The sequence below is a fragment of the Dreissena polymorpha genome, chromosome 5, assembly GCF_020536995.1.
Source record: "Dreissena polymorpha isolate Duluth1 chromosome 5, UMN_Dpol_1.0, whole genome shotgun sequence".
Lineage (NCBI taxonomy): Eukaryota > Metazoa > Mollusca > Bivalvia > Myida > Dreissenidae > Dreissena > Dreissena polymorpha.
The window spans coordinates 108,149,368-108,213,581 of record NC_068359.1 but is presented as its reverse complement, the minus strand read 5'-3'; the positions used below and the strand labels follow the sequence as shown (position 1 = coordinate 108,213,581).

Here is a 64,214-nt window from a genome sequence, read left to right as displayed (position 1 = left end):
TAAATAAAAACGAGCATTTTGTATCTTCAAAAATCTATGTAATCATACCACATCTAGCGTTGAAATTGTGGCCATTGCTATACGGAACAATGATTGTTTAGGTGTTAACTTTATTTTACGAAATACTTTGCGAAAATTTTCGTTGATTTTGTCCGTTTTAGAGACTTCAAATAAAATACCTCTTCAATCCCTAGCTCTGACAATAAATTGAAATAAATAAAGAACTAACAGCCATGACTCAATGGGTGCCTGTTTGAAAGAACATCACTACATGCTCATGGATGTGTTCTCCGGGATTATGCTATAACTATAAACTGTCAATAGGATTTCAAGATAAAGTGTGTATATTGGATTTGAATGTTAATACATTTGATCACATACATAACGGCTTCGTGTTCGGTCTTGAGCAGCAAATATAACAGTTACCAATTCACTGTCGAAGTAATGCACTATTTGTTCATTACACAAACATTTTTGTGGCTTGCAAAATATAGTCAGTATATTTGAAAAAATGAAATTTACATTTTATCGTGGAGTAAAATTTAATATTTCATTTTGTCATCAAATCAATTAAGTGTACAATTTTAATGACTATTGCTATTCATCCCAATTTGCAATAAATTATATTCGTGGTTACTATTAAAAGATGTTATAGATTTATTTGTTTCAACGGGAAATCAAATTAGGTATATCGGAATCACAATGGACATCTGTCTGCCTCTCTCTCTCTGCCTGTCCATTTGTTCGTGAAGTCGGACGGACAATCGTACAACTAAATTATAATTGTTAATGTTATGTTATTGCAACACGAATATAATTGGTTACAATGATTACATGATCAATTTTCATGAGATATTGTATTTTCGATATATCTCACAGAAATGTTCAGCAAAAACAACTGTTTTGTATGAATTCACCTTAACATGTCAACTGATGATGTTTTATGTTTTCGAGAGAGTATATTTGATTTATTTTATTACACCACACTTAATTCATTCCATTTAGTACAAATGTACGTAGTGGCCTGTCCCAATTGTAATTTATAATTTATCGGCGTTGACCAGCTCTGGAAGATGTATGGCACATCGACTCTTTCTCCACTATAGAATATAAAGTCCCACACATAAGTGTCAGCACCTCAACTTGAACTTGGAAGTGGTTCACGTTCAATTTTTCAAAATTGAATGACTTATATGTGCATATGATTTTTATCCACTTATGACTTTAGTATTTATTAGTTACTATTTTGCGTAACCAGATCCTCATCAAGTGCTCAAAAGCTTTGTCTTAACCTTTCAAAGCTGAATGTCCTTTATGGGCAGATAATACAAAAAACAAGAATTTTGCTTCGACTAGTTAAGGCTTATGTAACACATTTGTAGCCTGTCATAATATTGATCAAAGTTAAATTTGACGATTCAAATACTTATGAATTACCAGGATCTCTTCTGAATATTCCATCTACTTTTAAAAGGCAGGACTTTTTTATCCTCATTAAATAGTCTTAACGAGCGTGTTCCAACTGTACCAAAACAATTTACTTATCTATGACCTTACAATCTTGGATTGGATTGTTTCTGGTTAAGATACTTTTATGACCTCTTGTTTATATGCCACATTTTCATTTACAATAAAACGAAATAGATGTCCTCATTTCTCACACAAACTCTACTGGTCATAATTCGAAATATAAATGTGATATTAGCCCATAAAATGTAAGCAAATGTACCCAGGTAAACGTATATTTCACCATTTACGATGTATACAAATGATATGTTCATGACCGCAGACGTTTATTAAATTCGTCAATAAGACAGAAAATCCTATCTTTACTTTAAATATGAAGGGAGCAATTCGAGGATTTTTTTCAGTGATACATTAAAAAGTAGTATTGCAAGTGGCAATATAAATTTTTGCCGTGAATAGTTCGTTTGATTATGCCTTAGCATTCATTCCATTGGAAAATGTTTAACTTGTTGGAAATGCCTTTTTTGTAAATGTGTCCATTATATACCTTTGCACTTTTTTAATTAAAGTGGCAGTAAAAAACATATACAAACCAGTGTCAATTTAGATCTATAAGGTTTTAATCAATCTTAAATGTCCGGTTGCAGTATAACAACGTTGTTATTATTTGTGAAAATATATCAAAATACCTCTTGGATTCCAATATCTTTTATTATGGGCGACTTTTTGTATTTGGTATTTCAAAGGAGCAATGGAACTTTAAACTCGTTCTATAACAAGTTATGATAATTTAAAAACAGTATTGTAGTATTAAATTAAGGACACATATACGTATGCGAAAGTAGAACGAAAAATGTTTTAGCTGTTCAAAATTCTGTGCAAAGAAGTTTTAAACAAATACTTCCGGAAGGTTATTTCTTCCATGAATGCTAAAAAGAGCACAATCTTTAAATATATATCTTTATATATATATCTTTATATATATATATATATATATATATATATATATATATATATATAATAATTTAATTGGAGTGGATCGACCTAAAATTGTACTAAAAATCGGACCTGTAGTGTTGATGGCAAACGATGAAATACATTAGTATTTCAAAAAAAATACGAGCGTATGCGTATGTCCATCTTCAACGAAAAGTGCATATAAAGGTGCGTCTTTTCAAATTCAGATCTTTACTTTCTTGATATCTCGCGCGGAAAGAATACATATGAGATCCGAAAGACCGATAGAAGGATGGTACAAAGGTGCATGAGTAGGATGGTAATGCAAACTCGTTATAGACCCGCACGAACTAAATTGCATTAAAATCATTATTCGGGTGTATCTGTGACCATATGCTGCATCAATTATAAATGTATTTGGAATTACTTGCTCAAGTCGTATTCGTGCGCTTCACTCAAGGTTGCGCATATATAATGCGTACTCTGTGTCAATTTCATTCATAAGGATTTTACAACATCTACGTATTTCACACTCTCTTTGAGAAAATTAAAAATAAAATAGAACTAACTGTTTTGCTGTATTACAAAAGCGAGACCTACACATAAAGCAACCATTTAATTAATAAGAATAAGATACTATTTTAAAATAATACTGCATTTTCCGTCGACTTGATTCGTTAAATCAGAACGCTTGAAATGATCAAGGACATGGTTTTTATTGACCTTTTTTAAAACATTGAAGACTCTAAGGACACTGTAACTCACAATAGTAAGCTCTCGCAAAACTAGCACTCATCCATTATAAATACTTTAATAAATGTTTATGATATAAATAGTACAAATCTCGTCATCCTTGATATAACATCCTTATGTTTCGAAAAATATATCATTGGTCGTACCTGAAATAAAATGATAAAAAGTTTTTTAAAAAGCTGGATGTGATATTATTACTCGTTAAATTCACCTTATAAAGTGTTTTAAATAATAAAACGAGGTGTCTTTGTGAAAAATCCATTCCCGAGCGGATTGTGTATGATGCGGAATTACAGCAGAAAAATCTATTAAGCTAACTATTGGAAGATTTCTTTCTCTATTGTACAAACATATGACGATTGTTTCACGAAATGTTAGCTGAAATCACCGGATATCAAACGAGGAGGAAGGGATGAACTCCCGAGCCGTTAAAAACCGACACAATCCTGTAACCATGTGTCGGATTTGGTTGTCCGGATCGGACTCCACAAACACCGGATATTTCAGGTGGTACAATGCATAAACCGATCCATATTAGAGAATTAGGCTTCTCGAGAAGGATTGTTTAAAACCGGTTCATATAAGTGTTAAACAGAGGAGAAGATTTCTGATCCCGTCACACTAAATTTAAGTCATTTAGTATTTGAACTACTTGACATTGAGCAGTAAAAGGTGTGTAGTCAAAAATTTAAACGAATGCAAATACATATGGGACGCTACTTTATAATAACGTTGGAATGCTCTGACATCAGCGGACGTTATGATTCGTTCCTTTTAAAATGGGACTAAGAGTATCAAACAGTGCTGTGTTTCATTTAGAAAGAATTTGCTATTTAACTATTTCAATAACAAAATGGTAGTTGCAGGCGATAATGTTTCAGGCAATAATGTATCAAATTACCCTTACCAGCCGATTCTGTTCGGAACGTTATTGTCTCCAATTATATTTTTTGGAATTGTCGGAAATATATTATCCATGTTAGTATGGAATAAAGGTAAGTTTTGTATCTGTATCAAAATTCTAGTTGTGGTAAGTAAACACCTGCTTTTCGATGACATTTGATAAGTTAATTGTATTGTACCCTCAATCGACGTAATTATATAAAAAAAATAACAAATAAGGTTAAACGGTGGTGAATGGGAACCAAATTTGTTTCATGGAACAAAGTCTGTGGTTATCCATTGAGACAGCATAAAACCTCAACAAATGTTTCCATATTTTTTCCCTATGACAACATATTGCGAATGTAAAACTTGTAATAGAATGGTGTTCAGTGCTCCAACTAGGATTTGAAAAGGGTAGGGGAGGCTATTTTGTCAAAAGGGCACTTTCGACGTGCAGTAAGTGTCAAAAGGGCACTTTCCAGCGCGCGAGCGTATCTGGAATGCTCTATGTTGCATATTAATTTATTATATGTTATTAATAATTGTAAGAATATAGTATTCAAATTATTATTAAACCATTTCATAAAAATGTCTTCAGTGAGGAATACATGAACTAAAATGTAATAAGAGCTTTATAAATTCTCATATGTCTAAAACCATCTATACATCTTTAGCCATATTAAATTTTAAAACTTTTCGAAAAGTTGTTGTTTTCAAATAAAATACTATATTACGCCGCGGACCTTAGCATACCCATATAAGTTTGTGCGTGTTTTCATCAAATGTGATTCGAATGTTTATTGCTACAGTTATAACAAATAATCTTCTATCGGCTGTTACTACGTGTATATACATAATTTATTTGATTTCTGCTATATATTCAGACGAAATTGTATTATGTTATCTACTTGTTTATACAGGCAAGCGAAGTAAGACAGCCACCGCGCGATACATGTCAGCACTGGCCGTTGCAGACTTGCTAGTATTGTCGATATCGGCCGTTGAAGTTTGGTTATACTATACGCTACAAATTCACCTTCAAGGTAATGTGTAATTGTACCTTATGATAGTTTCGTAAAGTTTCCCAGTCAAACAATAATATTTGACGTTTCAGTTGCGAACAAATCATGCTTCTAAACGTTTTGTATAATAAATAACATTACTTTTCGTGATAAACACGGTGGTACGTTTAACGTATTCTTCACCAGTGCTTATCGTAGTTCGAAGTACAATCACATTGTCTTCAGATGTTAGTGTCTTGTTTCATTTTGCTATAAATTGTACCAAGCATTACGAAAATGCAAGACTTTTTCAAAGTTAAATTAAAACCAAAGTTACATTTCATTGTTTGGCTGTCGGTTCTTTTTCATAAATAAAGGACCACGTGGTATTATAAGAGTGTAATTTTCTGCTGGTGAAGATGAGCTTTCAGTTTATGTATACCTGGTACTGTTGCAATACTCCTGGTATCAAGAGAAAACGTAATTAATTTCATACACGGGATGTCGTGGTTCAACAATTAAGTACGTTCGCTTGTTTTAGGCGAATTACAGTAGTATTGTTACTTGTTACAGTAACCATAATTTTCAAAGTATCAGTATTGCCGTTGTCATCATATTTATATTATATAATACCCTACCGAGCGACTAAGCTGTCGATCAATTCTCAGGACACACAGCGATTTTGTTGCGCGAAAAAGCGAATTCTAGTTTTGTTAAAAAGCGTGTAGAAAAAAGAAAAGCAAAATAGAACACTAACACATTTCGTAAAATGTGAAATCTATTGTGAATATTTAATTTAACACATTCTTATCGAGTTTAATGGAGATGCACTCGAATAAAGAATTACCACGTAATATGAGTGTATCGAGCCCCGAATATTTTGAACACAATTGATGTTCAGCTAGATACAACACGCGATTTTTAAAATCAAAATTGAAACCAAAAGGCCATGAAGAATCTGTCTTAGTTGCAGTATGACTTGGGCTCAACTCATTTAAAGTGTCATGCGGCAAAGACTGTACTTTTATGTCGTTGATCGATGGAAATTTGATTATTTAACCACAAATCTGTTTCATTCCCGACTTATGGCAGCGTGACACTTAAGATGTCATTTCGTTACTATGACTTCTTTTAAAACACCATTACATCAGTATTAACCTTTTAATGATTTATAAAATAGAGTCTTCCCTTGCGGTGTGTCATGCTGTACTGTTCTGTTTCCCTGTACTGAGAGCGATCTCGGCATGGATATTGGTCGTCGCTACAGTCGAGCGAGCAATGGGAGTTTGGATGCCACACAACGTTAAACTGATATGTCGTCCCAACATAGCTGCTGTCATTATCGGTATATGAATTTCAATGTCGAATTCGTAAACAATCGCTTACGTATTAATAAATTTTAAAGCTACATTAACCTATTTGTATACTTAGTTGGATACAATTAAGAATAATTATTAAAAAGAAACAACCATTTAACAATTTATAGCACATTTTGTGTTATTTCTTTAAAATCTTCAAATCAAAATGTGATTTTCGATGATTACATGAAATTAACGTATCTTTTTTGTTGTAGCTCTCATTATCGGATTCTCTCAGTTGTATACCTTCCGTTGTACACCGGATTGTCAATTGTTGAAGTAAACAACACAGGAACAAAACATAAAATATGTTTTTACCAAGATAATTCGATATGGATGGCTCACTATACTATCTTTACAGTTTTAGATGTTTTTATGTTTTTTGTTTGTCCGTTCTGCATAATAATCGTATGTAACATGTCCATTTTAATTAAAATCATAAATGGCAAAAAAGCAGTTCAACCACGGGGATGTCAAACGACAAGTCATAACGGACGCAAATGGTTAAAACTGTTACATGGCGAATAGTTATTTTGAGCTTCACATTCTGCTTTTGCATTGCCCCTGGTGCCATTTACGAGACACTACGGTTGACATCGGTCGTTGCATGGTATCCCGTTGTGGGTGACGTTTGCATGATTATTATGTTTTTGAATAACGGAGTGAATTTTCTTCTATACTGTTTAATAGGATCAGAATTTAGAGAGGATTTGATGGCAATGTGTAAAATTAGAAGCCCAACCTAGTATTAGTGATAAGTCCTTTCGTCCATTCATTTACCGGTACACAAAGATAAGATAGCCAATGGTTTTGTATTTTTATTCAAAGAGTAGAGTTAACGTCTATTTTAAATAACATGTATTTGCGTCGTTAACCTAAGGTTTAGTTATCTAACTCGAAAAAATAACATTGTATTCAAATTATAACTTTTTCTGTATTGAACAAATTTCCATGTTCACCCGTCAAAAATAGTTAAATAAATTACATTTTTAATTGAAAATATCCTGACACATTGGAAAAGAAAAACGTTTGCACCTGTTCGAAAGATAGCTATTGTAAAATCACGTATTATGTCATTTTCAATCACTTGTTCATATCACTGCATAGCCACGAAATACAATTTTAAATTCAATAAATATCATATTCTGACTTTTATTTGGAACGTGCATAGTAATGGAAAATTAACAACAATATTTAAAAAATATAGTAATGGAGGTTTAAACATGATACATTTGGATGCATTTATTCAAGCATTGAAACTTACCTAGTTGCAAAACAATTCAATCCTTTACAGGGAATTGCATATCTTTTTCAGAACTGTACCTTGGTACTTATAAACTTTTAAATTGCAGATATCATTATGTTTTAAATGTATCTAGCAGAATTTCAAATTATGTTTGGATACATGTTTTAAAAAGCTTATCACTTTATTATAGTACCGTAAATTAGAAGTAAAAGCAGAAGTTTTGTATTATCCACTTTTTAATAATCCATATATAATCCATATTGATATGAAATAAAACTGTTTACTTTAATTCATGAGTTGATGCTGGAACTCACTGTTTATGTGATTTATAGAGAATAGCAGGCTACTGTCTCATCTTTTTTAATGTTTAGAATAATATAACGGCGAGGCTTTTCTAGCCGTAATTTGATTTGTGCCGAGCCTGCTATATTACAAAAAGATCAGACAGTCACCGGTTTCTCTGTTTATCATACCTCTATGTCCCCGATTTTAAAGAAATAATGAACGTATCGCTTAAATAACTCTATTTTTAGCGGGAAATAATAAGATTTTTGTCGTTTGACATGTTAATAATCACGTCATGAGCATTTGCGCTTAGTATTTGTAAAACATGTTTTTTGCTGTTGGTTTTGCATTTTGTGTTTAAAATATATTACATATTGGTCTCAAATTGTTTGTCTTGTTAAAGCTGATTCGATTGTACTACAAATGATTACTTTATAGCTTATTCCGAGTAATATGACCGACCTCCTATTATCGACTGATATAAAACTTTCTGTTCAACTGATATATATTATAGAGAATAACAGATTTCTGTTTGATCTTTTTGTAATATATCAGGCAAGGCTTAGAATAATGTAACGGCGAGGCTTGCAGTAACCTGTGTTTTTTTCCGTTAATCATACCACTACGCCCCCGGTTTTAAAGGGACTGTAAACCACGAATGACGACAAAAAGAAAAGTTCTAAAATACCTTATTTTTACAATTGCTAGTTTATATTGATTAAAATATCACGGCTGGTATAATACAGTACTTGAAAAAAGTTCATATTTTCAGTATATTCGGTTATTAAATTTCGCAATGTGAAATCGAAAGTACATTCCGAAAATAGGTGAGATATCGATATACACACTATTGATAACGCAAGAAGATTGCTAATTGTATATATAAAATATATAAAATATAAACAATTCACTACGCATGCACAATTTGCATTCCTGGGTTTACCACGTGTCGATGATGATCATCCTACTGGCGTTATTTATATTTAACTGATGGTTACCTGGAAGACATACCCAACAAAATGTATTACCAAATATACTGAAAATAAGAAAACTTAACGACTTATTTCAAGTTATGTAATATTTTAATCAATATAAACTAATTATTGTAAAAAGTACGATATTTTACAACTTTTTTTTCTTCGTCGTCGTGGTTGACACTATCTTTAAAGAAATTATGAAACAATCGCTAAAAAGCTGCGTTTTTACCGGAGAAAGTATATGCTTTTTGTCGTTTGACGTGGTAATAATGACATCATGCGCACTTGCGCATAATATTTGTAAAGCAAGTGTTTTGTTGTTTGTGTTCAAATTTGTGTTAAAATATATTATATCTTGGTATCACATTGTTTGTTTTGTTGAATCTGATTCCTTTTTCACTTAAAATGAATACTTTATAGTTGATTCCGAGTAATATAACCTACCTCCTATCATTGACTGATATAAGAACTTCCGTTGAACTGATATAAAAATATATCAGGCAGTGTTATATCAGGCAGATATCAATGCAGCGGTATGATACAAATATCAGGCACTGTTATATCAGGCAGATATCAATGTAGCGGTATAATAAATAAAAAAATGGAACATTTATTTCTGTTGATGAATTAAGTACCATGTACAATTTTAACAAACATTTCATTAATTCTATAGGGGTGACAAGATAAATTTGTGAACATATGTTGTCAGTTTTATTGGGGCCGGACAAAAACCTTCCCATAAAAAAACGAGCCCGAAAGGAAACCCTCCCATGAAAAAACGGGGCCGTACAAAAACCCTCCCAAGAAAAAACGGGGGCGGACAAAAACCATCTCGTGAAATCTGAGTAACGAATTCAAGTACCAACGAATATTTATACATTTTTAATCCGAAATCGGTCATATCCGAATTTCCGACATTGTCTTTTGTTGTCGGTTATCCGAGATATTTATTTTTTGTAATAGTTACTTCACTTCAGTAGGTCCAATTACACTTTATCTTGACTAAATTTCCGATTTGAAAATGTTGTTGTTATTTTCCACCTATTTGACGTAATTTATATATGTTTGAACTTAAATTTGTATGATTACTTAGTATGATAAGAACTACGAAGGTCATTATTACTTACTAGTATGAATCACAAGTAGTGTGTTTATATACAATATATAAAATATCAATTTGTGCGCCATCCAGTGCATTAAGAAAACACAAGTCGTTTATCTTTTTTATTCATCATCGTTAATGGACAAAAGCCCTCCGTGAAAAAAATAACACATGCTTCCCAATACATTCTTTATTTTGTTTTATACAGATTACAAGTATCATGAAGTCTAGACAGTAAAATGTTAATAAAATGACATATAAACATAATTAATTTATAACCAAACCAACATAGAAGACACTTGAGAGTAAGCTCACATACACTCCTAAACATGCACATGCACACGAATGCAGTGCCCTACAGCAGCCAAGAAGTCCTGGACCGTCTTGCTTCATGACGCTACCTCCTCGCATAGGCGTTTTATCTTCTTCTGGTGAAGAAGGGTCCCCTTCCGGACTCGCTTTGCTACCGGATCCCCGTGCTCGAACCGGTACACCTCAGCTTTCGGCCATGGCGTTGCCCTTCTTCAGACATGTGATCACATTCCACAATGAGGGATTTGCGTGACCGACGAGATGCTTGAAACCATCCAACTTTTGCATTCGTTGTTCGTCCGTGCTTCACCAAGTTTTGTTGCCTCATGCACGTTCGATACACCAGGTGGTAAGCGGCGGGGTGCGCCGGAAGTGAAGGCGACCAACCATCATGACGCTCCTGAACGCCCCGTTGACGTTGTTGGCGTCGCAGTAGTCCAGTATGCTTTCGATGAAATCTGGTGCCATTTCCCGAAGAAGGCTCATGCCGTCAGCCCCCAGATGCACCGGAAGACACGCCAGACCATCCAGCACCCCGCAGAAGTGCCGCACCTCTTATATGTATTTGTTTCCAAACTTGCAATAAATGTGTTCGAAAAAACATTTGTCTGTATTTGCTTCTTGAGAATATAACTCATACGAAAATATAAGTTTCGTTGATAAAGTGCAAAATGAATTAAAGTTAGTGTAAAACATGAGTTTAGACGCAAGAAGATGTGTCTAGCAGACCTTCGTTACATAAATCTGAAAACGATTTTATATCATCTCGACAATTAACGCTTTCTCGTATAAATGCAATATGCAAACATATATACTAATATGCAATGAACGTTACGAATGAACGGAGTATACAATTTTACACATTTTTCGTAATCAATTTAAAGATCAAATTCAGATTCATTAAAAGAAGTTCAGATTCATTAAAAGAAGTAAACACGTTTTAAGTTTGCTTTATTAAGCTGTCAGCATAAAAGGCTCGATTTCAGAGGAATAATGCTTTGATATTGGTTGATTTCAGTGAAAGAAAGTGTTATCAATTCATAAATGGTAATATATAAGGATTGTTCACGATTGTTGTGCGATTGATTTATTTAATGCGCGAACAGTAATTTAGTGCAAAAACAGTTCGCGTTTGTTGACGTCATTAAACAGTTCAATTAACTTCAGTACTGCCTGGATAGAATGTTCGTGTTGTTACCATGTTCGTGTTGTCTGTCTGTCTGTGTCTGTCTGTCTGTCTGTCTGTCTGTCTGTCCGTCCGTCCGTCCGTCCGTCCGCACGCCCGCCCGCCCGCCCGCCCGCCCACCCATCCGTCCGTCCGTCCGTCCGTCCGTCCGTCCGTCCGTCCGTCCGTCCGTCCGTCCGTCTGTCTGTCTGTCTGTCTGTCTGTCTGTCTGTCTGTCTGTCTGTCTGTCTGTCTGTCTGTCTGTCTGTCTGTCTGTCTGTCTGTCTGTCTGTCTGTCTGTCTGTCTGTCTGTCTGTCTGTCTGTCTGTCTGTCTGTCTGTCTGTCTGTCTGTCTGTCTGTCTGTCTGTCTGTCTGTCTGTCTGTCTGTCTGTCTGTCTGTCTGTCTGTCTGTCTGTCTGTCTGTCTGTCTGTCTGTCTGTATATGTATTTATAAATAAAAACATATTTACAAAAATTGAAGATTTCTTACGGTTAATATCAATAATTAACAAATAAGTTGTGTCTAGAAAAAAATGAACGAAAACAAAACCACCTAAAAACATGTATTACTTATATTGATTTGGTATTACACGCATTCAAAAATAACGTACTTAGATAGCTCTAATAGAAAATCTTTCATTGATTTAATTATTTGATTCAGTTAACTCAATGCATTCTGTGTAACGCAATAATAGATATTTCCGACATTAATTTATAAGTTTCATTTTTGTAGTGACGCTGATATTTTGTTCTCTACACGATTTTAGCGACGTATATTTGCATTTGTTAAAGAAGTATTGCCTAGTTATGCAATGATTAGGAAATGCAAAACAATCAACGTTATCTATAAACAAGAGTGAATATTTTGACTTGACTTTCTTATTTATACTAATACAATATTTATCAGCTCATTGAATGTATTCTTGTCAAAATCATCACGACTAGAGTGCATTCGTCCAAATTAAGAATCATTAATGCAGTATTTTTGTTATGATAGCGCAAAGCCCCGGTCAAAAATGGTGCAAATGCAGTGAAGTTTATTATATTAAACAAATAACCCGTATGTTAGATTATCTTATACATTTATTGACATGAAACATAATCCAAAATCGTATATCATATTAAATGATGTATGTCAATTAATGACAAAGACACACTAATTGTCAAAGTGAAACTAATGGTTTCTTTCAAAGGAGTATTCGAATTTGTTTTATAACTAAATAATATGGATGAATTTATGCAAGATAATTTAGATTCAACAGCTGGAGAAACGTGTGTATGTATCATTACATTTCGAACTGAGTGTTTTGTTTCTTTAATATAAATGTTTAATATTGTCTTGTTAGATTGTACATTTAAAATATGTACTCAATAACATGTTATGTAATTGATATTTTTTATTAATAACAGAACAGAACAGAACAGGATTTTATTACTCATAAATTTTACAGTTTCTAGTATTAAACAAAATGATAATACAAAATACATGAATATAGTTAGTCGTTGTTTTTCCTTACAGAAATATCATAATTTGGTAATGGATGAACTTTACAGATATTTTAGACAAACATGATAACAGTGTATCTAGCTATATATGGAACTGCTTTAATATGTCGTTGTATCAATAAAATAAATCAATATCTATGTAAAGAACAAACAATAATACAATTTGAATCACAGTCAAATGTTAATAGTACACAGAATACCGAATTTTATTTATACTTTATGTTAATGCAACAACTCCATCAGCATACAATAGTTACACAACATGGTCGATAAAATAAATCAATATATTTTTAAAGAACAAAAAATAATACAATTTGAATCACAGTAAAATGTTAGTAGTACAAAGAATACCGAATTTTATTTATACTAAGTGTTAATGCAACAACTCCATCAGCATACAATAGTTACACAACATGATCAATAAAATAAATCAATATCTTTTTAAAGAACAAAAGTTAATACAATTTGAATCACAGTAAAATGTTAGTAGTACACAGAATACCGAATTTATTTATACTTAATGTTAATGCAACAATACATCAGCAAACAATAGTTACAAAACATGGTTAAATGCACTTTAAAGCATAATGTATCATAATGAATTCAGTCTACAGTTCTACGTATAGCACTACAGTTATATATATAACACAATTATACATTACTATATGTATAAACTTGGCGAAAAGTTAGTGCCTGATATGAACTTGCCTAACTTGAACATTTCACTTTTACTTTGTGTGGTTAATAACTCTGTGAGTTTGAACATGCTAGGTCTGACTCTATAATAAGTTTTAATGTATTTTCCTCTGATTTGCACAAACATGGAGCATTTCAACAGAAAGTGGAATTCGTCTTTCACTTCGTTGCTGTTACATAATTGGCAGAGTCGAATATTTATTTCCATTCTATCATATCTACCCGTCTGAATTCTAAGGTTATGTGCACAGATGCGTAATTTCGTTATCGCCATTCTTAGATTTCTTGACAAAATCGTTTCGAGATATGATTCAAAATAAAACGTTGTTTTTAATGCTGTATATACAATGAGTACCCTATTATCATCAATATCTCGTTTCCACTTGTGTAGGTATTCGTCGATAACTCATTGTTTAATACACTCGAACAACATGTACTTTCAACATTGGAGATCGCGTTTCATGTTAATATTAACATTGTTTTATATTAGATTATTCATTAAACGATAACGCTTTATTCCGATTTAAAAGTATGCCTTAATGTAACTAAAGTTCAGCGGGTGCATACATGTATTTTATATTTGCACACTGCGTACGTGACGTTTGATATCCGTTAAGCTGGGTTCCCACTGGCGATCAGATCAACTCAATAAAGCCCGACCAAGCGGTCGGGTACTGGTCTGGTTCGGTCGGCATGAGTGGTCGAGGGCGATCGGGTAGGTCGGCATTGGTCGAGCTTCCTACCCGATATTTTTTGACATGTCGAGTAGAAAATAGATCGAGAACCGCTCGGGAAGTGGTCGTGTATTAGTCGAGTAGAAGATCGAGTTGATCGTGAAGCAATCGTGTGGCGATCGGATCGACATCTACCACCCGATCTGTACCCGATCCGCTCGACCTCTACCCGAGTCATTTTAGATCGCAACACGATCCACTCGACCTCTATTCGATTTGATGTACATATTTACTAGACTGCCATCCGACGGCTACCCGACCGTACACGATCACTTACCGATTGCTATTCGACCATACACGGGTTCATTTCACTATAACAAAACGTCGCGCTTGTCTCTCATAACCTTCTTAGAATCGGACGATTAAACATGTAAAGATGCCAAGAAAGGGCAAAAAGGCGACTGATGCTGCTAAAACTAGTAAAACTAGTGGTAAATGTACAGTCGCTGAGACTGAAGTAATTGTACCCCCACAGGAAGAGAGGAATTATCCACCTACACCTCCAGTTGAGCTAGCGGAAGAACTCCCTTATCTTCCCGACAATGAGGTACCAAAACGTTTAGTTTTTCTTCGCTTTCTCTACGATTATATAAATAACCCTGACATAAGACTTATTTTGTTTGCTAAGTAATTCGAAAGTTATTGTCATACATTTATGTATACTGTTAAACGGTTTGTCATGTACACATGCATTCATACAGTTAGTATACGGCTGTATTTGCTCGACAGTTTAGGCTTAACGGGCCTTTTTAACAAAAAAACATTAATGGTAATTGTCATTGATATTCATAAGTGTTCTTTTTATTTTGGCAGACTGAATTCAAACCCCGGAAAACTTTACAACGTACACTCACTCAAGACGAAGAGGATGACCTTGTTGCGTGGCTGCGACAGTTCCTCGTTCCTGTTTGACAAGTCAACAGCGGGGTTTAAGTACAAGGAGATGAAAAACAGTACATGGGCTGCGAAAGAGACGGAGTTGGGCCTTAGACCTGGTGACCTGTCTGCAAAAAGGTACCCAACTATGAGGACACAGTACTCAAAGCTCATCAAGGTTGCCAACAAATCGGGATCTGGTGCTGCACAGCGCACAGCAATGCAACAGGGGCTTTTGGGCAGCTTCGAATTCCTGCGCCCTTACCTTGTACAACTGCGTGACCAGAGGGGATCCAAAGTAAGTTATAGAAACTAAATAATGAATAAACTATATAATAAATGTATGTTTAAATATACGTAATTAAGCCTTCATTATATCTTAGTGTAAATGACATTAACAGGAGTTTGTTCATTGTTAACGGTGCATTTATTTTGGATACATTTTGTATTTACAGTTTTCTGAGAAGAGAAAGGAGTTTGCTTCGGATGAGACCGTGGATGATGACGCAGCGTCCGATTTGTCGACACCTTTAACCTCAGCTGTATCAGGTAGCCGCCCAAAAGCAGCTCGGGTATTGTCTTCGCTGACATCCGAGTTGGAGTCCGTGCGTGGTGCCATCACAGGTGCGCAGGATGCAGCAGCACACACTGGTCAATTTCTTGTGTATCTGATGCGCCAAATGGACCAGCAAAGGATGAACGAGTTTGTCACCCATGCCACGATGTTAGCTCTTGACCTTGCAGACGAAAGCCACGAGGAGAAGAGACGGTTGGCTACTAAAGAAGCAGCCGGGTATGTATGTCAACAGACAGGCGCGACAGGTTTTACCGTGCCTGTCCCTCCAACATCTACATCATAAATGTACAGAACACATGCTCCCCTGTCAGCATCTTTTGGCTCAGCAGAGCAGCAGAATCAGTTTCAGCAACAGCCTCACCTTCAACAGGATTTTCTGATTGCTGCCAACATAGCTGCATCTGTACCACCAGCTCATCTAACACCACAGTTTAAGTGGTTAAGCCACCTGCAACCACCTTATGTTCAGCCAGCTCTGACGAATGTTTACCGTTCCCCTACACCGGCCACAGAATCGTCCACAACCAGAACTGCATCTATCATCCGCAAAACTATGAATATAGTCTCGACACCTAATAGTTGCCCCAGCCTCAACCAAGAGATGCATGGCGCGACCGAAGAGCAGCCCCAGGAATGAAGATGCATGGTACATGCGTATTGAGCATGTTTGTGCCAAGCCAAGTGAATTGATAAAGAAGTGTGACTTGAACTTCGTTTATGTATGTTTTTTTCTCGTTTTTTTAATGAAGATTTAAATAACCCCATTGTTAATATGAGCCACCATGCTGCTTACTATCGCTTCTTCCTAAGTGAATTTATGTATATTATTCTGAATTAATCAGATTTGTATTTTAATCTAACTAACTTTAAATGTCTCTAGTCTAATTTGAAACTCATATAAAAAATACAATGCTGTTGATTCTTTAGTATATTGATGTCAATTGTTGCTGTACAAGGTTGTGTTGCTTACTTATAAACTTACTTAGCATACTTTCGACATAAGGCAAAAAAGTCTTTGTTAGTTTTTTAAGTTTCTTTTATTTAAAGCTTAATTTTATTGGCTTGTCTTTCATATATATAAACAAAGACTGAAATAATTAAGAATAAGTTTAATTTAAATATTTTTCCTCAACTCCGACTTTATTAATAAAAGTACAATGTTTTCTACATACAGAAATATGATACACGTACTTAGTGTGATACTTTTTTTGGTTGTTAAGTCATTGGACCTATAAGGCCGAGATGTTTTGGTACGATTCCTAGTTTCCACTACTTGCTATATACACGTGAATTTCCTGGCGAAGGTATGTGTCTATACTTGTTGCCCGATTAGGACAGGGGTCTAAATCTGCCAAGGAAAATAGGTTAACTGTCCGCAAGAAATCAAAAGCAACATAATTGAGAAAACAAACAACTACATGTTCAAATATATCATAACGATGAAGCTAATTTGCTTCATAACAAAACATGAAAACAACTAACACATCTGACTAGATAGAGGACCTCTACAATTTCAAATAACAATATTTTACATATAATTATTACATTCCCGGAGTCAGTGTCAAAACCACATAACGTTTAATAACTGCATAATCTAATTATATTGGAACGTTAAACATGTCCTTGTCATGTCATTTATCTCACCAAAGAGGGTCACTAACATATTAATTCTTATTCTGTTGCCAATCAACTGAACCAGCTGGTGAGTTTAAGTAGTCTTTAAGGTAATCCCTCTGACATACCCAGGCGGATGTCATAACATTCCTTCCATGGTTTCGATCACCATCAGCCAACTGTCTTCCATGGCGCAATTCACCAGGTACTAAGTTGTTGTTCTCGTTTTTCTTGATCAATGACAAGTCTCGCAATGGCAGGGTAACATATCCTGATTAGGTTATGCAGTATGACACATCCAAGGATAATTGAGTCAACGGTTTCGGTTGTCTGGTTCAAGCAGCCAAGAAGGCACTGAAACTTCATAGCGAGAAGACCGAATGCATTCTCTACTACTCTTCTAGCCCTGGACAGCCTAAAATGAAATGGATTATGCTACCTTATTAGAAAAATCGCTTTTGATATAACCTTTCTTCTGCGTTACGAGATCATACTACCCTTTACAAACAGCTTGGAACGAGACAAGACGTTACTCGACGTCTGGTCAGTGTCTAAGCTGTTTGATTGTTAGACACTATATCTGCCAAATTATAAGAACATTAGACACAATGGAAACTAATTAAAATTAATCAGATGACATTTTCAGCAGAAGGCAATATCAAGCAGTGGGTAAAAGGTAAATGCACATTTTATTTCGCAAGCATAAATTCAAAATGAAGACTTACCTGTAAGTAAATATGCGCTCCTCGTTGGTCAATTTGCGTCTTGAGTATGGCTTCATCATCCATGTTCTCAATGCGAAAGCGTCGTCTCCAATGAGAAAGTATGGGGTGTTCTTGCCATCGCAAGGAAGTGGATAAGAGTCCGGCAAACCAAGACTGTTTTTTAAAGCATAGTTCTTAGTTCAGTGTTATTAAAGAGCTGGGCGTCGGATGCACTGTCATTAGCGCCCACGTTAACCCAGATTAATTTGTAGTTTGAATCCACGAGTGCAAGCAGTATTATTGAGAAGAACCCTTTATAGTTGTAGAACAGGGAACCGGAGTTCTTCGGATTCTTTATCCTCACATGTTTTCCATCAAGAGCCCCGCAGGCATGAGGGAAGTTCCAATTGGTTTGAAAGTCATCGGCAATCTCCTGCCATTGTTCAGTTGTGACGATGGCTGGTAGCACTTCCCCTGAGTACTCCTGTATTAAAGCTTCCAAAATTTCAGGAACGAATTTGCTTATAGTGTTTTTACACACTCGGAATGAGTACATCGAGTCTGAATACGAGGCCCCAGCTGCGAGATGATGAAGAGTTACGGCCAACTTCAATCCAGGCTCCCTGAAATCGAGATTTTAGCAATTATTAGTAACAAATATCTGCTATAACATTTACATTGAATATTTGACCATCTTTCCATAAAAAGACTTGTAAGTTCAGTGCGCCATAGGATGGCACAATTAAAAATACGTAGTGAACGTTTTTAGTTATAAGACGGACTTACCTATAGGTGGTGATGTGTTTCTTAATCCTGGGAGATACGCGATCAAGAACCTCCCCAAACAGATCGGCATCCACTCTGAGAAAGTTCTTGTATCCTTTTGGGTCTTCTCTGTTGACCTCCTGTAGTAATTGCTCATAGTATCCATATAATGGCCGTCGCGTAAGCCACTGCTTAACCCACACTTACCTGCGTCGTGGCCTGTTACGCCTACGCATCTGGGCGACTTCCTCCTCCTCTTACTCTATTACAGCCATGGCCCTGTCTCTCTGGAGCTCTAACCATCTGGCCCACAACTGTAATTGTTCAATCTCCATGATGATTAAAAGAGATTAGTGAACAACACTGTTTGAAGTTTTTATCCTCAAAGTTTCAATACACGACCGTTCCTGACTCTGTACGTCTGTAGTACGACCATCACGATCTGGTCGTGTGAAGATCTGGTGGCGATCCAGCTGAGGTCCACTTGGTCAAGCTGAGATCGTATAGGGCTCGCGTATGGGTCGAGATGATCGAGTGGAAATTGGAAAGATGGTCGAGTGGACGTCGTGAATGACTCGTGTAGGGGTCGTGTGTTATCGTCCAGAGGTCGAGAAGAAGTCGTGTATACCCTTTTTAGTCGAGCCTGGTCGCGTTTGGTCGGGAAATTTTGGTGATCGGGATAATCAGGTTGATTGGATCGGCAGTGGGAACCCACCTTCTTTTATAAACATGAAACCTGTTTATAAAACAATATGCGTTGCAAGTATATTAATGGTATTGCTATAAATTAAGAAAACAATATTTTTGATTTCTTTGATGTTTGACAATGATATTAGTGATATTAGTGATACAAATGCATGTAGATGTTATAACATTATATAGAGAAATTCAGTGTTTGTCATCTTCAAATATCAAAACAATCACAAAAACTAATTTCAATCTTAAGGATGAAAAATACAATTAAATAGTTCGCCACACGCATTACGCGCATTAAAGAAATTAATGAAAAAAACAATACGGACGCCTAACAGTCTTTCAACTTTCAACAAAGTAACACATTTCCCTTAGGCAACGTCGGTTTCATTTTAATAGGTCTAATGGTTCAACTGTTCATTGTGATGAACGTCCCAAAAACAAATGAGCGAACTTATTTAAACAATATACATTGAAAACAAACTAAAGACGACATACTTTTTGATGAAAACTGTTCACAAGATGATTATTAAAATACTATATGATTGATATGTAATTGTTGAGCATAACCGTGAACCACTTCACAACTATGCTAAAACATTCCTCAATTCAGTTGTACAATTGTATTTTTAATGTTTTGTCTTGGGTAATCCATATATTGTCTTGAATTTTCCCGTTTTATTTAGGTTTTTAAATGAATGGCGACGATAGGTATTACATAGTACAAGCATATGTTTAACGAGCTCTCTTTTAGATACTCAAATATCAAAAACCTTAAGCAATTTATACAAATCATGGAACACAACTCAAGTTATACCAACGTGTCGTCCACGGTAATTTATGGTAAAATATTTTCTCGAGTGTCTATTCGGTAATGTATTGGAATGTTGGGCTTCAAAACTAAGTGAGCATTATGAAAAGCTGTATAGTATGTCTGATATTTCCTTTGCTTAAAATCACATGGGAACTCCCTGCTGGAGTTTTTGTACGTCTATTATATTGTTAAGTTCGGTGTGTAATTTGGATATCCCGTGTGAATAACGTGCGATATACTCATCCCAAATATCGACATCAAGCGCATGCAGTTCTCTGCCGACTTTTAATTTCAGGAATCGTTAAAATCGTTACAATCGTGTTTATGTTACTTTATTGTTTTGCCTGCTCTTAAATACTTATTTGACCATGGTAATGCCAGTGCCATCGAATTCTTCAATTAATTAAGGCGTTGGGATGCTGGCCACTTCATTAGAAGTTACAATTACGTCGTCAAATTTATTGTCAAGAACACTTGGGTCGAATCCGAACACTTTGATAAAATATTCAAATGATACTTTCGGAACGATTTTCCTGAAATGTGCCATTCTCCCTTGCCGTTGTCTTCTTTTTCTCCGTTCCATGTTACCTTTGTATTTTTGAATTAGTCATCTTTAATTTCGTTATGCATTATATTAACCCATAAAATGTCAAATATTATCAATACTATCACTACTTGTACTATCTGACATTTTTAAGTTTCCTTTTCAGACTTTTTTATTTTCTCTACTTAATACATTTCACTTGGTGAAAGTTTTATTTTAGCGGAAGACAGTTATAAAGTGTGTTATATTGATTTATGAATGTATTTGTTGTATACTTATAATAAGTGTTGATGATAAAAATTGATAAATAAATAAATAAAAACATGCAGCGTTCATATTATTATGTTGTGTATAAAATGCTCATTGAATTTGTTGATACATTTTAACAAGTGTAATCGATTACAAGTCTTGTATTCTACCTTTAACCAGAGGTAAATTACCAAAAAAGTAGTCGTCTACGTACATTTACTAGCAGTGTTAAGACCAGAAGGTGTGCTTGGCAAAAGTTTACATCACAGGACTGTTCGCATGTATTATTGACCGGGGGGAACCTGTGAGGGTGCGGGATAGGACTCCCCCCCCCCTTTTTAAATTTTCCACGGTTTAAAGGGATCTTTTTTACGGTTTGGTAAATTGACAAAATTGAAAAAAAATGTTTCAGATTCGCAAATTTTCGTTTTAATTATGATATTTGTGAGGTAACAGTATTACTGAACATTTACCATAGTCCAATATAGCCATTATATGTATCTTTTGACGATTTGAAAACCTAAAAATTATAAAGCGTTGCAACGCGAAACGATTGAATAATTTGGAGAGTTCTGTTGTAGTCGTTTGAATTTACGAAACTACGAAGATTGCTTATATAAAGTATAAAATACTTCACTAGAGTATACCCGGCGGAATAGCCGAGAGGGCCAATGCGTTTTTACTTCAGACAAACTCCAGGACTCCGGGGGTCACTGGTTCGAGCCCTGGTACCGGCTACTTTTTTTCCTTTTTTAAATTTTATTCTTGATTTTTTACTGGAGCTTTTAAGATCCAATGTTTATATTTATCAATATAAAGCATTTAATGACAAACTTAAAAATATGCCAAAATCTTTGAAAAGGCCCCTTTAAGGTTAACTTTGATGCTTAACAATACTTATTTCATAATAAAAATTTATGGAATGCATAAAGCAAATCAGCACCTTTCTGTATTATGAAATTCACATCAATGTTGAAAGAATTAGATGACAGAACTGTATGATGTTTAATGAAGAAGGAAAGCTAAGTTTGAAAATCAAAAACTTTTATTAAAAATTTATCATAAAGTACTAGTTTCTTTTGAGTTCAAACCTCCTCTTAAGTTTCAAATTAAATTACTAATTACTAATAAAATGTGTATCATCTACATGTACTACAAAGTCTTACTGTCACCATCATCAACTTTGATAAACATCCCAATCGCCTTCAACTGCGACATATGAAGATTGGACATTGAATTGTTTTCTATAACAACGGTCTTCCGTTGTTTTTTTTATGGGACTATTTCAAATATTTAGCTGCTTTTGGTATGTGAGTCTTTATATGACAAACATATGAAGTGTGAAATTCCTTCCGGTCTATTGATATTTGTCAATTATGGCCCTTGGAATGAAAATTTTCTCTAAAATAACCGTTTTCCGCAGTTGTTTTTTTCGCAACTCATACCGATACTGAGCTGCTTATTATGTTTTTGCAATTCCGTGCGATCGTTACACATTGCAATTCCTTCTATAAAATCATTTACCTGTAGTATCAATCATATACAAGTCTGACACGTGACCGTATGTACCATTGAATTCAATTTATTAGGTATCGCTTCGTGAAAAAAAAACGTATGTATATTTCGAAAAAACATGAAATCGTTTAATTGTTAAAAGAATACTTATGTGTCATAACTTGGTCGGCGTTGCAGCTATTCGAATAGCAAACATTCAAATTGGATATTTAATAATGTTTCCATCCTTATTATAACAGCACAATATGGTCAATATGGCCTGCAGTGCATGTATGTGAAAACATAAGAGACTCAATCAAATATAAATTTCACGATTGCTGCTAACAAAATATACATTATAACTATATATTACGCGTCAAAAGTACACTTTATCGACCCCATATATAAATAAATAAATAAATAAATAAAAATATATATATATATATTTATTTATTTATTAATTTATTTTGTTTATTCATTTATATTTATATTCATACTATGGGCTTCCCTTCTGTGGTACCAGTCACCATCAGTTACCAATACTGCACGTACAATCCAGCCATTGCCAACTACTTAACTTTTAGACTTACGCCAGTGGACCATCACATAACAACGTAAACGAGCAAGAGAATCACAATGAAAGTCGATAGAATGGCCAAACGGTCACATATATAAATAAATAAAGGCGTAAATTGGAATAAATTTGCTCTTCCGAAACATCTAGTTGACACTAGCAGTGGTGATCATAGAAACATTCTTTGTGTTATCGTAGGCCGGGATAAAAATGTACCGAATGCCGTGAAGTCGGGTGTTAAAGGACAAAAGTCTTGTATTCAATGAAAACATGTGACCTCTGTCCACAACGCCTTAATACAGATTTTAATATACAAAAATACAAAACACTCTGTCAACCTGTCATAAAGACAGATCCCGATGGTCGATGATTCCTAAATTGCGATTATAGCCTTTGGACGAGACCGTGCGGAACTAAATTATGAAAGTGTTTTTAGGCTCAGACACTTTGATATAGAAGATGCCTTAAGAGACTAACTTGTAAAATGAAAATCATAAACTAAGTGATTTACAAGTTGTCTTTCACAAGAGTATCTTTAACACCTACTGCTTTTAATAATGCCTGGTTGATTCAAAATACGAAGCAAAACATTCATATTCACGTTTTCTAGGTTTGTTTTACTGACATGCGCCAATCTCGACATTGCAAAGTACACGAGATTCATCTAATATTATAAGAACTATCTCATTATAGTTATTAATTGTTTCAGTTTATGAAGCATGCGCATTTATATTCAATGAGAAGAAATATGAGAATTATTTTTATGAAAACACTAATCTTTTATCTCATTATGTAAAGTATTAAAAGCATAAACATGTGAATTTTAAATTGGACAAAAATTGGAAAACAAAAAAAGTTAAAACGCAATAAATTATAGGATGTTTTTTAGGAAAACGATTAAAATATGTTCGATGTTCAGTTCATCCATATAACCTTGTTCAAAAAGCTTTCAACTAGAGAAAGGTTACTTTTGTTAAAATCCTTTTATTCGTGAACAGGTTCTTACACAGTACGGTTTCTGCACAAATCGCCAATCGTTCTATTAATTTTACGTCCTTGACATTTTCAAAAATACATGCTAAAATGCAAAATAAATTGCCAATATGATGGTGTTGGTCTAACATTAAACTGTGCCGATCCTTCACAAATCTTTCGCATTCCAATCAAAAGCATTCTCAGTGGAAATTAAAATGGTGGATTAAGTATTAAAGAACATGACACATTATTGTTTTATTCCTTTTTTATTACACTTGAGAAAATGTGAATGATGATGAGCAATAACTTTTATTCCCGATTATGTGTCAAACAATGCTTTCCGTTTAACGAAAGATTTCATATTTATATTACAATAACACAACATAATTGGAAATCCAGACATACCATAATTTGAAGTTAAAATACGATCAATAAGATATTTGCATATAAAGAAGTTATTAAACGTGCCTGAACATTAATCATGCTCTTTAATTAAATCTTAGATTAGTAAATGCATTACGAAGGTTATGAAATAAGTAAGCTGGCAATTAACTAAGCTTCAGAACGGATATAATTATGAAACCTCAAAGTTCAAAGAAAATTATCTAAAATGCAAAAGAGTGGGCAATTATCAACTGTAATAGTGAGCTTTAAAGTTTATAAATGAACTGCACTCCTGTCATATCTTCATATCTTTGTCACGTCATCGGGTCATATCATTTTTTCATCAACATGTTTAATGTTTAGTCGAATTTCTCCACCAACACGATTTTTTTTTTAATCTTGCCGGATATGTTATTCAGGGGACATTGGTTGATTTCTTTTTCTCTGCAAAAACTGTTTCATTGGCATACCTTTAAAGGAATTTGTAAACAAAGTGCTAAATTGGGGACAAATCCCTGCATTGTCGACTTCAAATAGCCATATTTCTATTCTGAAGTTATGTTTATTAAAATACAAAACCCTTAATTAGCAAACATTAACAATCGACTGTCTGCAGCGGAAACATTTACATAATTCAGGAAATCTATCATAATAATTGGATGCACCCAAATCAAAACCGTTTCAATTGCGAAATCGTATGGCGGTCCCTCTTGCCATTCATAACGATATTACTTTGCCGTTAATTTCACTTCGCTCTCGATAAGGTGGAAGACTTTAAATTATTACAGTCGCTAATATCATAAACTTTTATTATAAAAAATAAGATATTTTAGTAAGGCACTTATTTAATAAATATTCACATTCATATATAAACAGATTATAATTGGTAAATATTCAAAAATATGTGTTTAAACAATGCTTAACAAACTAATATGATAACAAAATCTATTCGACAACTAATGGATGTTCGACAATACTAAGAAAAAACGGTAAATGATAGATTATACATTTAATTGCGATTTTTATACAGTCAAAAACACAAGGCACTCATTACTAGAGGTCACTAGGCAAACACTTTCAAATTAAAATTCGCATACGCATTAAGACGTTACACAAAAATAACTATTGACTATAGTATCGTGTTCAGTAAAACTTTTGAATAGATCAGCAAGAGATAAAATACTGAAGACCAACAACAAAAATAGGACAATACTTTCTTTTGAATCATATTTATCAGTGGTATCTAAATATAAAGTATTTGTCCACTGAAAATAATTGAGTACATGCACAAGTTTCATAAAATCTAACGGAATACAAATGTCGTGTATTTCACTATAATCTATGCCACTTAAAAAAACAATCCGCGTTATTATATTATATTCGATAGAGTTTTGTGAGCCTTGTTATATACCATGATTTTCTATCATAGTTTACTGTCGAATAACCCACAATTGGGACTCTAGATGTGTAGGTATTGAATCAAAAGTGCGATTCATTGTTTTCATGAGTACACATAAAAGCCGTTGGAAGGGTCACCAGTCGGGTAAGCGAGTCGAACATGGCGATGAAACCAAAATGATATCAGAAGAATTTCTCATATGCTTTCGTAAGGATCCACTAATCACAAGGCGATTGCATAAACAGGCGTTTGCGCTGATTCTCATTGTATCGACATTCCTCATTGTATCGTGCCTTTTGCGAAAACCTCTCAAGAATTGCTGAACGGTATATGTTTTCCCATTTTAAGAAGTTTAAATTTATTTGATGTTTATAACGACGATTTTCCTAATGTTTTCTGTATTTCATTTGAAAGTATGCCATGTTTATCCCAAGCCGATATTATGATTACACATAATGGTGTTAGTTTGTTATTGGTTTGTTAGTAGGTTTATCAAATGTTGTATAAGCCGCCTACTTGTGACAAAATACATATAAATAACTTCAGACAATGTATCATTAGATCGCATTCTCAAAGTCGAATATGCTGTACACATTTTCTGGTAGTTGTCGTCGAAGGTTAAATAATTTTAGCCGAAAGTTATGTCAGTGTAGCTGTTGTTGATATATGGGCAATGATCGTTTTATAGCGGAATGTCCCCAAGGCTTCCTATGCTGCAAGTATGCTGATTATGACGATTATTTTTATTTTTTTGTGTTATTATATGCTTAGTAGCGCTATCGGTTTATTTATTATTAAATTGAAAAAGCGACACAGAGAATCACAACCAGAATATGAGCCTGGTTGCTCAAAACTTTCGCGGCCAATTAAGCTCAGAGTCAATAATTTCGGTAAAAATTATTTAAGTTAATAAATTGCTTGCCCTTTATATTGTGTTCATTGTTTAAACAAATGTGTTTACCAGAATAGTTTAAACATGTTTGATAATAACATTGCTTTTCACTTAATTTTATTTTTATCTGAAGTAAACAGGCTGTTACCTTAACTATCATTTAAAATTTTGGGCAACCGGACAAAGGATGATCATAACGTCAGATACATAATTATTACAATAAAGAAAGAGAATACGAAATAAAAGGATAGAGAAAAGAAAACCGCGACGAATGGTGATGACGAATATGACGTAGAATACTATGATGACGATGCTGATGTTGATGCTGCATCTGTTTCTGCTACTGCTGCTATCATCATCATTAGCAGCAGTAGCAGCCGCCGCAGCATCCACAAGTAACGTTATAACAGAAGACAGAGAAGTGTGCGCGTCTGTACATTCGTGGTCTCTTTTAACGTCACTAAATTAAATATGAAAATGTACCCACCTATAATGGAAAATACGCAGTCGGCATGTCACCTGGATGAGATGGTGTGTGTTCTATCCAAGGTAATATACAAAACCATACAATTGGATATTACACATTTTCTGCACACTGTACGCTATTAACGCTACGTGTAATAAGAAAAATTATATAAAATAAACAGTAGGGTAAGGTAATGAAAAACGAGTATTCTGTAAGAGGTCATATAAAATACCATATCATGGGATATTTAATATTTCGTGCACACTTTACGTTATTAATTATTATTGATTACTTGAAACTGACAACTCATTTTTATGTCATATTTAAACTGATATTAGCGTTGCAATTGAAACAGATTTCAAATAATAAATATGTTCTAAATAAGACCTTACTCTAAGACTTATTGTAAAAGGAGTATGCTGTTTATATCGTTGAGCTACACTAACATATTTTCACAATTCAACGTCTTCAGACTGTCTTTCTGAGACACCAACAAGTTCATAACTCATGGTCTGAGATGACGTGTGCTCGCGCTCAAGTTCTGAAAATGTGCCTTTCTTGCACCGTGCCATCTTAAAAAGGGTTTTAATGCCAGAACGGAAGCTTCGAATCATCACACAGTACACCCAGAAGTTCAGATGAAAGCTAAGCACCAAGGCCAGCTCATAGGTGGCGTGGAAAATCCGGTTGGTCCTAAGAGGTAGTATTTTCTGCACGCTCAGTTTCAGTATCATCGTCAACAAGTAGAAGAGACCGTAAGGCAGTTCCGGTATAAGAAATATGACGACTATCAGTAGAACAGCGATGGTCATGTTTCTGTTTTGCTCTCTTCGTCGCCTAACGTTGTTGTCAACACTTGTGCTTCCAGGTCTCTGGTTCACTGGTCGCAACATTAGTTTCGTGAACGCCACCAATGCCACGCAGGGAATAGCGTGACCCAGGATAAACGAGGCCCAGATATAAGCACAGCCCCATCCGCATGGCTCTTTGAGTTCCCAGTGGCAAAACCCATCACTAGTCTTAATGTCAAAAGCATGGTACATGTGCAATAGAAAGGCCAGGACGTACATTACAGCAACAATACCGATCGTTTTCTTTATCGTGCACCAACGGTTAGCAACAGCAGGGTGTCGTACATGTAAGAACCGTTGAAACCCAAGAAGAACGGTAATCCAGACGGAAATGGTGTGAAATGCACGTGAAATGTATAACCTGGTTATCATGGTAGCATTGCACCAGTCTTTAGAAAGTAACATCTGTTCACGTGAGTACACATAGAACGTCGCTGGGAGGGTCACCAGTACGGTAAGGGAGTCGGATATTGCGATTAAAACCAAAATAATATTAGCAGACGTTCGCATATGCTTTTGTAAGAATCCACCAATCACAAGACAATTGCATAGACACGTAATAATGGCCAAGACTGGCCAGATATAACCGTAGATCACAATCTCAAAGTCGAATATGCTGTACACATGTTCGTGATAGTAGTCGTCGAAGTAGTAGGAGTCGTAGTCGAATGTGGGATCGGTGTCGCTGTGGTTGATATGTTCACCAGGACCAGGGCCGTTTTCGTAGGCTGAAATGTTCTCCATGTCACTTGTCAATCGTAGTAGGCCTTAAACAAACATGTATGTAATGGAATCAGGTTTTTGAGGCATTTTACGTTAATTGAATAATGAAGTTCCAAAAATGCATCGCAATTATGTAAAGAATAGTAGGAATTTGGAATAAATAATAGAAGAACTATAAAAAATATAAAACAGCCAATTCATGATATTGCGTTAAATCACAAAGGTGAAAATATGCTTACCTGATTGTTTTATTGATTAATATAAACTAAACTGTATGAATATTTATTACAACGTTATATATCCAATTTCAAAGCAAACATATATAATTTTAAGCATATGCTCACAAACGTCTAAATTAAGTCCACATCCCCAACGAAAGATAATTTAAGAAATTATTATTTTAGCTAAAAAAACACCTTATCTGACATTACTTTGCTTAGAGAGTATATAATATTACACCGATCGTCTTTCCAATTATCGTTAATGAATGACATTCCGCAACGCCTTATACTCTTTGTAGACATTAAGATCCCATTAGTCTCAATGAAGGCGTTGGCATGCATTTATATTGCAAGTAACATGAACTCGCCACAAAAGGAATTGCATACACTGAACACAATAGATAAGGTGGGTATGTTACAATGTAGTACAATCAAATATCTATCAATGAACGAGTTTGCATTGTTTGGAAAAAAACTAATTTGTGAAAAAGAAACCGCAATGCCTTATTTTATTGTTCGTGTTTAAGACTAATTTGGAAGTTCGGCGCAGTAAAGCACTGCATGAGTCTATATGAGTTGAATGGTGTACACGATCTGATGGAACTGTTTACTTATATTGAAACATAATTTCAATTTCTGATAAACTTTAGGCCCCATAAAAATAATTTATATAGCTTCTATACCTCGTAATCGCATTTTTTTAGTTAAAATTGACGTAACCGTTATTAGATACATGTAAGCGAGTAAAAAATGCAATCAAAGTATCTGTCAAACGCATGTATGCATGATCTCTCAGAGTACTCACATGCTAACAATTGAACATATACCGGTAGTGTAAATATATAACTCTATGATATTTATGTTCAAATTATGAGTGTGCTAGTATTTTAAAATACGTTCCGTAAATTTGAAAATTGATATCATGCTCTGAGAAATGGTGATAACGAAAGGTTGTATCGACTGTATTTCTTCATATTTATATACATTATTTTATACAATACAAAGTTCCTATTTTTCGGAAGATTTTTATCTAGTAACAATGTCTTATTTATGGAGCATTTTAGAGGAAATGCACCTCTTTCCACCTTTTTCAATCGTACCTAACGTGGACTTCGAACAAACGCCTTAGAAAATTGCATACTTTAATACTAAGATTACTACACAAAAGTCCCATAACCGATTGCGAACCTGCGTATAGATGTACCTCATGCACAGTTTATTTATTAAACTTTGACTATTACAACTACTGGTCACTAGACACGCCCTCCGGAAGTGTCACTAGGATCAACAGTATGATAATTACTAGCGTTTTTGTTGGGCTTTTTTTAAACAAGACTCTATACCGTTTTGTGTAGCTCACCTTATCGTAAACCGTGTTAAACTTCATGTAATCATTTTCATGATTTCGCTCTTAATTATTCCCCGCCATAGTCGGAGGGATATTGTTTTGGCGTTGTCCGTCCGTCAATCCGTCTTTCCGTCCTTTCGTCTTTCCGTCCTTCCGTCCGTCCGGCACTTTTGTGTATATATATGGATAAGAGGATAGCGACGCCAAATGGCATTGTACACCATTGGATAATAACAGAGTTATGGCCCTTTGTATCTTGAAAACATGCTTTTTTGTGTGGTCGGAGCCATATCTTGGAAGCGCTTTGACGGATTTCATTGAAACTTGGTATGAGTATATATATATATATATATATATATATATATATATATATATATATATATATATACATATATATATATATATATATATATATATATATATATATATATATATATATATATACATGTATAAGAGAATGATGCAAGTTGGCGTTGTCCATCAGTCCAGAAAACTTTTGTGTCCAGAAGGATATTGGCGGGGGATATCAATTCAACGAATTTGCTTGTTCTGATCCAATGTTCGCCAAAAACACCTGTAACTGTTCGCCAGTACCTGCTCATAATCGAAAACTACCATCATGTAATGTGTCAGCAGGATCAATTGTAAATTTTGTTCTAAAACTTCACTCGCGTATTTTGTGGATTATAAGTTGACATGCTATGTGCGGAATATTTTCCGTTTCATATCACAAAACGTTCTATTTGTTGATGATTAAGCTGTCGAGCGTGGCGTGAACATTTGGATTCTTCGGTTCGAGACAATTGTTTCACAATAAGTGGAAAATGTCTGACCAAACATTACTTTAAACAAGAGACTGTTAACTTGTAAGTGACACACCCTGAATAGACCACGTGGTGTAGACACTTCGATAAAAACTTTTTAAAAGTCTTCTTTTTTAAAACAGTACACCGTATTTCAATGTAATATGCGTTTTTAATAACCGTTGTTTACACTATATAAATATAATGCCTATATTATAGGAAATATTTTATTAAATATGCACGTTTAATATAAACTCTAGTTTCGTATGATTATATATGCGAACCTGTGTTATTAAATACTTGTCATGTTATTAAGAACATTAGCGATTGTTTGAGAAACCTTCAGCTGTCTGAAAAATTACATATATTAATGACGACGAATTCGTTGTTTACATAACTTATCAACACATCTTAGATGCACTCGATGATGTAATGTAGTAACCAACAACGTAAGTATAATAAATAAGAACGCCTTTCGGCCATAACTTACAAACAGACTTACCCTGCAAAGTCATCCAATAGCTTACAATTGTGTAAAGCCTGCATATCCCTGAATAATATTAACACTATTTAATGAGAAACGTCAAATGAATGGACATTAATCAGATGACATACGTTAAGTGCATCCGAGCGAAACTTGCCAGTCGTAACATCATGTTTTAATCAATAAACACATACTTAATAGCAATTTTAGTTTTTTTTTAACTTTATCGTTACATATAATGATGCGATCATGCTCCAGTGGTCGTGGTTGTATTTTAAACTAACAATTAAGCGTAAAACGTAGTGAAGAGGAATGTATAATCGCTATTTGAACGCGGATTCATGTTTCTACTAATCTTATTTTAATTTCTTCTTGCTAAATATTTGTCACTAAATTCTTCATTAATTACAGCATGCAAATTTGAAAGCGAATGTGATTTGATGATATATTTCTTCGTAATCATGACATTTAGTGAAAACGTACAGGTAAACTTCAAAACATTTTATATGGAGTCGATAAAACAGATTTTCGAAAGTATGAAGGAAACAAAAACTCGATCCCGTGTTAAACATTTTTATAGGACAGTCTTACCGGTCAAACAAACCTTAATTTAGATTAAAGTCGATAATTTATCGTCTGTTACGGTGCTTACATAGCTAAGAAAAGAAGATATATTGTGCTTTGCCAATTATAATATCAACTCGTTTTCTTTCATCTCTGAATCACTGGGGGCTGACGAGGTCAAATCGTAGTCCGTTTCGCTACGACGTCGGGTATAGGTTTTACTACGAAAACATTGTGTAAATACACTACTTAATCAGGCGAGTTTCATCTTTTCTGGTGTTTATGGATCAGAGAACGGAACATCCAGTAATAGTAGGTTCTTATTTTCAATAACAAACTAATAACAAATACGCGTAATTGCAACCTTTAAGTTTATTTTAAGCTAAAATCGAAATATTTTGATTTGAAGCAATGCATAAGGTGGTTATTCTGTTAAAATAGCTAATTACGGTTACTTAAATAAAATAAAACTACATGTTACTTTGATTCAGTGTACATTACACATTTTAAAGTGCAAACAGGTTACGAACATATTTTTTAATTATTCAAATGCTTTTTTTCGAAGGAAATTACAAGTCACTTTATGTATAGGTTTCGCACAGAGTAGGTATTGGTTGCGCAACGAGTACAAATATAATGTATAGGTTGCTCAACGAAGTTTCTGTATACATTTCAGGACAAATCACATGCAGTTTGCAGTTACTGCAGACTGCCATTTCCCAGTGCAAAAGATGCCGTGCTTCACTGTGCGCATGAACATCCAAACGAAAAGGTTGAACCCGGTGAAAGCCGGTAGTCCCGGCAGAGTCCTGGTATACCGTCACTACGCCGGCACTCACCGGGACTATACCGGCATCAGACCCCGGCAGAGCTGCGGAAACGCCCCGGTTTAACCGGGGACAACCGGGACTCCACCGGGAAAGTATTCAAATGTTTCATACCGGTTGTTCCCGATACAGTCCCGGTTGTTCCCGGTGCCAAGCCGGTCGTTGCCGGTCCTACCCGGTGACTCCCGGTTCATCCCGGAGGTATTAAACATTTTAATACTCCCGGTGGAGCCCCGGTTGTCCCCGGTCGTCCACGGTTCATCCCGGTGGAGCACCGGTTCATCCCGGTAGGGCCCCGGTTCAACCCGGTAGATGCCTGATCACGCACTGGGGCTCCGCCGGCATCATAGTGAGACTGGGCCTTAACCGCATTGTAACACGAGGTAAATTTACCGGCTGTCATGTACGCAGTAAACAATAGCCTGTGACAGAACCCACTGCCACACCTTTACAACAATATATTGGTTATGCAATTGCGAATTTGTGCCATTGGGGTCCTACTTTCCACACCTTACGGCTGTTACAGGTGTGGATTTTACAGGTAAAATCATGTATACGAACATGAAATTCATCTCAAAATTAGTTGACGATAACCGATTTTCAAGAAAATCGCTTTGATATATACAATGTAAAAATCAAATTCCGTATGAGATACATAATGATCGAAGTTAGGACATGGGATTTACTTTGACATAAGCAGAGTTTTGAGATAAGCGAGTTGGGGATAACGAGAATCGAATGTTATTTGATAAAGAGTACCGTATGCTGAAAACCTATCGTCGGTCTGTATCAAAATGAACGTATAAGGGATTGCCACGAGGTAAAGATGCGTCATTTTTATTGAGACCGACGACATTAGGTTATCGACTCTCAACTGTCATCTTATATTATATGGATTTTCGAGTTTAATCGTTTCATTTGGCCTAGTCGTGAATTTAATTATATCATGTGCAATAATGTGCAATACAATGTCGACTGTGCGCTTCGAATCATGTTGTGCCGTTGTTACTACCTCTTCCTCAAAGGAAACATCCAGCCACTCCATGACTCTGTATTAACTTTTTTTTTCTTCATTTTGCCTTCGAGAGATAACCAATACGTCTTCTGTGAGAAACGCATACACGCTAAAGCGTTGTCGTAGCGAGGCTTATACGTATACTGTCAGAGACATGATCATGCCTAATAATAATATTTAGCCTTTATTTCTGATAACTGAGTCACCCCACACATTTCTAAACACACCAGTGGCTTAACGATACATAGATCAATATGGAAATTGTAAAATGGTGTCAATTAAACACAGTTGTAAACCTTAATTGCATTTTTAAAAGTGAAACTTGACTTCGCTTTGAAAATCAGCGGTATATTTCATGTTTAACCGCATAAACCAGACAAATCTTGGAATATAATTTGATGTAACAAACCTATGAAATGTCATTATGCTTAAATTCAGAGTTTTGTTATTAGAAAAGCATGATCTTACATGTTTAAAACACAATTTTCGACTAATCCGTTCTCGATGTCATATGTTTTTAAACAATGTTTTCGTAGTAAAACATATACCCGACGTCGTAGCGAAACGGACTACGCTTTGACCTCGTCAGCCCCCAGTGTGAATGCTCATTAGTTTTCTCCTCATGGCAACAGTGGAAGTCCTTTATTTGCGCACTAAATTAAACGTCTACGAAAGTCCTAAAACAGTGCTTTATTGTCTGAAAAACAACGCAACACCCACCTGCAGCAAATCCCCGTGTCCTTTCATCAAATGTTCAGATATCGGAAAAATAATGCCCTAGTATGTTAGAAGATGCCAACATTCGCAAATATATCACCGCCTTCCTTCCGAAATGTCAGTGGTATGTACCGAACGACGAAAGCTCGTGCAACATTATTACAGTTACTGAAATACTTGTAAGACTGACATGATTAATGGGTTTGCGTAATGTATCGTCCACGATTGACTAGTGAAGTCAACACAGGCAGAACTGAGCGGACACTTTCCCCCTAGACAGGATTTTCTTTTGGAAGAGATTTCATTTAAACTAAACTTCCATACAACAAGAAAGTGTCGTTCTTTATAAGACTGCGCAGTTTGTGTGGACTGCATAGGTTATTCAAGGACGATAATTTACGCACATGAATTAAGCCCGGTTTTCTCAGAGATATTTTTTTATGTAAGCCATGCAATCTAACGGGCTTCATTTAGTACGATGTTGGAAATAGTCAATGTAAGCCATGTTATCCAACGAGCTTCATTAAGTGCGATGTTGGAAAAAGTCAATGTAAGCCATGCGATCCAACGGAAACCATTATGTACGATGTTGGAAATAGTCAATGTAAGCAATGCAATCCAATGGGCTTCATTTAGTACGATCTTTGAAATAGTCAGTGTAAGCAATTCAAACCAACGGGCTTCATTAAGTGCGATGTTGGAAATAGTCAATGTAAGCCATGCAATCCAATAAGCTTCACTTAGTACGATGTTGGAAATAGTCAATGTAAGCCATGCAATCCAACGTGCTTCATTTAGTACGATGTTGGAAATAGTCAATGTAAGCCATGCAATCCAACGGGCTTCATTAAGTGCGATGTTGGAAATAGTCAATGTAAGCCATGCAATCCAATAAGCTTCACTTAGTACGATGTTGGAAAAAGTAAATGTAAGTTATGCAATCCTACAAGCTTCACTGTACGATGTTGGAAATAGTCAATAGTAGTTATTTTCATTTGTTGTTTTGTTCAGGGTTTTACAGCAGTACCGAAAGTTCTTTTACTGTATCTTTTTTATTTATTTCCTTACAGTATCCATTATAGTATCACTTGTTTATTATATATACGAGACAAATGAAACTTAAATTTAATTCATGTGATAATCGTTAGACCAATTTAAATAAAAATTCCGACAAAGTTTAGCTATTAGGTATTACGTATTACACAAACGTTTTGTTTTTGCTTAATATGTATAAGAAAACAGCACAAATAACGCTTACAGTTGCCCTCTCTACTCTCACTTCAATTTCATACTAATAACAAAAGAAGTTACAGTAGTAATACTAAAATAGTGCAATTTGATCAGTCTGAAATGCACAAAATACAATATAATGACAATTGGAGTCTCAAATATGTTCTCATTCTACAAAATTTGTGTATTAGTTCTTATATGTTTGTATTCGTGTTTTTGTTAACATATAAGTGAAGTAAAAATGCGCCGTTAACATTTATTGCTCTTATATATGCATAATCTTCATGTGCCTTTATGGGGCATGGCTTCAAATAAAGTTTTTGCAATTGTGAAGTTAATCAAAATAGAAACCATCTTACCTGGCACGTAAATCCACGGACTTTATATAACCACGTCTATACAGTGGTGTTCACAAATACAATGGTGTACGCATGGTAGACTGGGGACAATAGATTAAGTGCTATTACATGATCAAAAAGCTGAAGGCACTGTAGGTGTTCGCTGTTGTAAACGTTTAGACGAAACTCAGTTTTAATCAAAGCGCTGAAAGCATTGAAGTTGTTCGCTGTTGTCGTCCTTGATTAGCTTGTGCGCATTGCACATGCTAATCAGTGTGCACACGCTAATCTTATGTGATATGCATTAAGCCCCGTTTTCCCTGAAAGCAGTCAATATGTACAAATTTTAATGATAAACACTAGACTGGCCAATGTCGACTTACAAGCTGGTAAATACACCCACTGCATTAGTATAGCAGACGCTCCTAAGCATTCGTCGTGTGCAGTGCAGACAGGCAGAGGTAATCGTTCCTAGCATTATGAGTTACAGTCCTTAGCGTAGCTAAGCTAGCCAAGCACATACTGATTTGCAAAATATGCTCTGTAAATTTAGTCAGCCGCTAACGCGACCAACTAAAAATTATGTTATAGCTTTTTATATTGCAAGTTTTAAATGTACACAACCCATTCAAATTTATAAAGAGTGTGTCTTAAAGCACAGGTCCAGATGTGTTTTTTTTTAAATTAATAAAAAATATAATTTAAGTTTCATTTTGGGAAAACAGGGCTTAATGCATATGCATTAATTGTCAACGCAGTCCCAGAGACTCTCTTGAAACGAAAAACATTATAAAATCAGACAATGTGTCATTGATTAGCTTGTGCGCATTGCACAGGCTAATCAGTGTGCACAGGCTAATCTTATTTGACATGCATTAAGCCCCGTTTTTCCTGAAAGTAGCCAATATGTACAGATTTCAATGATAAACGCTAGACTGGCCAATGTCGTCTTACAAGCTGTTAAACAATATTAGTCATATACACCAACTGCAGTGTACCGGTGCTGAACTATACACAGGCAGATGTGGTGGTTATCTTTCCTAGCAGACGCTCCTAGCATTTGTCGTCTTCATAATTTTACTGCAACAGGCAGTGGTTGTCTTTTCATAGCGTAGTTAAGCGCATACTGATTTGCAAAACTTGCTCTGTAACATTAGTGTGAGCGTTAAAAACGAATTATACGAGCTGTATGTCAGGCAACGCTGTAAACTAGAATTTACAGCTCCAATCAACGTTCCCATGTACCCACTTTCCCACGTATGCCAACATAGTTCAACATCATAAATGCTATAGAGAATAAAAGTGTCATAACATGAATAAACATGTTGTTTTAAACATATTGCATGGAATGATGAGTGTGAACATTAACGAACATGCAATAGCGAATACATTACAAAGTAATAAGTTAGTAACTGTATTGCGTAGGTGTTCGTACAAATGCGATAACGTCGTTAATTACGAATCAAGTCCGACTGTAGAAATACCGTTATTACGGACACGGTCACTCTAAATTATTAGACATACGGGTTGTAGTCCGTAATGTATGGTGTACGGATAGGTCCAAATGTCTGAACCGCGTATCAGACGGTTTAGCTAGAACCGTATCAGACGGTTTTGCGGTCATAAAACGTCTGATACGATCATGCCAGACGTTTTTGACTGTTGGACCGATTGTACGCTTAACTATTTGATGCAAAACCGTATGATACGATTCGTATCAGACGGTTAACGATTCGTATCATATGGTGTACGGATATGTCCAAAAGTCGTATGTGTATCAGACGGTTTAGTAAGAACCATATAATACGCTTAAAACCGTATTATACGCTTTTAAGACTTTTAAACCGGTTCGTACGTTAAACGAATCGTATCAGACGGTTTATAACGGGTAATATTCAATATATTATTCAATTTAAAAATGGATTTATTCAGTGTAAATCGTATGATACGGTTTACGCTAAACCGTATGATACGAATCGTAAACCGTCTGATATGAATCGTATCAGACGGTTTCGCATCAAACAGTTAAGCGTGCAATCGGTCCAAAAGTTAAAAGTCAAAACCGTCTGATACGATAGTATCAGACGGTTTATGACCCCAAAACCGTCTGATACGATTCTAGCTAAACCGTCTGATACGGTGGTTTGATACACATACGACTTTTGGACCTATCCGTACAATATAGTATCATAGGGTTTACACTGAATACATTTATTCTTAATACCCGTCGTAATCCGTCTGATACGAATCGTATCATACGGTTTCGAATCAAACGGTTTAACGTACAATACGGTCCAAAAGTAAAAACCGTCTGTTACGATCGTATCAGACGGTTTATGACCGTAAAACCGTCTGATACGGTTTAGCTAAACCGTCTGATACGCGGTTCAGACATTTGGACCTATCCGTACACCATAGTAATGATTGACTCTAAATTTTTTGTTAGTTTATTTTACAAATCTATTTGACCAAATTTTTGCCCCGCCGTGCTTATCTGGTGACACTTTGATTATGCGTTTTTACATCTGGATTAAGGTTATAAAATCGGCCAGATAAATGCACGAACGCAATGAACCATTACATTTACGTTCTTGGGTTAATAATCATGTAAACCATGAACAGAAAATCGGATAGGAGTGTTGGGACATACCCCAGGTATTCACATTATGACTCCTCTGGCTCGTAAGTCCCGAATAAACTTTGAAATAGACATTTTACAATTACGTGTTATTATTCGTTGAAACAATTGACGCTATGCACATTGCATAACATGATCCGATCATCCATGCAATATTTTAGTGTGTCTCTTCATTTTTCGCAAACCTGTTTTTTGTCTGTACATTTTCGGACACACGCACTTTGAAATTATTGTTTATTTTAGTTTTCGAACACGAAAACAAACTATTATTTGTATGTGTCAGAAAACTTAGAGCAATTTCGGTTGTCAGTATCCAGTAAATGTATTAACACTCATCATTTCCAATGAACAACAAGAAATGAAATAGTGTACGTGATCAAGTGATTATTTCTGGAAACATGAGAGAATTTCATGACTCGCTCTTATTACTTCATTTCACAATTTCTTTTAATGATAAATCCGTTTCAACCCAAGTAGTGCTCTTAATTGGTAATTATTGCTAAATGGTTTGGCCTATGCGACGCATATTATTTTAAGTGACCAATTCAGATACTACAGCTACAGGGCTTAATTAAAGGCGTAGAAGTGTCGAATAGCTGTGCCAGGTTAACCACAACCATATCTGATTCATAGGAAAGTCAAGATTAAATCGCCTAACAAGAAGTACATAATTGCTATGTAAAATGTAAGAGTGTCCCTGCAGAGCTTTTAACCGTGGTTTGTTTTAGTACTTGTATGCACATTCAATGAAAGGTTTATATATGTACAAATTAATTTTTTGTATTGTTAACGTCCGAGCGGAAAGGTACACTGGTGAGTAAAAAGCGATTACCGAATGTGCCTTAATGTGAAGGCTCTTTAATAATTGATACAAGTGCATCGTATTAGTCAAGAGAATATCGTTACAGATTTGTAAAAATAATGATAAACGCATACGTAAACACCGTATAGGTGCAACGGAAAACAAGTATGAAAAGTCCAAGGATGAACAAATGAAAACAATATCATGAGCTTAAATCCTTGAATCTTGAGACGTCTACTGCATGCAATTACTACGAGCATTTGTCGTGTTTATACGTATTTGATTGGAGGTCATTCGAATGCTGCTTAAAAAACTAATTGATCAAATCCTGGGCGAATGATTATAAAGAAGTTTCAAATTGCCAGAATATCTCAGCACGTTACAGTTTAATGTATTCTTATTTTAGACATATATTTTGCCAAATAAAATACAGTTGCATATGGTATATAACATTTAAACGCAATGCATTAGGAACATGCATATAAATCAAGATGAAATCTCAAACATGTTACGTATATCTCCAGTTTTGTTAAGAATTAATAAATATGTGTCTTTGCGAATGCGTTACTAAACAATAAAAGAAGAGACATTCTGCAAATACCTGGACAACATGTGAGTACAGATCAATATTAAAAAAAGTATTTACAAAATGATAAAAAACATATTAATACATATTCATATAATAGTATTTATATAAATGTTATATTTGTACTCGAAGTTACTCGAATAGGACAGGTGTCAAAAATGTATTCATGTATTTCTATGAATAACTATGTAATGGAAATAATGCGCTGTTAAAATACAATTCGTCAGAACGTATACCATAGTATGATACACAATAAGAAGTTTTGTAACATTAAATTATTAAATTAGATTGAAAAAGGACAACCCCAAGAAATGGTTGAACTCACTGTGGGTCATACGAATAAACGCACGCCTTAGCATAAGCTTATATCCTAGCATTTTGTGACGTCCATTGAATGCAATGACTACGAGCTTTTATCGACTTTATAAATATTTGGTTGCAAGAAATTCGGCTTGTTGCTAAGAAATTCTATTTGGACAAAGCCTACGTTATTGGTTATTAACAAGTTTGTATTTGCTAGAATATTTCTGCACGTTAATGCGTCATGTATTCTTTGTTTCAACAGTTTTATCGCAAATTAATAAACATTAGTATATATAATATAACACTTCAACGCAATGTATTAGTAAAGTAGATGTTAATCAAGATGAAAGCGTCAAGCTTATTATGTCTCACTTCTGTTTGGTTTAGAATTTATGAAAACTTGTCTTTGCAAAGGCAATACCTAACGATAAAAGAAGTGATATGAAACAAGGTAGAAAATAAATAGTAACTATAGGTATGTATTAAAGAAAATGATTTAAAAAATCATAATACATATTTTCATACCTACAAAAAAACTTAACAGCAACATGTTTCATAAATACTTATCCCGCACGCTCACTAAGAAGGAACTGTATTCTTAACAAATTTTTAACAAAAGTATCGTATGGATACATACACTTCTATTATACAATTGTATTCTTAAACTCACACCAGTCATACATTGTAATACATACAGCACGAAGCGAAATGTCAGAACCTTTTGCTGATAAAAAATACAATATTATTAAAGTTTGATACATTGGTCCCATACCCGTAGCCAGGGGGGGGGGGGTGCGTTGGGTGCGTTCGCACCCAATGTTTTTTGACAAGTATGAAAATGTGTACTATTAGTTGCACCCAACTTTAGTCGACGCAAAAACGGTTATTTATCTTTTCCCTGAATCCAGTGAGTCTTCGTATTTAAGCGTTACAATATTGTTGAATTCAATAGGCTACCGACAGGTCGCCATATAATTCCATTTCTCTATATGGATAGACCGTGTTTTTTATTTACAATCTTTAACCGCAGAATTGCTGAAATCAATAGAAGTTTTGACAGCAACATGTGAGAAGATCTATGCTGTTAAAATGAATCTAAACCGTTATAACATCATATGGACGTTAATGTTTAATGTTCATTAATTGTGACGGACCTTGAGCATAATGGGCAAATACGTCCTTTTTTCAATGTCCTGGTATGCACTGTTAAGGACTTTGAGACCAAAAGGCCAGTAGTTTGTGGTTATAGGGTCTTTATTAAGCTTTAAGTTTGATATGTTTCTGAAATTCGTTTAGAAAACAGATAACTAATTTGTTAAAAGTAGTTGACAAAAGTAAAAGTAACCAGTTATACCAGTTTGTTTCTGTTTAGCATGCATGGTGCAAAATAAGCCTGGTTTTCAGGTATTTATACGAGGGCTGGACAGAATGTAAACACACCGTTTATAACTTTATTTTTACAAATATGTCACGTTATTGGAGTACATTTGCAAAAATCTTTAGTGCATACAAGACAGTTTTTCTTGCAGTTTGTGCCGATTGTGCCCCAGTGTGATTCAAATGTATGTCCGCAAACATCGTGCGCTTCAATTAGAATTTTACTCGATAACAACAAAAGTGCGTATTTACTTCATGTTCATATCTTCATAAAGACTTACTACTTTTAAATAAACGTATTTCCCGGTTCTCTTTGAAAGTGTTCACGGGAAACTTTTGATTATATTATAAATAAAAGTTTACTACGCGTGTATGAGAGCAAGACTTACATACATCTCAACCATTTAATAAATATTTCTTAAATGATCATAATTTAAAGGTAATACCGCTTAACCTATACATGTTCTTCAAATGATCGCACTTGAAACGTTGATTGCGGACAGCATTAAGTCCATGAAGGTGACTATTGGAAGGGTTCTTTCTCAAAAGCAGACAAAGTATTTAAGATCGTATTATGAAATCTGCCGAACCATCGTTGCAGTCGCCGAATGAACAAAGAGCAAGAGATGAGCGAGCCTTTAAAAGCGACGACTTCTGCTGAACGTGTATTGGATTGTGCGGTCACGATTGGTTTAGCAAACTTTAGCATTAGCTCATAATACAATTCATAGAAAGAACATGCTATTAACGTTAACGAGTTCCCTATACTATACTGCTGAACACCGAATATAATAAGAGGAAAAACAAAACAAAAGAAGTTTATTCTGATCTCGGCACGCACATGAATTGGTTTAGTATTCTGTATTGGAACTACTTTAAATTAATATAAAATGTAGTGCAGATATAAAATAATATTTTTAAGAATACAGTTGCATGTGGCACGCTACGTTGGAATTTCGTTGAAACGCCAAGGAACTCTGACATTAACGAACTGCTGTTATTCGTTCTTCAAAAAAGAGATTACGAGTTTTTAAGATTGCCTTGTTTCAATTAAAAATAAAATGGTAGTTTCAGGTGATAATGTTTCAGGCAATAATGTATCAAATCACCCTTACCAGCCGATTCTGTTTGGGACGTTATTGACTCCAATTATATGTTTTGGAATTGTGGGAAACATATTATCAATTTTGGTATGGAATAAAGGTAAGTGAACATACAAATACTTGTTAATTTCACATCTCTTTTCTACGACACTTTAGCAGGTAATTTACGCTATTTATTAAAACAATTAAGAAAATTCTCTAATAACGATACTCGGTGCTAGTTCGCGACAGCGATAGTTCATCTCGTATGGAAAGTGTTGTGGTCTTAAAGCCATTCTAGAAGCCTAAATTGTGCATGGAAAGATGTAAGTGGACGATAAAACTAAGTTCTTATTGGAAAAAAACGGCGTTGTGTTAAAATCGTCAAGGAACTTAATTGCGATTATGACTGTAATACGGACATTAGTGCATGTAACATTAGCTTTGTATGGTTAACTTTGTAAAGTTTCGTTTTCATACAGTTAGAACGTTACAGAAACTTTGCATTCACTAACGTGCAAATACCAAGCTAACAAAAGAACGTGTCTGCCTTCAAGGCAATAGTAATATGATGTTGTATTATTACGTCAACATCAGCTTTTATTAGTATATCCTAAAGCACACGTAACACGTTTATAAACAAAATCAGAATAGTATTTGTTTGGGAACATTGCTTTTGAATTCTCGGTAGCAGTTTATTTTAATATTCGTTAACCAAATATACTTGACATAACTCAAGACAATCATGCGTCAGCCGTTTGACGTTTACAGTTATTCAAGGGTTAAATCCTATGATCAGTGGGCAAAGCTCTTTTGATGCTGTGGTTTGATAAGTAATTACGACACTTCACTTCCTATAAACGAGTAAAATTCTTTATAATGGGTCATTTTCATGCACTAACATAGCTCACCCTTCCGCACTTCATGTTTCCATGAGTTTTCAATATGGAAACTGATTACAAATGTCATCAATTTCATCCAGCTGACGCTTGCCTCATCGTATGTGTTTTCAATCTATGACATTGGGTTATGCTTTCGCAATTTCTCACCTCTTGGCATATTTATGTAATTTATTAAATTCCATTTATCTTATATTGAAATATATATGCAATTGGATAATTACTTTTGTAATCATTCATCTTTTGGAATCATATATCTATATTTGCATATTACTGTCGGTATGTCTCATCGAATGTGTGTATATCCAATCATTGCGTTTTGCTTTTGCAAATAATTGTTTGCAGTAAGCATATGTATGTGATTGCGTACTACTACAGTAACTCATCTTACGTGTGCGTATATAAATGGAACTAGGTTATGCTATCAGAATAAATCATTTTATACATGTGCTTATCTATAAAGCGGGTTCTCTTAATTAAGTAATGCATAAAATGAGTACATATGTATGAAAATGGGTTGAACTATCATTTAAGCCCATCTGTGTTTATATACGTGGTTCTGATGTAGCACTTACATCATATTTGCATTTCTAAGCTTTATGATTCTGCGTATGTAAATAATTGCATAAGCCCTATCAGACTTAAACGTGTGCCTATGCGTTCTTTGCATGCTTTACTATAGAACACCATGGACCTTAGCATAACCACACAAGATTATTCAGCTGATACGATTAGTAGAAACGAAATTTCAGCTCTTGTGTTTTTACGTCTTTACAAATGTATACACATGCGACTTCTGCTATTTATGGCAGACGTAAATTTGTTATGATTTTAACATTTAATATAGGTAAGCGACGTATGACTGCCACCTCGCGATACATGTCGGCACTGGCTTTTGCAGACTTGCTAGTTTTGTCGTTTTCGGCCATTGAAGTTTGGTTGTTCTATACGCTGCAAATTCACATCCAAGGTATTATGTATTTGTAGGTTATACTCGTGTAGTTTTATCTGCGAAGTAATGATAAACTAAATATGACATATATTAGCTATGTGTTTGTTTATTGTATCATGTGTTTGAAATGGACAAGTTTTTTTTTAAAATTTAAATCGTCCAAATTCTTTGCTTTAAACATGTACTATTCCCATGTCTTGAGGTGAAAAAAACACACGCTTTTTACGATCTTTTATAATACAACATGAGTATGTTATATAACCACTGATTCGTAGAACCTGATCTGCCCCTGTTCGTATCGTACTTCATAACCCAGTCACACTGTCTCAGGAAATTGGAGGTAATAAACGCTTAATTAATTATGCCCCCCTTAGAAGAAGAAGGGGTATATTGTCTTGCTGAAAGTCGGTCGGTCTGTCGATCTGTCAGTAGACCAGCTCGTTTCCAATCAATAACTCGTAAACAAATTGACCGATTGGCTTGATACTTCACATGTGCATTGGCCTTGGACAGTAGATGAGCCCTTCTGAGATTATGGTATCTAGGTCATACGTCAAGGTCACTATCACAATTAGTGTTAAAATCGTATCCGATTACTACCTCGTTAACGAATTGACCAGTTGGCTTGATACTTCACATGTGCATTGGAATTGGACAGTAGAGTATTCCTTTTGAAATTCGGGTCAAAAGATAACCCCTATTGAATTTTTTGCCACTAGGTCAAAGGTTAAAGTCACTGTCACAATGAGTGTGAAAATCGTTTCCGATCAATAACTGTGACACAAACATTCCTGTGTCAAGGCCCTGTGTTTTTGTGTGTGTGTTTTTTTTTTTTGGGGGGGGGGGGTGGGGGTGTCCTAAGTCTCCGACCGCGGAGCTTTTGTTTTCACTGAGCATGAAGAATTCGCAAGAGTTATTTAATCGTTATTATGCGACAGTTGTTTCTTAAGAAACCTGTTCATGTCAGTAATTAAGTCCTTACCATAACACTACAAGCTGCGTTGTACTCGTGTTTATGAATGGCCAGGCATGTGTCGATATATTGTGAACATGTTTATAATCCAGCTATAATTAAATCTAAACTTTTAGACGAAACGCGATTTGAAAAAACAATATAAGATCACTCAGAATATTGTTAAGATGATCACTCAGAATATTGTTAAGATGTTTAGTCGTAGATCTGCCTTATTCATGTGCAAGGTGCAATATGACTGGCGCTGGATGCCCTTAAAGGGCAACTTAGTCGTATGTAATAATAAAACTATTCCTTCGTAGAAAATGTCGATCAAATTATTAAAAGAAAGCGATTCAACCGTCTACCCATGAAGACGCATGCTATATTCACATCCGACCAACTTTGCTGACGATCAATTTGCTTGGCCATTACACTCAGCGATAAAGTTGAGCGAGATAGCGAATGTAAGGCTTGTTGGAAAGCGCTCTAATTAACATGGACAGGGAAAACGGAGTCTTATAAATTTCGTTAAACTTTCAAGATAGTATGCGTAATAAATCTAACACATTCTTATGGTGATGCGCTCGCTGGAATAAGCAGCATTTTATGTTCAATATTGCGCTGTCGCACAACAATGCACATTCATCGTTGAAGTACTTTCATAATCGTGATCGATGGAAAATTAATACTTCAACGGCACGTCTGTTTAATTCTCTACCTACAGCAGTGTGACTGGCGCTGAAGATATGGTTTCTTTACTTGTACTTCTTTTAAACACTATAAAACAACTATTAACCATACAATAACTAATTAAACATAGTCGTCCCCTGTGGTGTGCCATGCGGTACTGTACTGTTTCTATGTACTGAGTTCCGTCTCGGCATGGATATTAGTCATCACTACAGTTGAGCGCGCGATGGGGGTTTGGATACCACACAACATTCGACTGATATGTCGTCCCAACATAGCTGTTGTCATAATCGGTATGTCAATGGTAATGTCAAATTCCTAAAATATCACCTAAGTATTAATAACTGTCTAAAACGTGCTTGTTTACTAAGTAATTACAAACATTGAACAGGATTTTAAAACAAAATCAATAAAAAATCGTCAACATTTTACAGACCTGTTAGTTTTTTTTTTCACTTCAGCTCGAAATAGTTTATTACGAACAATGAATGATATAACCGTATCTCATTTTCTGTTGCAGTACTTATTTGTGGGCTTCTCACAGTTGCATATCTTTCATTTTACACTGGATTGGAGATTGTAAAATTTAACGACAAATGAAAGGAAGATGCTATATGTTTTTACCAAGATTATTACGATATGGATGGCACATCACTATGTCTTAACAATATTTGATATATTCACGTTTTTTGTTGACCCGTTTAGCATAATAATGTTAAGCAACTTGTTAATTCTTATGAGGATTATTAAAATCAAAAGAACTGTTCAAACTTCTGGACGTCAAACAGCAGGTTATAGTGGAAATAAACACATGATAAACACAGTTACATGGCGAATAATTATTTTGAGCCTCACATTCTGCTTTTTCATCGCCCCTGGTGCCATTTACATGACACTTCGGGTGACGTCGGTCGTTTCGTGGTATCTTGTTGTGGGTGACACAACAATAATCATTATGTTTTTGAACAACGGGGTGAATTTTTTTCTTTACTATATGATAGGATCAGAATTTAGGAGGGACTTGATTTTAATTTGTAAATTCAGAAGTCAAAGGGGGAGCTCAGTAGTTGGTACGATCGCTTCTCACTTAAGCGACCGTGGTTCGATACCCGTTTCAGGAAGAATGTGAGTTTGGTTATCGGTCCCATTCTAGACAAGTGGGGTTTTTCTCTGTCTACGTTTTCCTGTATTGTGTTTCTTCAACAAACTATGTGACAATTACACATGTTTTATAATAGTTTTAATATTTGAATCAGGTCTATTAACAAATGTAAACATGATTAATGTTTTCATACACCCCTAAAGAAGTCATACGACCAACTTTCACAGTTGTAATCTACATGCATAGGTCATTGGGTTTATAGCGTTCAATTTTCATTTTATTTTCTCTCTGACAGGCGTTTCTTGTTTGATTTATTTTTTTGGAGTCACATAAACAACCAAGCAATGTAATATGGAACTTTTACACCCATTATTGTTGCTTCTTCCTGTATTTGCGCGATGATGATCTGAATTATTAACTTTATGATGCTATATTCCTAAATCTTTTTCTATAAAGAAGGAATGTAGTTGACACTTGTTCGTAGTTTCATTTCATCGTTCCTCAAAAAGTTGTAGCTCTGTTGCTCTGGTCCCTTTCCTACCATTGAGTAGTTAAATGGTAATTAAATTGAATGCGTTTTAATTCCCTCTTATTATTGTTTAATTTGAGTTACAACTGCTATGAGGTTAAATTTTATTTACTGCTTAAATGTAACATGAATATTGCTGGGCCAAGTGTGAGGTTGAGCGCTCCAAAACCGGTTTAAACCCTCAATGCTTTGCATTGACCGTTCCAAGGCGGTGATCCCAGCTTTATTCATTTATGTGTTATGTATGTTGTTTTCTATTGTGCTGTTTTGTGCTGTTTTGTGTTGTTTTGGCAATTGGTCACGTGCCTTGCCTTAAAATATGAGAATTCAATACTGCTCCAGCAGCTGGAGTTTCACTTCTTTATATTGCTGTATTGCCTTGTGAGCAATAAGGAGTTCGTCTTGAGAGCCAATATGATAGGGAGGATATGTTTTTGAATTTAGTTAGTGCAATAATTTCATAAATAGTGACCCAAACGAAATTCTTACGAAAATAATTGTCCTATTGTTCCAATTGATACAAAACATTCATGAACTCTTATTGAGTGTCAGAACAGTTCGTGTATTTTGAAGTCATTAATTTGACGTCATACGTTCACCGACAGGTCGCTCACAACTGCATTGGGATAATAGAACTGCAGTTCCTGCATCTATGTCACTTGAATATATTATGTTTTTGAATTTTTAAATAATTTAAAAAGTTTAAGTTTTACACTGAATATGATGTTATTTACTTATTTTAAAAATGATTTAAACCGAGACCCAAACATATTAGCACAATGCCAGAGGTAAATTATCAAACCTTTTCATTACCCACGATCTAGAGAACAATGATAAGGTTAGCATTCACTTTAAACTTAATATGAGTATTACTGTTGTCGATAATAATTGCAAATTAGATAAAAATAAAATTTCAAATCATGAAAACTTACATTGCCAAATAAACATTACTTGACTAGACTTAAAACCAATACATGTGTATACGTTGCATCCATATTTAAAACTACTGCTGTTTTAATTACACAAACGATTTTTCCTTTTTAGAATATACTTCATCCTCTCTTAGTCATTACGAGTAATGAACATTGAAATATTTTATTATCCATTTACTGTGCATTCCTACTACTAGGATGCACAAAACAGAACCGAAAATGAAAACAAATTATGAATAACCATTTTAAAAAGAAGTTTTATGACACATTTCTGTGATTACTTCATTTACCAAGTATGTCAGTTCTTAGCTTGTACGTGTTTAATGCTTATTACTTGATAATAGGTCGTATTGTTGTTGTTGTTCTTCATTAAAACTTACAATTTAAAAGTAGTTAAGGTTAATCCATATAATGGTTGACTAAGAACTTCTACGTCATTGCTTTTTACTGTTGTATTTGTTTTATTCTACGAAAATAACGAATTATAATACTTTCGCGAAGATCTCACGCTAAACTATTACTTTGCACTTCACACATTTCGTACCGTTGTTTAAATGTAAATTAACTTTACTTTAACTAATTCCATCTTGGCATTTCCTTTTGTTAAATGTGTCACCATGTCATGTTGTTGTTCTTTTGTATGTAAAAGATGAATAGTTTTTAACGCTTAAGTTTAATAAATATTATGTTCTGTTCTGTAAATGTATGTTCTGTTCCGTCAATAAATCTTGTAACGTATTTCTTCAATAATTGCAACTTCTTAAAACCTTTGCAAAACCTACATAAACTTGACCAGACTTGTGTTCCAATGGGGATGACCAAAGCAGCGGTATTTATCATATACATTCCATCATCTCTATATGACAAAGCCAGTCGAGTTGTACGACTGCACGTAGGATATTTTTTTGAATAATTTAGAAAGAAAGTGTATATTTATCATTATGTCATTTGTTAGCAGTGTATATCAGACTTATATTCGTCACTTAATTATATTAATAAAAAGTTGAGTTTAGCATACATTTCTTGTTGTTAAATTAATTTCAAATTAAGTCGAAATCTGATTATTCCAGCAATCATCAAAAATGAAATTGTTGCATGTAAACTTGTGCTATGTAATTAATGATTTTTCTTAACATATACCAATCTGAAGGTTGTGTAAATAAACTCTTTCATACATTTTTTTGCATTCTAATGTTTATAAATATGTATACATATACACAACTTCTAGTTTCGTTCGTGACAAAATCATTTAATAAATAAAAAAATGCCAGATTGAATAATGCTTTCGACTTTGGCCTTTGCGCATATCGGCTTTTTCGATCGTTTGTTTGTTTGTATATTTGGATCTTTCGCCGGTTTTTAAAGTATTGCGACGGTGGTAAGATAATCAGGTCACAGGTCTCCTCAGCAAGCAGGCTTAACAGAGCTACGTTAACAGGCTTCTGCTGGAAGCTGATTACTTTCTTTTTGTATTAGAGGCCAAGGGAGACGTTCCATATAAAGAATAACATCAAAGGTGCTCACTACGATGGGAAAGAGTCGGCTAAAAAATTAACTATGTTTTAATATTGTATAGATGATATTCATATATGCTCATCTGCACAATTTTAAAACGGAGGCGATTTTATGAATACGTTTATTTGCTTTTAATAACATGGCAGTTTCAGCATTTTATAAACCAATCATAATATTTTCACCTACATTAATGTCTAGCACTTTCCACATTTGCAGTACGACGCATGTTTTTGCCCATGTCGAATTTCAATATTGATATATATATATAAGTCCCTTATTGTATATTTTTTCTTTTAGACAAATGTCAACAACACTACCATGTAAACGTGTATATGTATATATGTGTATGTGTATATGTAACATCTGTGATAAATTTGCGTGCAAAATTATATTTGTGCCGAGACATTACAATAGCGAAGAAGGATAAAATTACACTAATATTACAGCGAATGTTGAGACAAATCATAGACAACCCCAACTTTGATAACGCAAGTGTTAGTCGAATATCAACTAGAGTGCAACCATTTAACACGTTTTAGGATGATAGCTTTCCATTTTTTTCCGTTTAACGTTTGTTCATTGATTAACATAACACAGTTTAGCCCGTAAGATCCATTTAAAACCCGTTCACGGTTTCGACTAATTCAAATACATTGAACAATACTGCACATTACTGACAGCATATACATGTATACATTCATCGTATGCTAAAAATACATTCAAAAGCACTCATCTTGCGGGAAATACTTACGTTACTTTTATTTCACGTAATTAAATTTTTTTATAGAAGTAAAATTTGATACAACTAGTATATAATCTGATTAATTGCCTTAAGCAACATGTATCGTTTCATGCATTGAATTATTTAAACTATAGTGTTATCTTTCAAATGTATAAGTACAACATATTATTAGGACAATAGTACGTGTCCGCAATTTGAATATTTATGTATTCATGCATTTGCAATACATGATAAGACATTCATAAAATCCGTTTTATGATTTATTTAGACGGAGGTACCACCTTGGAACGATTCATTCTAAATAAGTATTATTCGGGTCTCAAAAAAAGACTCACCATGCATAAAATATGATATTTATATCAATACAAAACTATTCTATGCCGTTTCCAATTGATATCCGAAAATGTATAGGTTATATATTAGAATTTAATTAAACAGATTACTTTATATTACGAAATCCGTGATGTTTATTTCAGTTTAAGGTATGAGCATTGTAAATAAAATCCGGAACGTACTTTTATTCCATAGAAAAACATTTATAAGTACAAGTTATCAGACTGGATCTAAAGAAACGGATATCACACAATTTTTTCGATTATTAAAATGTGTGCGCGTACACAAATGTATTTGGTGATAGATTCTATTTGTAAAGCTTGTTTATTCAACGACAAACACCAAGAAAAGTTTAACCAAAAGATATTCTCTTTAAAGGTTTGGCATTAAAATGCCGAGGCTGAGACGATTTGTAATACATTACAGATTCCCCCGAGAACGGCAGGATATTAAAGTTCAAAATGTCAATCCCTGTACCAAGCGGGAAATGTGTTCACAAAAATATTGCCAAAAATGACCAAGGCGGCAGGCAGTGGACCTTCCTAGAAAATTTAAAAATTCATAAATCAGTGACTTACTCGGATGGTCGACCAGCACAAAGAAGACCGATCTAGCAAAAACATGCGCTTTTAAATAGTGGACGAGTCCAAGTGATGCAATAGATTGGATAGAATGGGTTATATAATAGCATTGAATTAACGAGAGGGTTTGGGAGTTTCGACGTCGAAAAACTTTGCGTTGAAAAAGACAGTTTATTCTTTAGCAGATAAACATTATTTTAAGTCGTTGTTGTTGTGTTCTTTGTGTTAATAACGTCATGTGACCTCGCTGAGGCAATGCAAGCGTAGTCTGAACGATATAAAAATAGAATACCAATCCATGACAAATTACTTGCATTCGTTGCGTGTGTAATGCTACATGTTATAAGAACGTGTTGTTAGCGTTCACCCTTATTTACGAAATTGTTGAAAACTGTTACTCGTTCAGGCCTCTTCTACTATGATCATTTGAGTTTTGTAGTATCGTACATTAGTAATCTACGTACATGTTCAAATCGTGAACTCGTTTATCTTGTTATTGTACACCTACTAGTAGATGATCTTACCAATTAATAGTTTTTCTATGCGAATGTATAGATCAGAAAGGTAAATGATATAACCGTGAACGTGTTTGTAGCTTTTATTAAATTGTCGATATTACACGCGTATTTTTGACGATGTTGCTTCAGCGAAGCAGCTCGTCTAACTTATCATACCATGAACAAATTCTTCACTATGGCGACCTATGTAAATGACCCATCCACTCAGATTGAGTTAGCTAAATTTTCTCAATCGGCATACCTCGATGATTATCATTGATAAAGGTAAAGGCAGCTTGGTTCCCGTCCTCTTGCAAATTTATCTAGAGGTTCGGGACAGGAACCAGACACGATACTGCCAGGTGGCACTTCAAACGCTGTGTCGCTAGGAAAACCCCAAATGTAGTTATTATTAGATTTGATCGAGAACGTAAGCCGCCTCCCAGTTTCGCTGAATGGAAGTTCCCAACGGGTACTACTTCCCCATATCACCCAAAAAAAATTCGTACCGAAATTTGTTCGTATCCAATTTTTTTCGTACCCATTTTTTTTCGTCCCCATTTTTTTTCGTACCGATTTTTTTTTTCGTACCCAAATTTTTGTAATGGCATTATTTGTTCGTACCAAAAATGTGCGTACTCAAATTTTGTTTCGTGCCCACAATGTTCGTACCCACATACACAATTGTGGTGATGTAGATAAACTTACATTGATGTTTTTATATCCATCCTCTTCAAAAGCATTGTCACACCAGTACTGACAGTACTTTGATTCAATTTTCATTCACCTATCTTTATAATGTTACTTATTGTTATATTGGTATCGTTAAACGCAGTTTCCTTTTGTAAACAGTAGCACATCTGTTTAAGAGAAATAATATGTGTCTGCTATGATTTAGGACTCATAATATTAAATAGCATGGGTTCTCAAAAAATTCTATTAACACGTCCTGTCTTTGGTCAAGAATTCTGTATACTTGAACTGAGTAGCTCCAATTATCATAGCGTTCTTTCTTAATTTCTAATAGATTTGATATGTTGTCAACATAAAATTCAAAGCTCACGTTATTTTTTTTAATTGACAGACGATGACTGTAGCAAAATGTCTAGATAGGAATTTTTTTGTTTAATGTGATTTTATTTAGGAAAATTGTTGATCAGAACTATAATGATCAGATTTACTTTCAAAATTGATTCGTACCGATCATTTCCATTTTTAATTTCGTTGCGATTCGTAAATGTGTTTCTTTTGCAATATTTCGGACATGAAACCATATAATGTAAACCTGATAAAAAGAATACCACATGATGCGAGAAGAAAAAGGATTTAAACATTATATTCTGAAAGGATACCCATATCGATTTGTAACTATATCTTTAAAACAAACATATACCAAATCCTTTTACTTGCTCACTCGTACAGTTCGTTGCGATGAAATCTACTGCACAAACAAGACCATCATAAAGAAACAAGGACATACGATAAGCCACTTCCCTTAATTATTTTCAATAAGCGCTGTTACAAATTAACGATATGAAGTACTTATATCAGTCGACAAAATAGTATTACTGACCGTATGTAATATATATATGCTGAATATAGCTAATTAAGAAAAACATAGGACGTTCTTTGGCGCGTACAGTCGAAGAATAACGATATTTCACAAAATGAACAGATTAAAGCTTTTGCGTGACTCAAACAACTGCAAACTTATTTCTTTATTCCCAATTTAGACTTGCTGTCCAGTATCAACACTATATGCCAATGCTACGAAAACACGTCTATAATGGCTACCAGTCTATTATTCAATTAAAGGCGAGATCAATACAATGCCGTCTATGGAACTTTTTAATGACGAATAAATACGTTTCAGACTTTTTCCAACACGAGAGCAGGAATACCCTGTGCATCATGAATGTTAATATGTAAATGTATTATCTTGTTTGTGGACTTTTTGAACCAATATAATGTGTAATGTTTGAGTTTGATTCAAAACAACGTTAAACTTGTTATCGCAACTCTGTATATAGTTGGTCAGTACTAAAGAATTGACCGTACCAAGATGGTTATCCCAGTTTTATTAATGTATGTGTGTTTATTATGTACGCGTGGTTCTTGTGGAGTGACTTAGTTTTATTTCTGTTTGCCAATTTGTTTATTACCAAAAAAAATAACAACCATATAGTACACTATAATGTTTCTATCATGTTGGTGTTAAGTTAACTTAATGTGTATTGTACATTTATAAATTTCACTTCTTCATATCTCGTCGGTTTGCCTTGAGTAACAACAATTGATAGAGTCATGTTGTTTGTAATGAATTTTATATGAATATATTAATTTCTTCGAACTGTATGGCGCGTGAAAAATTATAAATCAAAACAGTTTTTCTCTGTATACAAGTTCTACAAAAAGAATGTATTAAAAGTCATCATTAAATTTAAAAAAAAGATTTATTCGCTCTAAATGTTGGATACATGAGTTTCCATAGCTATGTTCACTTTGTAATGGGATAGACCTTATTGAGTATAAACTTACATAATAATTTGGACTCCGAATCGTGGTAAGACGTTTTTCTGTTCATGGTTTCAACTATTTAACAGTTGTTTTCAATTGACTTTTAATTAAATACGGGTTACCAACTCCTCTTTCATGAAACAGTACACACGACAATATTCCACTTAAGTGGTTTCGGAATAAGCACACTATTCACAAATCTCTGGCACATCGTCGTTCTTCTTTAAGAAACTAGAAAAGTGAAATGACGACATCTAAATAACAGAATTGTGAACACAAAAATCACGAATTATTAATAAAAGTAAGTTCAACTTTTATGTTGAATCGCGATTGTTTTAACAGCTGAACAAAACAATGAAGGTCTTTTAAATATGCATATTTCTGATGCTCAACCTAGTATGTATTCATGTTTCAATGAAAAAAGTATTTTAAATAATCACGAACGGTAAGTGACTTCAAAAAGTCAGTCACTCTTAAGCACGTCTGCCGTTGTTGAGAGAAACAGTAAAATACTGAGAGCATAATTCTTTTTATTTTTGATAACTGCAACTTTTGTGTGTGAAAATAAATTATGTATATGTGTATCCCTTAACAACATCTTAATCGTAGTGGCAAACAGCAACATATTATATTATAATAACATGTATACTTTTACTAGTCTTATAGGTTCTATAGGATATCTACTAAAAAAACTCAAGCTACTGGAAATATATTCCGTATTTCAAAGTATGAAATTAAAAACTTTTGATTCATACAATCAATATGAATGTCTTTTTTTACGTTTTTCATGCATCAGTAGTATTTTAAAATCGATTTAATGCACTCGCACAAAGTAAATCGAATGTAAAGAATATGTAAAATAATCTTGGATTTAGTTATGTTTTTAGAAATCCAAACGTTGTACAAGTTAATAGTTTTATCAGCGAGTTCAAATGTAGACTTATTGATAATTTTAAACAAGAGTGGTACGGTAAAATAAATAATAGTTCTGTTTTAATGATGTACAAGGTTATTAAAAGCTGTTTGGATTATGAAGCATATTTAGACTTAGTTTCTAGACGTCTGCGATTATTTTTTGTAAGATAAAAAGTATCTGCGCATCCGTTGAGAATCCAAACAGGCAGATACGCCCAAAATAACATCTCACGAAATGAACGTTATTGTTTATGTTGTAATGACTTGGATTTAGAAGATGAATACCATTTGATATGCATATGACGTTGTTACACGGATTTAAGAAAAAATATATAATATATTTTATATTAACCTATCATTATATAAATTCCAAAACTTATTAGTTTCATGTGAAAAATCAGTTATTTACAATGTATGTAAATATATCAAAGAAGCTCTTGTTATTAGAAATACGATTTTAAATAATACTGTTCAATAAATGTCATTACCGCCTTGATAGTGTATTAGTATTTGTACTCGTAAATGTGTATTTTATGTTATTTAATGTTATGTTGTTATACCTAATTACGTGACAGAAAATAATGTGTATACTATTGTATGAATACGATGTACTTGTGTATTAGTCTGAATAAACTGTCTGTCTGTCTGTCTGTCTGTCTGTCTGTCTGTCTGTCTGTCTGTCTGTCTGTCTGTCTGTCTGTCTGTCTGTCTGTCTGTCTGTCTGTCTGTCTGTCTGTCTGTCTGTCTGTCTGTCTGTCTGTCTGCCTGCCTGCCTGCCTGCCTGCCTGTCTGTCTGTCTGTCTGTCTGTCTGTCTGTCTGTCTGTCTGTCTGTCTGTCTGTCTGTCTGTCTGTCTGTCAATAAAACATAACAGTAAGAGCTGATTAGCTGTTATGTTTCCTGTTCCTATTTTTGCATGTCGCTGGTCATGCAAAAAGTTCCATCGGGTGTCGGATTTTTTTAAGAAATTGACCAGTTATTTGCCTAGAGAATACAGGAAAATATAAACGACATGAAATATAAAGACATTATTACATTTGAGGGCACCGTCTTAGAACGATTGAATTGAAAGGTCAGACGACCCTTTGGACAAAAATATCATACCCGGGACGGAAAGGTCAGTCGGTCAAGCTCTGAACTACAATCCGAAGTTCGATCCCCGGCCCGACCCAAGAACTTGTACGGCGATTGGTAATTAAAGCCTTTTCTGTGTTTCGGAACTAGGAAACAATAATTGTTCCTGTATTAACGTATCATCTTTAAAATATCGTGGTACATATTATAAATCTTACCATCTGTCGAACCAACCTGAATTACAATTGACTTTAAATGTTGAAACAGCCCACACAAGTGTATCAATCAAGAAACACAGATATAAGCATGACTTCATTCATATACTTTATTTAATTTTCTCAGGTGGAATTTTTAAGCTGTGTGATTGCACCTCTGAATCGTTTTGTTTTTGTATTAATTTCATGAGATGAAACACAATAGTCGTAATACCCAGTTTACTCCCGGCTGATGCAAATGTCGATTGTACGACTAGAGACTGACATTCTGAGAGGAGTCGGATAAAATCAAGTATACAATGGCATTAACATAGTTTAATAGTTATCTTACAAAACAAAAAGCTAATTTTCACTTGCGAAGTTGCGTGTTGATGTAAAAACATGTCGATTTTCTTGCGCAAGAACGCACAATAGTACTGAAGTTAAGCGTGCGATGCCTGAAAAATAAAGAGATGAAACATTATATACCTAAATTAAGAATTATTCAGTAAATTGAAATACACATTTTAATTATAAAATAGGTTTTATTTTAGAATACATTAGGCTTGAAGCCCATGAGTACACATACATATAACAAAATATAAATTATTCAATGATAAAGGAGCAGTCAACCAGATTGACGAAAAAAGAAAAGTTCTAAAATACCGTCATGAAATGCTTTATAGGTCCGTGTATTTATCGTCTTTTCCTATTTCGTTTAACATTCGAAACAACGAAACACGAAAATCAACGCATATAAGTTCATATTCCGATTTTCTAATAACCGAAACTAAAACAAAATACGAAAACAAAATTAACTTCTTTATATCGTTTTTCGTTGTACTTATTATAAAACAAAAAAACGAAATTAATTCCCCTGTTCATAGTTCGTTTCAAATCATATAACAAAAATAAATGTTTGAAAATTTGAACAGATTATTTGATCCCGTTTACCGTTCTTAGTTTGAAAGAACGGTATACGAAAAACGAAAAACGAGTGGCGTTTGCGGGATGTGCTGCTGTCTTGGGGAGGTAACTCATTGTGGCTTTTTGCGCGTATTTTTCTCCCTTATATAATACTTTATCACTTATGTCCATCAGCGTGGCTTCCTACATGCTTTTTTTCGTGGAGGTAAAGACACGCCCGTAAGGGACAGAGACGTGGATATTTTCAGTTGTTTTTCAAGGTATTGTTTTTTTTCCAATTTGAAATGATCATAATCTTGGCATCGAAAGGTTTTCAACGTACCGGTATGTCATGCCGATCCAACCGATTAGATAGGGCTATAATTAGCCTCTTATGACACTTCTTGTTCTTCGCCCCTATGCTATGTAAATTCAGTACTTATTTTACAAAAAAAAATCGTTTTAATCCTATCATCGTGTGTGTGTGTGTGTGTGTGTGTGGGGGGGGGGGGGTTCCTTACATTTGAAGAGCTGCAATACCCCGTCCCTTGAGTCCCGCATGACATTTTAAAGACACAAGAATCGGCGGCGGCTGCTAAAATGTCCCTATGTTTTACTTTTAACGTCACCTTACATAATAAAATGTCAAAGTTGTATAATAACAGCCACTATTGAAAGAAAGAACAGGACGAAAGGAGAATAAATATATAAAAAATGTTTTAATCTTATGGAACAGTAAAGTGCAAGGTGTCTAATATATAATTTCCAATTCGTTCGATTAACAACAAATACATAGTGCATTTAACAACTGCATTGTGATATGTCTAGTGATTTTAGCTCTAAAACAAGAGTTATAACCAAACACCTTATATGTAACCGCTTTGCGCTTGAAGAAATGAAATTAACTTAAATATAATTAATAAATGTACCAATTTAATAACTTATTAAACAACATATTTAATGTTCCTGAAAGAGCGCCCAATATTAAGTTATTGCTAACAAGATATGTACATTCCAATGATATTATAACGCCGCTTAATCTTTTTTCCTTTAAACGTTACGTTACTTAAAGAAGGCGAATATCATGCGTCACGCCTATAGAATCTACTTGCACTCGTTAATATGTTCCGTTTATGACCTCGTTTGTCTCCTTAAAGGGGCCTTTTCACAGATTTTGGCATTTTTTTTAACTTATTCATTAAATGCTTTATATTGATAAATGTAAACATTGGATCGTAAAAGCTCCAGTAAAAAATCAAGAAAAAAATTAAAAAAAGGAAAAGAACATTGCCCGGAGCAGGTTTCGAACCAGTGACCCCTGGAGTCCTGCCAGAGTCCTGAAGTAAAAACGCTTTAGCCTACTGAGCTATTCCGCCGAGTACACATTCTTGTCGTATTTTATACCTTATATAAGCAATCTTCGTAGTTTCACAAAATTTAACGACAAAAACAGAACTCTCCAAATTATTCAATCGTTTCGCGTTGCAACGCTTTATAATTTTTAGGTTTTAAAATCGTCAAAAGATGCATATAATGGCTATATTAGAGCATGGTAAATGTTCAGTATTACTGTTTCCTCACAAATATCATAACTAAAACGAAAACTTACGAATCTGAAACAACTTTTTTCAATTTTGTCAATTTACCAAAGCGTGAAAAGATCCCTTTAAATGAAACTCGAATGCCATTATAGAAAAGTGTTTTCATTTGTAACAATACGTGTATGATTTGCTGAGTCAATGATATATATGAGGAGCGCGCCATCAAGCGATCATGATGTGATCTCGCAAAGAGTTTCAAATATTTTTATAATTGTTGTAAGCAAATTTTCTTTATCCTATAAAGGGAGCACCAAATATAATCATGCTGATAAAATTTAAAAAGAACTCAGTGCGTGAACCGATAGATTTATAACAACATTAATTGTTACATTCAAGACCAGTGTCGCACCCTACATTTGCAACTTGTGAAAATTACTAGTTCGATGCAAGAACTGCATGGACACCTGGTATCAGAGCCCACCGCCAGCCAGTTACCCGAAGTGTATGAGCCAGGACGACACACGACGTGCCATGACAGGGCTTTATGAGGCCGTGCATGCTCTTAGGAATAATTCACCATACTGATTGAATGTACATGTGTATATGTTTAGTGATAATGTGGATTTTTATTTCATTTCTTAAACAGATATGAATACAGTGTAGTAAATAAATCGATTGTTGTTAATTACTTGAAGAAAAAGGCTACGCCGAACGAAGATATTTTATTGTGCAATGCTTTTTGTAATGCAATTTATACATTAAATAAAATCCAATGACTTGAAACAAAAGCAGGCATTTATATTGGTATCGTTATATAACTTTACTGTTGATCTATACATTATTCCATTAGACTAGCCAAAAAGAGCTGTGCCAAGACTCGTCTATTCTTCCTCTATTATGCATGTAATAGTGAACATTTTATTATTCAAAATAATAGTTTCAAAGGGAGGAAACTGCGCACTAAGATTAATCATGAGTTATCATCCAAATAAAGCTGCGCAGCGCCCCTCGTTTTCCGTTTTCCGTGTATCGTTTTATCAAATCAAGAACGATAAATGAGAGCAGGCGCTTTGTTTCAATTTTCAAATATTTATTTTTTTGTAACTTAAATTGAAACGAAAAAGGAATAGAGATACACGTTTCGTGTTTTGTTTTGTAATTAGTAAAACGAAAAACGATATAAATAAGTCGATTTGTTCTTTGTTTTTTGTACTTGTTTCGGTTATAAGATAATCGGAATATGAACTAAAACGCGTTTATTGTCGTGTTTCGTGTTGTCGAATGCAAAACGAAAATCGGAAAGACGGTATGTACACGGACCTTTATATTGATAAATTTTAACATTGGATTTAAAAATCCCCCTTAAACAATCAGTAATAAAATCAAAAAAAAGAAAAAAAAGTAACCCTGAATAGGGCTCGAACCACTGACCCTTGGAGTCCTGGAGTAAAATGAGTAAAAAGTCTCCCATATAGACCACTCGGCCATTTATGCTCATACAATGAGCGTTGTAACTTATACTTTATAAAAGCAATCATCGTAATTTCACAAAATATAACAACAACAGAACTCTCCGAATTTCCTGGTAGACAAACTCAGTAAAATTGTATTACCGAATTTACTGAAAATAAGAACACTTAACGGGATTTTTCAAGTAATGAAATATACCAGTCGGGATATTTTAATCAATATAACCTAATAATTGTAAAAAAACACACGGTATTTTAGAACTTTTCTTTTTTCGTGATATATAGCAATCTGGTTGACCGCCCCTTTAACACATAATTCACCATCAAATAGTAAAGATCGCCATTTGCTATCATGAATAAATCATTTACAGCACATATGGCAGTGTCAATAAACAATCGATGAAAATGGAACGCAAAATTAAACAAATACCACGCGAACAACATGTATTTTGAACATTGAAGATTGGCCCGTGTGTGTGTGAAAGAGATTCACAGAATGTGAGAGGAACGCGTGCTTATGATCTGAGATGGTGGGAAAGAATGAATTTCAAGCAGAGACCAAAACAATAATATATGACTTTTAAGTTTCATGTTAATATTAACATTGTTTTAAATTAGATTATTTATCAAACGATAACGCTTTATTCCAATTTAAAACTATGCCTTAACGTAACTTAAGTTCAGCAGGTGCATACAGGTATTTTATATTTGCACACTGCGTACGTGATGTTTGATATCCGTAATATGTGATCTTCTATAAACATGAAACCTGTTTATAAAACAATATGCGTTGCAACTTATATTAAATGTGTTACCATAAATAAAGAAAACAATATTTTGATTTCTTTGATGTCTGATTACAAGATTAGTGATACAAATGCATGTAGATGTTATTTCATTATACAGAGAAATTCAGTGTTTGTCATCTTCAAACATCAAAACAATCACAAAAACTAATTTCAATCTTAAGGATGAAAAATATAATTAAATAGTTCGCCACACGCATTACGCGCATTGAATAATGCCTGATGTGTGTGTTCTTCTTTGACGAAGATATTAATGAGAAAAAAAATATACAGACGCCTAACATTCTTTCAACTTTCAACAAAGTGACACATTTCCCTTAGGCAACGTCGGTTTCATTTTAATAGGTCTAATGGTTCAACTGTTCATTGCGATTGACGTCCGCAAAGCAGATGAGCGAACCTAATTTAAACAATATACATTGAAAACAAACTAAAGACAACATACTTTTTGATGAAAACTGTTCACAAGATGATTATTTAAATACTTTATGATTGATATGTAATTGTTGAGCATAACCGTGAACCACTTCACAACTATGCTAAAACATTCCTCAATTAAGTTGTTCCATTGTATTTTGTAAATGTACGCTAATCTGACAAGGGTAATGTTATGTCTTTGGTAATCCATATATTGTCTTGAATTTGCCTGTTTTATTTACGTTTTTTTAAATGAATTGCAACGATATGTATTACATCGTACAAGCATATGTCTTACGAGCTCTCTTTTAGATACTCGGTGCCAAGTATATGATTTCACATACTTTTAGCAGTTTATACAAATCATGAAACACAACTCAAGTTATATCAACGTGTCGTCCAGGGTAATTTGTGGTAAAATATGTTCTCGAGTGTCTATTCGGTAATGGATTGGAATGTTGGGCTTCAAAACTAAGTGAGCAGTATGAAAAGATGTATAGAATGTCTGATATTTCCTTTGCTTAAAATCACATGGGAACTCCCTGCTGGAGTTTTTGTACGTCTATTATATTGTTAAGTTCGGTGTGTAATTTGGATACCCCGTGTGAATAACGTGCGATATACTCATCCTAAATATCAACATCAAGCGCATGCAGTTCTCTGCCGACTTTTAATTTCAGGAATTGTTAAAATCGTTACAATAACTTTTTTATGTTACTTTTTTGTTTTGCCTGCTCTAAAAACTTGTTTGACCATGCAAATGCCAGTGCCCTCGAATTCTTCAATTAATTCAGGCGTTGGGATGCTGGCCACTTCATAAGAAGTTGCATGTACATCGTCAAATTTATTGTCAAGATTCCTTGGGTCGAATCCGAACACTTTGATAAAATATTCCAATGATACTTTCGGAACGATTTGACCTGAAATTTGCCATTTTCCCCTGCCGTTGTCTTCTTTTTCTCCGTTCGATGTTACCTTTGTACTTTTGAATGAGTCATCTTTAACTTCTTTTTGCATTACATTAACCCATAAAATATCAAATAGTATCAATACTATCACTACTTGTACTATCTGACATTTTTATATTTCCTTTTCAGACTTTTTTATTTTGTCTACTTAATATATTTCACTTGTTGAAAGTTTTATTTTAGCGGAAGACAGTTATTAAGTGTGTTATATTTATTTATGAATGTATTTTTTGTATACTTATAATTAGTGTCGATAATAAAATTGATAGATAAATTAAAAAAAACATGCAGCGTTCATACTTTTAAG

The 64,214-nt window shown here is 34.4% G+C and overlaps 1 protein-coding gene and 1 long non-coding RNA gene across 3 annotated transcripts; one reads left to right on the top strand and one right to left on the bottom strand.

The window, feature by feature from the left end:
- Positions 1-5,009: 5,009 nt before the first annotated feature.
- LOC127880747 (uncharacterized) lies at positions 5,010-7,630 on the top strand. The gene is made up of 3 exons (XR_008049724.1): positions 5,010-5,105; positions 6,244-6,408; positions 6,637-7,630. It is a non-coding gene; the product is annotated as an uncharacterized LOC127880747 (long non-coding RNA).
- Positions 7,631-25,620: 17,990 nt separating this feature from the next.
- LOC127831996 (sex peptide receptor-like) lies at positions 25,621-39,555 on the bottom strand. Of its 2 annotated transcripts, none has more exons than XM_052357123.1 (2): positions 39,237-39,555; positions 25,621-29,083 (listed from the first exon to the last, which is right to left on the bottom strand). In XM_052357123.1, the coding sequence occupies exon 2, from the start codon at positions 29,058-29,060 to the stop codon at positions 27,918-27,920; it is 1,143 nt and encodes a 380-aa protein (XP_052213083.1). In that variant the 5' UTR covers positions 29,061-29,083; positions 39,237-39,555; the 3' UTR covers positions 25,621-27,917. The 2 variants fall into 2 exon arrangements, with proteins under 2 accessions (XP_052213083.1, XP_052213082.1); XM_052357122.1 differs by lacking the exon at positions 39,237-39,555 and adding an exon at positions 29,279-29,731.
- Positions 39,556-64,214: the final 24,659 nt, after the last annotated feature.

What these genes read in the sequence shown, in the direction of transcription:
- LOC127831996 (XM_052357123.1), bottom strand. Translation starts at nt 29,060, where the DNA reads ATGGAGAACATTTCAGCCTACGAAAACGGCCCTGGTCCTGGTGAACAT.